The sequence below is a fragment of the Hordeum vulgare genome, chromosome 7H, assembly GCF_904849725.1.
Source record: "Hordeum vulgare subsp. vulgare chromosome 7H, MorexV3_pseudomolecules_assembly, whole genome shotgun sequence".
NCBI lineage: Eukaryota > Viridiplantae > Streptophyta > Magnoliopsida > Poales > Poaceae > Hordeum > Hordeum vulgare.
In genome coordinates, this window is record NC_058524.1 from 401738001 (window position 1) to 401810089 (window position 72089).

General features: G+C 44.6%; 1 protein-coding gene across 1 annotated transcript; it reads left to right on the forward strand.

Annotated features, from left to right (window-relative positions):
- Nucleotides 1–12605: 12605 nt before the first annotated feature.
- On the forward strand, nucleotides 12606–58908 carry LOC123408972 (60S ribosomal protein L27-2-like). The gene is made up of 2 exons (XM_045101989.1): nucleotides 12606–13011; nucleotides 58721–58908. The coding sequence occupies exons 1-2, from the start codon at nucleotides 12606–12608 to the stop codon at nucleotides 58906–58908; spliced, it is 594 nt and encodes a 197-aa protein (XP_044957924.1).
- The last annotated feature ends 13181 nt before the right edge of the window (nucleotides 58909–72089 follow it).

Genomic DNA, 72089 nt, shown 5'->3' on the forward strand with positions numbered 1-72089 from the left:
CTATGACTTGATCTTTGTTGCTATGAATTACAATGTTTAGTCAGCCCTTGATCTTTGAAAGTGCTCTGCATTTATGTTTTGCGGTCTCAAAAAGAGCTAGCGAGATACCACCTATTCATATTGCTTCATGCTTGTTTTGATTGAAGTGTTGGTATTTGAAACTCATTATTATTTGCTCGTTAGCTGATTATGCCATTGATATTAGTTTATCGTGAGACCATTGTATCACTTGCTTATAAGGTTAACTTGTGATCTAGCTGAAATTCTGATTATGAGTTAGACATAGTTGCAACAACAAGATCAAAAAGAGTTTGTCAAAGTTTTTCTTTCTCTCTGAGTTTGTCAACTGAGTTGCTTGAGGACAAGCAAGGTTTTAAGCTTGGGGGAGTTGATACGTCTCCATCGTATCTACTTTTCCAAATCTTTTGCCCTTGTTGTGGACTCTAATTTGCATGATTTGAATTGAACTAACCTGGACGGATGCTGATTTCAGCAGAATTGCCTTGGTGTTATTTTTGTGCAGAAACCAAAGTTCTCCAAACGTCCTGAAAATTCGCGGGGAGCATTTTTGGAAAATATGAAAAATACCTGTGCCAAAATCCACTTGAGGGGGTGGGCCAGTGGGCCACAAGCCCTGCCTCCAGCACCCCCCTGGTGGCGGTGGGCAAGCTTCTGGGGCCGAGACGGCTCTGCCGCCCCCAACCTCAGCTCTATAAGTTCACTTTCGTCCTAGAAAAAATAAAAAGAGAAGATTTCATCGTATTTGCGATACGGAGGCGCCGCCACAACCCGTTCTTCATCTGGAGGGCAGATCTGGAGTCCGTTTTGGGCTCCGGAGAGGGGAAATCGTCGCCATCATCATCATCAACCTTCTTCCCTCTCCAATTTCATGAATCTCTTCGTCGTTCGTGAGTAATCTATTCATAGGCTCGCTGGGCGGTGATGAGTAGGATGAGATCTATCATGTAATCGAGTTAGTTTTGATGGGGATTGATCCCTAGTATCCACTATGTTCTGAGATTGATGTTGCTACTACTTTGCCATGCTTAATGCTTGTCACTAGGGCCCGAGTGCCATGATTTCAGATCTGAAATTATTATGTTGCCACGAATATATGTGTGTTTTAGATCCGATCTTGCAAGTTGTAGTTACCTACTATGTGTTATGATCCGGCAACCCCGGAGTGACAATAACCGGAACCACTCCCGGTGATGCCCATAGTTTGAGGAGTTCATGTGTTCACCAAGTGCTAATGCGTTGGTCCGGTTCTTTATTAAAAGGAGAACCTTAATATCCCGTAGTTTACTTTTGGACCCCGCTGCCACGGGAGGGATGGACAATAGATGTCATGCCAGTTCTTTTCCCTGAGCCCGTATGACGACACACGGAATGCATGCCTACATCACATTGACGAATGGGAGCTAGCCACATATCTCTCCGTGTTATAACTGTTGCATGATGAATATCATCCAAACAAATCACCAACCCATTTCCTACGAGTTTGTCCTACTACTGTTGTTACTATTGTTGTTGCTGCTGTTACTACTGTTGCTCCTGCTGTTACTTGTCTTGCTCTGCTCCTACTGCTGCTACTACTATCGCTTGCTACTGTTGCTACTTGCTACTTCTGTCACTACTGTTGTTCCTTGCCACTGCTATTACTCGTTACACTGCTGCTACCTGCTACAATCTTGATCGCTGGTCGTTGACGGGAACTGACAATTTCCGTCCACGAGGCAACTTGGCGCCATTGATACAATCGTTAGGAATAGTGCACCGTCAACAGATCGTTTCTGACACCGTTGTTATCATACTACTTTGTTGTTACTACTTTGCTTGCAGATACTAATCTTTCAGGTGTGGTTGAATCTGACACATTCAACTGCTAATACTTGAGAGTATCCTCTCACCTCCTACAGGCGTACCAACAAATTTGGGTTCAATACTCTACCCTCGAAAACTGTTGCGAACCCACGCGCTGGTGGGCCGTCAACAACATTCTTCTAGTTCCTTTGCCGGGGAGTGCTAGTAGCATTCTTATGCTGCCATTCCAAGGGAAGGATTGTTGTCACAGAATCAACATTCGTCTAGCTATTGCCAGAGAGTGCCAGTCAGAGTCCAAACGGAATAAAATCCGTGAAATAAATTTTTCCCGAACGGAAGAAGATCAGGGTCTTGAGGGCCAAGGCAGGGGAGCTACAGGGGGCCCATAAGCCTTGTAGCCGCCACCAGGGGGGCGGCGGCTACCAGGCTTGTGGCCTCCCTGGCGCCCCCCTGACCTAGCTCCTTCGCCTATATATTCCCTAAAATACAGAAAAAATAGGGGAATCCACGAAAACTGTTTTCCGGCGCCGCAAGCTTCCGTTTCCGCGAGATCTCATCTGGAGACCCTTCCCGGTGCCCTGCCGGAGGGGACTTTAGAGTTGGAGCGCTTCTACATCAACATCATCGCCCCTCCAATGACTCGTGAGTAGTTCACTTCAGACCTACGGGCCGTAGTTAGTAGCTAGATGGCTTCTTCTCTCTCTTGGATCTTCAATACAAAGTTCTCCATGATCTTCATGGAGATCTATCCGATGTAATCCTCTTTGGCGGTGTGTTTGTTGATATCCGATGAATTGTGGATTTGTGATCAGATTATCTATGATATATATTTGAGTCTTTGCTGATTTCTTATATGCATGATTTGATATCCTTGTAAGTCTCTCCGAGTCTTGGGTTTTGTTTGGCCAACTAGATCTATGATTCTTGCAATGGGAGAAGTGCTTGGTTTTGGGTTCATACCGTGTGGTGACCTTTCCCATTGACAGAAGGGGCAGCAAGGCAAGCATCGTGTTGTTGCCATCAAGGGTAACAAGATGGGCTTTTATCGTAGATATGAGATTGTCCATCTACATCACGTCATCTTGCTTAAGGCGTTACTCTGTTCTTTTGGACTTAATACACTAGATGCATGCTGGATAGCGGTCGACGTGTGGAGTAATAGTAGTAGATGCAGAAAGTATCGATCTACTTGTTTTGGACGTGATGCCTATATATATAATCATTGCCATAGATGACGTCACGACTTTGCGCAGTTCTATCAATTGCTCGACAGTAATTTGTTCACCCACCGTCTACTTGCTTTCATGAGAGAAGCCCGTAGTGAACACTACGGACCTCGGGTCTATTCACACCTATCGTTTCCACTTTCGCTTTTACTTTGCCTTGTTACTTTGTTGCTTTCAGTTCTCACTTGGCAAACAATCTATAAGGGATTGACAACCCCTTCATAGCGTTGGGAGCAAGCTCGTTGTGTTTGTGCAGGTACTTGTGATATTCCTTCACTGGATCGATACCTTGGTTCTCAAAACTGAGGGAAATACTTACCGCCGCTGTGCTAAATCACCCTTTCCGCTTCGAGGGAACAACAACGCAAGGATCCAAGGCCACGGGGGAAATCCTTTGCATATTTGCCTAGGAAGTCCCTAAAGGCGTAGCCGTAAGAGAAGGATTCCTAGTGCCGTTGTTGAGGAATATCCAGACAAGAATAGTCTCCCGTCAGCACGTGTTTCTGGCGCCATTGGAAGGTCTTTTGTTGCAATAGCAGAAGTATTTCGGGCGCCGTTGCCGGGGAAGGAGAGATCTATCCAAGCAGGTCTCACAAACTCATCTCTTGCATTTACCTTTTTGCCAGTTGCCTCTCGTTTTCCTCTCCCCCACTTCACATTTTCCATTTTAATTTGCCTTTCTCCTTTGCCGTTTTCTTTTGCCTTTTGCCTTTTTGCCGTTTTCCTTTGCCGGTTTTCTTGCTTGCTTGTGTGCTTGTTTGTTTGTTGAAGTCATCATGGCTGAAAACACCAAACTTTGCAACTTCTCGAGTACCAATAATAATGATTTTATTAGTACTCCGATTGCTCCCGCCACTAGAGCGGAATCGTATGAAATCAACGCAGCTTTCCTGAATCTTGTAATGAAAGACCAATTCTCTAGCCTTCCTAGTGAAGATGCTGCATCCCATCTCAATACCTTCATTGAGCTTTGCGATATGCAAAAGAAAAGAGATGTGGATAATGACGTGATTAAGTTGAAGCTTTTTCCTTTCTCGTTGCGAGATCGTGCAAAAACTTGGTTTTCTTCTTTGCCTAAAAATAGTATCGATTCTTGGGATAAGTGCAAAGATGCCTACATATCCAAGTATTTTCCGCCGGGTAAGATCATCTCCTTACGTAACGATATCATGAATTTCAAGCAACTTGATCATGAACACGTTGCACAATTTTGGGAGAGGATGAAGTTAATGATTAGAAATTGTCCTGTTCATGGCTTGAGTTTGTGGATGATTATAGAAATCTTTTATGCTCGCTTGAATTTTGCCTCTCGCAATATCTTGGACTCCGCCTCAGGTGGAACGTTCATGGAAATCACGTTAGGAGACGCTACAAAACTCCTTGACAATATCATGACCAGCTACTCTTAGTGGCACACTAAAAGGTCACCTGCTAGCAAAAAGGTAAACGCTATAGAAGAAATTAACTCGGTTAGTGCTAAGATGGACGAGTTGATGAATTTGGTTGCTAGTAGAAACGTTCCTTTAGATCCTAATGACATGCCACTATCTTCCATGATTGAGAGTAGCAACGCTAGTTTGGACGTGAATTTTGTTGGTAGGAACAATTTTGGCAAAAACAATGCTTTTAGAGGAAACTATGTTCCTAGGTCTTTTCCTAGTAACTCCTCTAACAATTATGGCAATTCCTACAACAACACTTATGGAAATCACAACAAATTACCCTCTGAATTAGAGAGTAATATCAAAGAGTTCATCAACTCTTAAAAGATTTTCAATGCGTCCATTGAGGAAAAACTACTCAAAATTGACGATTTGGCTAACAACGTTGATAGGATGTCTTGTGATATTGATGCTTTGAAAGTTAGATGTGCTCCTCCCAAGGTCAACTTGGATGAAACTTTAAAAGCTATGTGTGTCTCCATGAATGAGAGCAAACAAAGAACCACCCAAATTCGCGCTAGGCATGAATGGTTTAAAAGGGTGCGTTCTAGTGATGTAAATCACGAAGATCTTAAAGTGCTTGGTGTCACTCATCTTGAATCTTTGTTTTCGCGTGTCAAACCTATTGATGAAGGGGATGGATATGAATCCTCTTTGGTTGAAAAACGCCCCAATGATTTGGAGTCCACCTATCTTGATGATAAAGGTGTGGAGAGTGGAGTAGAAGAAATCAAAATTTTGGGTAGTAATAAAACTACCACTTTGGATTTCAAGGAATTCAATTATGATAATTGCTCCTTGTTTGAATGCATTTCTTTGATGCAATCCATTGCAAACTCTCCACATGCTTATAGCCAAAGCAAAGCCTTTACCGCCCATATCGTAGATGCTATGATGAAATCTCTTGAAGAGAAGCTCGAGCTAGAAGTCACTATACCTAGAAAACTTCATGATGAGTGGGAACCTACTATCAAAATCAAGATCAAAAACTATGAGTGCAATGCTTTGTGTGATTTGGGTGCTAGTGTTTCCGCGATTCCAAAGTCTTTATGTGATATTCTTGGTTTTCATGAGATTGAAGAGTGTTCTCTTAATTTGCATCTTGCGGATTCTACTGTCAAGAAAACCATGGGAAGGATCGATGATGTTCTTATTGTTGAAAATAAGAACTATGTACCCGTGGATTTCATTGTACTTGACATATATTGCAATCCTTCATGTCCCATTATTCTTGGTAGACCTTTCCTAAGGACTATCGGTGCTATCATCGATATGAAGGAAGGGAATATTAGATTTCAATTTCCTTTAAATAAGGGCATGGAGCACTTTCCTAGAAAGAAAATAAGATTGCCATATGAATCTTTGATGAGGGCTACTTATGGTTTGAGCACCAAAGATGACTATACATGATTCTATCACATTTTGCCTAGCTAAGGGCGTTAAAAAAAGCGCTTGTTGGGAGGCAACCCAACGAATCTATCCTTTTTCTTTATGTTTTGTGTTTTTCACACTTTCATAATTATGTTATGATTGTGTTTTTTGTGTTTCTTTTTGCGATTGTGCCAAGCAAAACCGTTATGATTAGTCTTGGGGATGATCGTTTGGTCATGCTGGAAAAGACAGAAACTTTCTGCTCACAAAAAGAATTTTCATGTTCTTTCTGTTAGAGATTCTGAGTGGATTCTTTTTGCTGATGATTGCTACGCAAATTCTTCAGACTGTCGTAATTTTTCAGAATTTTTCAAGTATCATAAGTATACGAAGTATACAGATTGCTACAGATTGGTCTGCTGTTAACAGATTCTGTTTTTTTGTTGAGTTTGTTGCTTATTTTGATGAAACTATGGATAGTATCGGGGGGTATTAGCCATGGAAGATTGAAAATACAGTAACCCAACATCAACATAAGTAGAATTTAAGTTTTCTACAGTACCTAAGGAAGTGGTGGTTTGCTTTCTTATACTAATGTTATCATGAGTTTCTCTTTAAGTTTCGTGTTGTGAAGTTTTCAAGTTTTGGGTGAAGATCTTATGGAAGAAAAGATAAAGAGTGGCAAGAGCTCAAACTTGGGGATGCCCAAGGCACCCCAAGATGATTCAAGGATGTCGTAAAAGCCTAAGCTTGGGGGTGCCCCGGAAAGGCATCCCCTCTTTCGTCTTCAATCCATCGGTAACGTTACTTGGGGCTATATTTTTATTCACCACATGTTATGTATTTTGCTTGGAGCGTCTTGTATCGTAGGAGGTTTTTATTTTTGTTGTGTCACTATCATCCTTGATGCACACCTAGAGAGAGAGAGACATGCACTCACCGTGATTTTGTCGAGCTTCACTTATATCCTTTGGTAGACAATTCAGCTCACATGTGCTTCACTTATATCTTTTGAGCTAGTTGATTTTGCTCAATGTGCTTCACTTACATCTTTTAGAGCACAGCGGTGCGTGTCTTGGTAGTAAATCTATGCTTTGAAAGTAGTCTCAAAAGGGGTAGTTATCCAAAGAGATATGAAAACTTCCACCTTCATGTGCATTGAATAGTTAGAGAAGTTTGATTCATCTCAATTAGTTTTGAGTTGTGGTCACTACAGGAATCACCTTCTTTGCCGTCTACCATCACAGACGGCAAAGACAAACACCCGGACGGCAAAGACAGTACCACGGACGGCAAAGATTGTCACGGCCGGCAAATTTTCTACGTCAGCCTACGACGGCAAATCACCTTCTTTGCCGTCTGCCCCACCGAAGCGGACGGCAAAGCTCTTTGCCGTCCGCTTCCCTGAGCCGCAGTCGGCAAAGAGCTTGAGACGGCAGCCGAGAGGCGTTGCCTCCGTTAGGGGTTAACGGAGGCTCTTTGTCGTCAGCCTGTTGGTCAATCTTTGTCGTCAGCCTGCTGGTCAATCTTTGCCGTCTGCCTTGTCCTCCCCTCTACCTCTCTCCACTCCTGCCCCTCCTCTGTGCCCTCTTCTTTGCTGTCTGCCCCCCCATCTGGAAGACGGCAAAGAGCCCAGCAGGCAGACGGCAAAGAGCCTATATGGCCAGCTGCTACTGCCCAGGAAGCACAGCTGGGTGCCATGTGGCACCATTGCCGTCCGCTGGCTGATGGCAAAGGCCTTTGCCATCAGCCAGCAGACGGCAAAGAGCCCACATTGTCACTGTTTTGTTTATTTTATGTTATTTCACAGCAATAATATATATAATTCATAGCACATATATGATATATAGTTCACAACACATATATGATATACATATAAAGTTCACCAATGTCATTTGTTCATCAATGGACATCCATATATCGAAAGAAACCAACATATACAAAGTTTCATCCATATATATATACATATAGTTCCACATATATTGTTCATCAACACATATAAAGAACCAACACATTGTTCATCAACTCAAATAAAAAAGGTAACTCAAGCACTCCAACGCCAGCTTCCATGCATGTAGTACATCCAATCTGCAAAATGGGAATAAGAAAGTAAGTAGAAGAAGAACAACAACATATATGACAAATAAGCTAAATTGAAGAAGAAAGAGAAGAAGAAATAAGAGAACAAGGAGAAGAAAAACAAGAAGGAGGAGGAGGAGGAGGAGAAGGAGGAGGAGGAGAAGGATAGAAGGTCCTTGGCCTTCTCCTCCTCCTCCTCCTCCCTTCTCCTCCTCCTCCTCCTCCTCCTCCTCCTCCTTCTTCTCTTCTTCTTCTTTCTTTTCATTTTGAGCTTATTATGGTAGAAGAAGAAGAAGAAAGAGGAGGAGAAGAAGAAGAAAGAGGAGGAAGAGGAGAAGAAGAAGAAATCAAGAAGAAGAAGGAGGAGGAGGAGGAGGAGGAGGAGAAGGCCAGGAGGAGGAGAAGGCTAGGGGCCTTCTCCTCCTCCTCCTCCTCCTCCTCCTCCTCCTCCTCCTTCTTCTCTTCTTCTTCTTCTCTTCTTCTTCTTTCTTTTCATTTTGCCTATTTCTTCTCCTCTTCTCCTCTTGTTGGAGCTAAATTACCTAATTATGTCTTTTTTGAGCTAAATATTCCAATTATGTCATTTTAGAGGAAAAGAAGCTAAGTATATAATATTCATGAGCTAACCAAGGTTCTTATGCCATTTTGAGCTTATTACGGTATTTTGGAGCTAAATGGGCTAACTATGTCATTGTTGGGTTAATTAAACCAAGGATAATATGAAAGAGGAGAAGAAATAGGAGGAGGAGGAGAAGAAGAAGAAATCAAGAAGGAGTAGGAGGAGGAGGAGAAGGAGGAGGAGGAGAAGGATAGAAGGTCCTTGGCCTTCTCCTCCTCCTCCTCCTCCTCCTCCCTTCTCCTCCTCCTCCTCCTCCTCCTCCTCCTCCTCCTCCTCCTTCTTCTCTTCTTCTTCATCTCTTCTTCTTCTTTCTTTTCATTTTGAGCTTATTATGGTAGAAGAAGAAGAAGAAGAAAGAGGAGGAGAAGAAGAAGAAAGAGGAGGAAGAGGAGAAGAAGAAGAAATCAAGAAGAAGGAGGAGGAGGAGGAGGAGGAGGAGGAGGAGAAGGCCAGACGGCAAAGGGGTGGGTGGGGCCGGGGTGGGTTGGGGAGAGAGGAGGGATGGGGTGGGACAGCTTTGCCGTCGGCCATCCCTACCTTTGCCGTCGGTCAGCAGATGGCAAAGAGGTGGCTGATGGCAAATATTTATTTTGCCATCAGCCTCCTCTTTACCGTCTGTTTTTTGCCAACACACGGTAAAGAGGTTCTTCGCCGTCTGCTGGCTGATGGCAAAGATTTGGCGGACGGCAAATATAGGAATTCCAGTAGTGGGTTGTGGTAATATTGAAGTTATGCTAGTAAGGTGTTGTGAATCTAGAAATACTTGTGTTGAAGTTAGTGGTTCCCGTAGCATGCACGTATGGTGAACCGCTATGTGATGAAGTCTGAGCATGATTAGTCTATTGATTGTCATCCTTTGTGTGGCAGTCGGGATCGCGCGATGGTTTATACCTACCAACCCTTCCCCTAGGAGTATGCGTTCAATGCTTTGTTTCGATTACTACTAAAACTTTTGCAACAAGTATATGAGTTCTTCATGATTAATGTTTAGTCCATGGTTTAGATGCACTTTCAGCTTCCACCATCACTATCTTCATAGTGCCGTGCAACTTTCGCCGGTGCACAAAACCCGCCATTAGCCTCCCTTAAAACAGCCACCATACCTACCTACTATGGCTTTTTCAAAGTCATTTCGATATATATTGATATGCAACTACCAGCATGACATGAGCCACCACTTCTACATTTCCATTGCATGATCGTAAGATAGCTAGCATGATGTTTCCATTAATGTCTATGTCATGCTAGATCATTGTCATGGTACACTACCGAAGGCATTCCATATAGAGTCATCGTTGCTCTAAGTTTTGAGTTGAAAGTGTGATGATCATCATTGATGGAGCATTGTCCTATGTGAGGAAATAAAAGAGGCCAAAGATGCCCACCAAAAAAAAGAGGCCAAAGAGCCCACCAAAAAAAATGATGAGAGAAAAAGAGAGAAGGGACAATGCTACTATCCTTCCACACTTGTGCTTATTAAGCACCATGATCTTCATGATTGAGAGTCTCTCGTTTGTTCACCACCATATAGCTAGTGGGATATTTTCATTACATAAGTTAGCTTGTATATTCCAATGATAGGCTTCCTCAAATTTTCCTTAGGTCTTCGTGAGCAAGCAAGTTGGATGCACACCAACTAGTTTTCTTTAAGAGCTTTCACATACTCTTAGCTCTAGTGCATCATTTGTATGGAAATCCCTACTCATTCACATTGATATCTATTTTTGAGCATCTCCACAGCTCATTGATATGCCTAGTTAATGTGATCATCTTCTCCTTGTTTGTCTTGCAACCTCCACCACACTCCACACCACTTATAGTGCTAAAACCATGGCTCGCGCTCATGTATTGCGTGAGAGTTGAAAAGGTTTGAGAAAGTAACGGTGTGAAAACAATTACTTGGCCAACACCGGGGTTGTGCATGATTTAAATTCGTTGTGCAATAATGATAGAGCATAGCCAGACTATATGCTTTTGTAGGGATAAATTTCTTTTGGGCTTGTTATTTTGAAAGTTCATGATTACCTTGCTAGTTTGCTTGAAGTATTATTGTTTCCACGTCAATAGCAAACTATTGTTTGGAATCTAATGGATCTGAACATTCATGTCACATAAGAGGAGTTACAAAGGACATCTATGCTAGGTGGCATGAAAGCATCAAAAATTCATTCTTTATCATTTCCCTACTCGAGGACGAGCAGGAGTTAAGCTTGGGGATGCTTGATACGTCTCAAACATATCTGTAATTTTTGATGGTTTCATGCTGTTATCTTGTCATCTTTGGATGTTTTATGCACCTTTTATATCTTTTTTGGGACTAATTTATTAATTCAGTGCCAAGTGCCAGTTCCCGTTTTTTTGTGTTTTTGGCTCTTTTCAGATCTGATTTTGGAACGGAGTACAAACGGAATAAAATACCCGAAAAAAATATTTCCCGAACGGAAGAAGATCAGGGGGCTTGAGGGCCAATGCGGGAGAGCTACACGGGGCCCACAAGCCATGTAGCCGCCACCAGGGGATGGCGGCTACCAGGCTTGTGGCCTCCCTGGCGCCCCCTCACCTAGCTCCTTCGCCTATATATTCCCTAAAATACAGAAAAAAATAGGGGAATCCACGAAAACACTTTTCCGCCGCCGCAAGCTTCCGTTTCCGCGAGATCTCATCTAGAGACCCTTCCCGGTGCCCTGCCGGAGGGGACTTTGGAGTTGGAGGGCTTCTACATCAACATCATCGCCCCTCCAATGAGTCGTGAGTAGTTCACTTCAGACCTACGGGTCCGTAGTTAGTAGCTAGATGGCTTCTCCTCTCTCTTGGATCTTCAATACAAAGTTCTCCATGATCTTCATGGAGATCTATCCAATGTAATCCTCTTTGGCGGTGTGTTTGTCGAGATCCGATGAATTGTGGATTTGTGATCAGATTATCTATGATATATATTTGAGTCTTTGCTGATTTCTTAGATGCATGATTTTATATCCGTGTAAGTCTCTCCGAGTCTTGGGTTTTGTTTGGCCAACTAGATCTATGATTCTTGCAATGGGAGAAGTGCTTGGTTTTGGGTTCATACCGTGTGGTGACCTTTCCCAGTGATAGAAGGGGCAGCAAGGCACGCATCATGTTGTTTCCATGAAGGATAACAAGATGGGCTTTTATCGTAGATATGAGATTGTCCATCTACATCATGTCTTCTTGCTTAAGGCGTTACTCTGTTCTTTTGGACTTAATACACTAGATGCATGCTGGAGAGCGGTCGACGTGTGGACTAATAGTAGTAGATGCATAAAGTATCGGTCTACTTGTTTTGGACGTGATTCCAATAGATATAATCATTGCCATAGATGACGTCATGACTTTATGCGGTTCTATCAATTGCTCGACAGTAATTGTTTCACCCGCCGTCTACTTGCTTTCATGAGAGAATCCACTAGTGAACACTACGGCCCCCGGGTCTGTTCACACCTATCATTTCCACTTTTGCTTTCACTTTGCTTGGTTACTTTGTTGCTTTTTGTTCTCACTTGGCAAACAATCTATAAGGGATTGACAACCCCTTCATAGCGTTGGGAGCAAGCTCTTTGTGTTTGTGTAGGTACTTGTGATATTCCTTCAATGGATCGATACCTTGGTTCTCAAAACTAAGGGAAATACTTACCGCCGTTGTGCTACATCACCCTTTCCGCTTCGAGGGAACACCAACGCAAGGCTCCAAGGCCACGGTCGAAATCCTTTGCATATTTGCCTAGGAAGTCCCTAAAGGCGTAGCCGTAGCAGACGGATTCCTAGTGCCGTTGCTGAGGAATATCGAGACTAGAATAGTCTCCTGTGAGCACGTGTTTCTGGCTCCGTTGGAAGGTCTTTTGTTGCAGTAGCAACCACCAAAAACAAGATCTATTCTTCACACGATTCGGTGAAACCCTAGCGCCGCCAACCCTATATAATCCCCTCCCCAACCATGCCGCCTGATTTCCCTCGCCCACAGCCTCCAACCCTCCCCGAACTCGAAACCCATTGGTAGCGGCGCAGCGCGAGGAGAGGAGAAGGAAGATGGTGAAGTTCCTGAAGCCCGGCAAGGCGGTGATCCTGCTCCAAGGCAGGTACGCCGGGATTAAGGCGGTGATCGTGCACGTGTTCGAGGAGGGCACCGGCGACCGCCCCTACGGGCACTGCCTGGTCGCCGGCCTGGCCAAATACCCGAAGAAGGTGATCCGCAAGGACTCGGCCAAGAAGACACCCAAGAAGTCCCGCGTCAAGGTCTTCCTCAAGCTCGTCAACTATACCCACCTGATGCCCACACGCTACACCCTCGACGTCGACCTCAAGGAGGTGGTCTCCGGCACCCCCGACTCCCTCACCACCGAGGACAAGAAGTTAACCGCCGCCAAGTCCGCCAAGGCCAAGCTCGAGGAGAGGTTCAAGACCGGCAAGAACAGGTGGTTCTTCACCAAGCTCCGCATGATTCGACATGATTCAAGAAATGCCAACAAGATCTATTCTTCACATGATTCGAAATGATTCGACATGATTCAACAAATTCCAACAAGATCTATTCTTCACATGATTCGACATGGTTCGACATGATTCGACATGATTCAAGAAATTCCATCAAGGTCTATTCTTCACATGATTCGACATGATTCAAGAAATGCCAACAAGATCTATTCTTCACATGATTCGACATGATTCAAGAAATGCCAACAAGATCTATTCTTCACATGATTCCACATGATTCCACATGATTCAAGAAATTCCAACAAGATCTATTCTTCACATGATTCGACATGATTCAAGAAATTCCAACAAGATCTATTCTTCACATCATTCCACATGATTCCACATGATTCGACATGATTCAAGAAATTCCAACAAGATCTATTCTTCACATGATTCGACATTATTCGAGAAATGCCAACAAGATCTATTCTTCACATGATTCGACATGATTCCACATGATTCAACATGATTCAAGAAATTCCAACAAGATCTATTCTTCACATGATTCGACACATGAAACATAACACCTCATATAGATCCACACTAAAAAGAGGTCTTCATGAACCATTCAAGGCCACATCATCAATTTTCAACACTTTCTGACTTCATTTTGTATTTTTCATGCTTTTATTGATTTTTTGGAGCTAAATGACCCAGAAATTGAAAAGCACTACAAGTGAACTCTTAATAGGTTGAAAGTTGGCATGGTATCATCATTTCACCCACATAGCATCTGCTAAAAAGTTGAGAGGGTTGCCGCAAAAACTGGATGAACTTCATGTACAAATCGGACAATCTCTTTCGAAGTACGAGGGTTTCATACGAAAACTCATCTGCTACAAAAGACATTTCATTTCTACGAACTTATTTGAACTCCAGACTTTTTGTGTGTTCAAAATGAACCATTCAATGCCAGATCATCAATTTTCAACACTTTCTGACTTCATTTGGTATTTTTCATGCTTTTACTGATTTTTTGGAGCTAAATGACCCAGATAGTGAAAAGCACTACAAATAAACTCTTAATAGGTTAAAAGTTGGCATTGTATCATCATTTCACCCACATAGCATGTGCTAAAAATTTGAGAGGGTTGCTGCAAAAACTGGATGCACTTCGTGTACAAATCGGACAATCTCTTTCGAAGTAGGAGGGTTTCATACGAAAACTCATCTGTTACAAAAGGCATTTCATTTTTTTGAACTTATTTGAACTCCAGACTTTTTGTGTGTTCAAAATGAACCATTCAAGGCCATATCATCAATTTTCAACACTTTCTGACTTCATTTTGGTATTTTTCATGCTTTTACTGATTTTTTGGAGCTAAACGACCCAGAAATTGAAAAGCACTACAAATGAACTCTTAATAGGTTGAAAGTTGGCATGATATCATCATTTCGCCCACATAGCATGTGCTAAAAAGTTGAGAGGGTTGCCGCAAAACTGGATGCACTTCGTGTACAAATCGGACAATCTCTTTCCAAGTATGAGGGTTTCATACGAAAACTCATGTGTTACAAAAGGCATTTCATTTTTTCGAACTTATTTCATTTTTTCCACATGGGTGCGTGTATTAAAAACCATTGCAACCTATCATGAATAGAGAAGTGACCAAATTAATAGAAATTCATCATCACATTAAAGCCAAAGTACAGTAGTGGCGAAAATAAATACATAAAGTTCTTACATAGTTCTCATTATTGAACAACATATAGCTCTCTAGAGCATCTAATTAGAACATACATTGAAACTACTAAATTTAAGTGCAACAACAAATGCGATCATAACCGCAACTAACGTACAAATTGATCCAACGGCATAATGATACCAAGCCTCAGTATGAATGGCATATTTTCTAATGTTTGGAATCTTCAAGCGCATTGCATTCATCTTGATCTTGTGATCGTCATGCACATCGGCAACATCCAACTCCAATATCATCTTCTCCTCTTCAACTGTTTGTAATTTTTCTTTCAAGTTCCTGTTTTCTCTTTCAACCAAATTTAACTTCTCGGCAAGAATTTGTATGTCGGTTCGAATTTCCGGTTCACAAACCTCCTAGGTAAAAAATCTATGTCACTTTGGTCGGCATAATTGTCATAAACACTAAATAAAACAAATAGTTATAAAAGATAATATATACCACATCCGAATCATAGACAGGACGAGGGCCGACGGAGGCGGATACCAAATCCATCGCACTATATAATAACAAACAATAATAGAAGTAAGAAAATTACACAAGTATCTATGTAAATCATACAAGTAAGAAGTTTTTTCTTTTAGAAAGAAGATAAGAAGAAGAGACTAACCACGGTGGTGCCGACGTCGAGATGGGCGCGGGCGATCGACGGCAGTGAGGACGGGGATGGGACACGGACGGACCACCAAAGCTACAACAAACTAGAGGAAAATGGAACTTGGACAAGGAGCTTCGAGAGGAGAAAGCTTAAGTGTGGCATGGGCATTTCATCGAACACCTCATGTGCATAGGAAGTGAGTTAGAGCACCACCAAGCTCTCCCACGGCCGGCCAAAAAAACAGAGTAGTGCACTGGTCTACTCGCAGTCGGGTGGTATATATAGGCCAACCATTGGTCCCGGTTTGTGGACGAAACCGGGAGTGAAGGACAACATTTGGTCCCGGTTCCAGCCAAAAACCGGGACCAATAATTGTGGGCCAGGAGCGAGGCACATTCGTCCCAGTTAGTGTCTGGAACCGGGACCAAAGGGGCGAGACGAACCGGGACCAATGGCCCACGAGGCCCGGACAGCTCCCTAGCCTCACGAACCGGGACCGATGCCCCCATGGGTCCCGGTTTGTAAGTGAACCGGGACTAATGGTATTTCATCAAGTGGACCAAAGCCCCCTTTTCTACTAGTGTACTATGCAGACTACAACAAGATGCTTTTCAATAGCACTAAAGTTGCTCCGGTAGCACTAAAAGTTGCTCATGAAAAAGAGTTTATCGGAACATACTCATATGGGATCTAGTTTTGAAGAGTTCTTCACGGGGAACCTAGCGGCAAAAATAGATCTTAATGTTGATGCTCACTTCAAAAGTTTTAGCTTTTTTAAAATTTGAAAACGCAAATTAAATGCATGGAGGTTGATGCTTTGCCAACACATGAAGTCACCAGACGCTCTTTGCTTCTAGTCTCACATGTGAAGAGAATTCACGTGTTGACGCACTCAAGAAAAAGAATCTTCGGACCACATGGGGAAGGGAGAGAGGCGGACAAGAGTGTGCGCTTGATTGCAATCTCTGGCGAATGCTAGACGAATGCTGATGACAACAAACCTTCCCTTGCAACGGCACCAGAAGAATGCTGCTTGCACTCCCCGGCAACGGAACTAGAAGAATGTTGTTGATGGCCCGCCAGCGCATGGGTTCGCGCAGTTTTCGAGGGTAGAGTATTCGACCCAAATTTGTTGATCGCCTATAGGAGGTGAGAGAATACTCTCGAGTATTAGCAGCTGAATTTGTCAGATTCAACCACACCTGAAAGATTAGTATCTACAAGCACAGTAGTAACAACAAAGTAATATGATAACAACTGTGTCAGAAACGATCTGTTGACGGTAGACTATTACTAACGATTGTATCAACGGCGCCTCCGTTGCCGCGTTGATGCAAGTTGTCAGTTCCCGTCAACGGCCAGTGAACCAAAATTGTAGCAGGTACCAAGAGTGTAACGAGTAACAGCAGTGGCAAGGAACAGCAGTAGTGACAGCAGTAGCAAGTAGCAACAGTAGCAAGTGACAGTAATAGCAACAGTAGCAGCAGCAGAGCAAAACAAGTAATAGCAGTAGCAATAGTAGTAGCAGCAGCAGTAGAGCAAGACAAGTAACAGTAGTAGCAACGGTAGTAGCAGCAGCAGCAGAGCAGGACAAGTAACAGTAGTAGGACAAACTCGTAGGCAATGGGTCGGTGATTTGTTTGGATGATATTCATCATGCAACAGTTATAACACGGAGAGATATGTGGCTAGCTCCCGTTCGTCAATGTGATGTAGGCATGCATTCCGTGTGTCGTCATACGTGCTTAGGGCAAAGAACTTGCATGACATCTATTGTCCATCCCTCCCGTGGAAGCAGGGTCCAAAAGGAAACTATGGGATATTAAGGTTCTCCTTTTAATAAAGAACCCAACCAACGCATTAGCACTTGGTGAACACATGAACTCCTCAAACCATGGTCATCACCGGGAGTGGTTCCGGTGATTGTCACTCCGGGGTTGCCGGATCATAACACATAGTAGGTAACTACAACTTGCAAGATCAAATCTAAAACACACATATATTGGTGACAACATAATAATTTCAGATCTGAAAGCATGGCACTCGGGCCCTAGTGACAAGCATTAAGCATGGCAAAGTAGTAGCAACATCAATCTCTGAACATAGTGGATACTAGGGATCAATCCCCATCAAAACTAACTCGATTACATGATAGATCTCATCCTACTCATCACCGCCCAGCGAGCCTACGAATAGATTACTCACGAACGACAAAGAGCTTCATGGAATTGGAGAGGGAAGAAGGTTGATGAAAACGATGGCGACGATTTCCCCTCTCCGGAGCCCAAGACGGACTCCAGATCTGCCCTCCAGATGAAGAACAGGTGGTGGCGGCACCTCCGTATCGCAAATGCGACGAAAACTTCTCTTTTTATTTTTTCAGGGACGAAAGGGATCTTATAGACCTGCGATTGGGGGCGGCAGAGCCGTGTGGGCCCCACAAGCCTGCCCACCGCCACCAGGGGGGTGGTGGCGGAGCAAGGGCTTGTGGGCCACTGGCCCACCCCCTGAGGTGGAACTTGGCGCAGATATTTTTCATATTTTCCAAAACTAGCCGAATCCTCGGGTACCATCCATACTAACATTTTCCAAAACTAGCCGAATCCTTGGGTACCGTCCAGACTGGCCCGCCAATCAATCACACTCCACGGCTAGCCGAATCCTCGGGTACTGTCCATACTAACATCAATCCGGGGGGAGTCTTGTTTTACAGTTATGTTTTCGATTTAAGCATGGAACTGGGCATTCCAATTACCGGCCCCTTTCTCGTGAATGACTGTGAATAGACACATGTCGAGGATAACACTCCTAGCATGGAAGATACCAATAGCCCTCTGTCACCACATGAGTGGTTCGGGCATGCAAAACAGATTATTTCTTGAAGGTTTAGAGAATGGCACATGCAAATTTACTTGGAACGGCAGGTAGATACCGCAAATAGGTAGGTATGGTGGACTCTCATCGAAAAACTTTTGGGTTTATGGAAGTGGATGCACAAACAGTATTCCGCTTAGTACAAGTGAAGGCTAGCAAAAGACCGGGAAGCGACCAACTAGAGAGCGACAACAGTCATCAAGATGCAATGAGTTTGACTAACATTGAATGCAAGCATGAACAGGATATAAATCACCATGAACACGAACATCATAGAGGCTATGTTGATTTTGTTTCAACTACATGCATTAACATGCGCCAAGTCAAGCCACTTGAAACATTAAAAGGAGAATACCATCCTATCATACTACATCATAGTCATCTCAACATCTATGTTGGCATTCAAGACAAACCATTATAAGCTCTCAGCTAAATAAGCATGGCATCAGAAACTATGATCTCTAAGTTTTCATTGCAAACATGGTTCTCTCGCAACAAAGCTAAATCTGGGTTGACAAGCTAGTCATATTTACAAAAACAAAATAGATAGAGTTCATACCAGCTTTTCAGTCTCAGTCACTTCATCATATATCATCATTGTTGCCTTTCATTTGCACGATCGAACGATGAAAAAGATAATAAGCGCATTGGACTAAGTTGAATCTGCAGGCAAACGCAAAGGAGAAGACAAAATAATATGGCTCTTTGAAAGCTAAACAGGTGAGCATGTAAGAACCACTAAACATTGTAACCAATATCTTCTACCTTGACACAAAGAAAAACAAAACTATTTACACGGGAAAGCTCCCAACAAGCAAAAGAAGAAAGAAAAAATCTTTTTGGGTATTCTCAAAAGAACACAAAATAAGAAAACAAGAAAACAAAAAGAAACTAGCATGGATAATACAGTGGCAAAGTGTAAACACCGGCTAACAAAGTGAAAGCATAAGCATGAATGAAAAGTCGGTGAGAACACGTACTCCCCCAAGCTTAGGCTTTTGGCCTAGCTTGGTCTACTCCCAAGGTGGGAAATAACCAGCTCCGAGATACTCTGGAGCAGACTATGGATGCCACTGCTGTGTGAGCTCCTCTGGCTCCCACTGATAAACTGGCGTCTGGTACTCGACTGGCGGTTCGGGCACGGGTGCCTGTGGTTGGGCCAAGCCCCATATGCGTAGATGTCCGCGGGCATAATAGTGTACCTGCCAGCATGAAGATCAAACAAAGAAGGAGCGGGCAAAGAAATAGTCTCTCTAGTACCCTGACTAAACACCAGATTATAAATCATCCGTCTAATAGCATCTCTATCCAGAAAATCATGGCGAACCATGTTGTCATAATCCAGATATCTCTCAGGGAGAAGCATCTCTCCTTCCTCTCCCAGTCTAATGGGTATCTCAAAGTGTCTGCAAGACGGGTAGCGGAGATACCTCCATAGACGACACCCTTGGAACGGTTCATGTTCACTTGTTGAGCTACTATAGCGCCCAAGCTATAAGTCGTATCGTTGTAAAGGCCTTCGTGCAGAACCGGAAGGTCTGGAGAACTAAGTGATCCAGCCTCCCCACGGCCAATCAAACATTTTCCCACAAATAGTGAGATGTACCAAAGCACAGGAAAATGTATGCTAGCAATTCTAGCGCGAGACACTCCTCTCTCCTCTCCAACAGCAATAGAACCAATGAAATCCTCCAAGTCCCGTGGACGAGGGTCACATATATCCCCAACATAAGGTAATTTGCATATATTGCAAAAGTCCTGCAGCGTCATGCACTGGGGAACATCGTATATCATGATCTCAACCATGGGAGGATTCTTCCTCGGATAAAAGTTGAAGCTCTGAACGAAAATATAGGTGAGGAGGAGATATTGTGGGCACTTATCTTCAACAAACGCAGTAAGACCTGCGTTTTCCACCAAGTAATAAAAGTCTTCATGAAATCCGGCGGCGCGCAAAAATTCATCACTTGGCCATTCGCACGCTCGAACTTCTGTGACTCGAGGGACTACGTACTTGGGGTGGTTCTTCTCATCCTCCTTGTGGTTATGGCTTGAAGAGCCTCTCAAGAACCTCCTCATCTTTTCCTTTTTCTAGCTCTGAAAAATTCTGAAATTTTTAGAGACTTCGAAAGAAAAGTGAATAAGGATTAACCCAACTTGTAGCAACTACTCCTACTAGTGCCTAGAGACCGTATCACGCGCTAAAACTACTTGGGACCAGCTAAAATCAACATTTCTAGCTCAAGAACAGGGTTACCAAGGTAGCAAGAATACGTGAAGGATAAAACACTAGAGCAAAAACTAACTGGACCAATGGAGGAGTCACTTACCAAGGAGTAATTTCCCCAAAACGGTTTGGAGAATGGTGCTTTGAGCAAGGAGATCGAAAATCACAGCCAAATGAGCAAGAACACGGGTTTGAGCTGCGAAACAATATTTTTTGGAGGTGGAAGAAGAGGCTGTGAGCTGGAATGAGTGGAGGGGGTGCCTGTGGGACCCACGAGCTTGCACCCCGCCACTAGGGGGGTAGGTGGCGGTGGCAGGGCTTGTGGCCCACTGGTCTGGCCCCCACACCAGCTCTCAGGCCCATAAATTTTCAAAAATTCCAGAAAAAATCATTCTAAATTTTCAGGATCATCGGAGAACTTTTATTTTCGAGGTATTTTTCTCCGGGACGCTAAAAGAGAAAACAGGAAAAACTAAACTAATTCTATCATTTTTGTTCTAAGCAAAAGAAAAAGAAAGCTTAAAACAGAGGTATGTGACTCCTTGATTCATCCGATTCATGGTCATCGAAAGAAATCCGTCAAAGGATTGATCAAGTCCTCATGACAAAACCTTCTCGAATCTCAAGAGAGAATGGAGAATTTTCAAATAGCCACTAAGTCACCTCAATGGGGATATGTATCTCCCCAACAAGCAAATCATACTTCATCTTGACACGAGGAATAGGGCTTTCGAGGCTCCCAATTAGAATGGATGAAGTCTTTTCGATAGCATTGATGCAATGTACTGGATATCGTTTCTTCGGAAAGTGCACCGTGTGCTCATTACCGTTGACATGGAAAGTGACATTGCCTTTGTTGCAATCTATAACAGCCCCTACAGTGTTTAAAAAAGGCCTTCCGAGGATGATAGCCATGGCATTGTCCTCGGGAATATACAAGATTACAAAGTCTGTTAAGATAGTGGTGTTATCAACCACAACACGCACATCCTCGCAAATGCCGATAGGGAAAGCAGTTGATTTGTCAGCCATTAGCAGAGAAATTTCAGTGGGTGGCAACTTATCCAACTCAAGTCTACGATAAAGAGAGAGTGGCATAACACTTACACCGGCTCCAAGGTCACATAAGGCAGTTCTTACGTAGTTTCCTTTAATGGACCAAGGTATAGTGGGCACTCCGGGATCACCAAGTTTCTTAGGAGTTCCACCTTTGAATGTGTCATTGGCAAGCATGGTGGAGATCTCAAGATCTGGTATCTTCCGTTTATTAGTCACGATATCTTTCATGTACTTGGCATACGGAGACATCTTGAGCATATCAGTTAACCGCATCTGCAGAAAGACGGGTCTTATCATCTCAACGAAGCGCTCAAAATCCTCATCATCTTTTTTCTTGGATGGCTTAGGAGGGAAGGGCATAGGTCTCTGAACCCATGGCTCTCTTTCTTTACCATGCTTCCTAGCAGTGAAGTCATTCTTATCGTATTTCTTAGGTTGTGGATTATCAGGATTAACCGTAGGTTCAATCTCCCTATCCTCATCATTGCTAGGTTGAGCATTATTATGAAAATCACTATCCATATTGTCACCAGGTTCATGTTCATCACCTGATTGTGTTTCTACAGCAGACGCAGAGATATCATTAGGTTCTTCAGGTGTGACAGTATTTGGTGAACTGGCATGCAGGGTTCTATTATCCTTCTTCTTCTCCTTAGGATGACTAGGTGTATCAGCATTGATTCCTTGAGAATCTTGATCAATTCTCTTAGGATGACCTTTAGGATACAAAGGTTCCTGAGTCATTTTGCCTCCTCTAGTAATGACTCTGACAGAGTTGTCATTTAGTTCATTGAGCAAGTCATTCTGAGCTTTAGGTACTTGTTCTACCTGACTAGTAATCATAGAGGCATGTTTACTCACACGCTTCACATCATTGACATTTATCTCCTAACATAATCATTGAAACTCTGTTGTTTGGCAACAAAGTTGTCAAATTCATCAAAGCATAGGCTAGCAGGTTTATCAAAAGGAATATCACTCTCCTCAAACCTACGCAGAGAATTTACTTCCACTACCTGTATCGGGTTATCGAGACCATGGATCTCTTCGATAGGTGGTAGATTTTTGACATCTTCAGATCTAATGCCTTTCTCTTGCATAGATTTCTTGGCTTCTTGCATATCTTCGGGACTGAGGAATAGAATACCTCTTTTCTTAGGAGTTGTCTTAGGAGGTGGTTCGGGAATAGTCCAAGCATTATCATTGATCAAGAGGTTATTCAGTAGAGTCTCATCTTGTTCTATAGTTCGTTCCCTAAAAACACAACCGGCACAACTATCTAGGTGGTCTCTAGAGGCATCGGTAAGTCCGTTATAGAGGATATCAACTATCTCGTTCTTCTTAAGAGGGTGATCAGGCAAAGCATTCTGTAGCTAGACGAGCCTCCCCCAAGCTTGTGGAAGACTCTCTTCTTGGAGTTGAGCAAAGTTGTATATTTCCTGCGAGGCAGCTTGCTTCTTATGGGCAGGGAAATATTTCTCACAGAAGTAATAGACCATCTCCTGGGGACTACACACACATCGAGGAGCAAGAGAGGTGAACCAGACTTTAGCGTCATCCTTTAGAGAGAAAGGAAACAACTTAAGGATAAAGTAGTGGCGGATCTTCTCCTCATTAGTGAAAAGGTTGGCTATTTTGGATAGTTTGGCAAGATGGGCTATGACCGTCTTAGACTCATAACCGTGAAAAGGATCAGATTTGACTAGAGAGATTATCTCAGCCACTACTGGAATCTGCTGGTTTGCCGACAGCCAGAGCTAACGGCAAAGAACAGTTTAACTGATGCCAAAGGCTTTGCCGTTAGTGTGCTGTCGGCAAAGGCACCGACCAATATTTTATCGGCAATCACCTTCTTTGCCGACAGCCGGAGCTCGACCGATGGCAAAGACTTTGCCATCAGCTTTCTGGCACGGGCTGACGGCAAAGAGTAGTGGCGGCAACGGCGCAGGCCGAGCTCCGTTAGAAGGTTACAGGCAGGCTTTGCCCACAGCCGTAGAAAAGCCGACGGCAAAGCCTCCCCTCTTTGCCCACAGCCGTAGCAGAGCTGACGGCAAAGCCGAAACCCCTGGGTCCCCTTGGCCGCCTCTTTGCCGACAGCTGGAGCCCAGTTGATGGCAAAGCCTACCCCTGGGTCCCCTTGGCTGCCTCTTTGCCGATAGCTAGAGCCCAGTTGACGGCAAAGCCGAAAATTTCCAATTCCCAGAGTTGCCAGAATACACAGGATGCCGCCACGTGTCTTCTTTGCCGTCAGTCTACCGACGACAAAGCCTTTGCCGTCAGTAAGCTGTAGGCAAAGACCCTCTCTGCTTTTTCTTCATATTTGTTTTTTGTTAATTCCCTGCATTTGCAAAACATAGATACAAACAACAACATATATATATTGAATCTGCCCCTAAACAGCACCACAAGTGCATCACAAAGTGCAAACAGCACGAATATATGTCATTAAAGTGCAAACAAGATCACAAAGCATCACAAGTGCATCCACAAATACAATTGCATTACAAAGTTCATCTAGGACTACACAAGTAGATTACAAAGTCTCAAGCATCCATCCATATGCCATGCTGCTTTATCAAAATCTGCATAATGAGAAAGAATTTAGAAGAAGAATACAATAAGAAAGAAGTTATCTAAATTAAGCTAAGCAATTAGAAGAAGAAGTGGAAGAAGAAGAAGAAGAACAAGAACAAGAACAAGAAGAAGTCGAAGAAGTGGAAGAAGAAGAAGAAGAAGATAGAGAAAAAGAAAGAAGAGAAGTTATCTTTTTCTCCTCTTTCTTCTTCTCTTATTTCTTCATCTCTTGTTTGTTCTTCTCTTCTGGTTTCTTTTAAAACTTTCTAAACTAATTATAATATTTTTGAGCTCTAATATCAACTAGAATTTACTAAGCTAACTAAAGCATGGCTAATATCAACTAGAATTTACTAAGCTAACTAAACCCTGGCATAATCTAAGTTGATCTAAACAATAAGAAGAATAAGAAGGAGAGGAATAACTTACCGAATGCCAAGAAACGAAGGAGAAGCTGCATCTCCGTTGGTCGCTGGGTTGCTAGGTCTCTCACGAGGATAAGTAAAGGGATCGTGGGATTCAACTCTTGAATGATGCTGCAACAAGGCAAGAGTTAAAATATGTGGTTAGCACGGCGATAGACAATGGTATAAGACCGTGCAAGGTTGGTCATTGAAAGGGAACTCACCGTTCCCACCGGAGAAGGCATCGGCGGAGGGGGCCGCAAACCTTGCTTCTCACACATAGCATGCAAATTAGTTTTCGAGGAGTCAAAGAAATAGCCTTGTTGCGTCTCACACATAGCCTTGCTTCTCACACAACTGACTTACCGCAATGAAGTCGTGCATGGCCTTCGCATGGGCATTATTGTGTGCCCCCTCCTCGTCAAGCAACCTCTGTGTATTCCGGTCCCTCTCCTCCAACAAGAGCCTGGTGGCCTCCCTCTCCTTCATAAGTGCGGCCTGCAACCACTCCTCAAAAGGAATTTTCATCATCCATCCAGGGACAAAAGAACGAAAGAAATAATGAAGAAAACTAACCTCAATGGCAAGATCAACTGGCCTCGCGCGTTGCCGTATTGCAGGACCGGAGCTCGTTTGCCTCGACTTGATCTGAGATAGAGTCTCAGTGATAGGGACGAAGCCATCACACATGGCCAGCGTGCCATGACTCTTTCCGCCACCAGAGATCATTAACACCTCTGGATCGATAGGATTCTGGCTCGGGTCAAAGTCAGGCCCGTGCAGCTGTTTGACCACCTCAGAATAAGACGTCATCTTGTTGTAGGCGGACAGGCTTGTGTACGCCGATGGCCCGTCCCCCTCAAAATATGCCTTCGCCGTCTTGTACGAGCCCTTATGGGCCATGCTAAACGCGGCGTATCCCTCAGGCTCGGGCTGGTTATTGTGTTTGGCCTACACGAAAAGACAAAGAATTAGTACAACAAAAATCATGAACGAACGAATTATTGATGAAACAAAACAAGGCACACATACCCATTTTTTGGCGTATTCCTTGATGTTGGCATTGCCTTGGTGGTGTGGCACACCAACCAATTGGGCACGACGGTCCTTGGCCATAGTGTGGGTGCTTAACCAAGCCTCTGTGCACCACCTGTCCGCTATCATCTCCCAACAATCCATCTTATCGGCCAACCATCTCGGGGGCACCTATGAATGTAAGTTAATGAAGAATGAAACTAAGTATTATAACTAAATAGACCTAACTAGCCCTAAGAATTGATCTTTGGAATGTACATACCTCCATGTACTCGGTCTTATCAAGGAAAATCTTTCGACATTCAGTCTTTGTCTTCGGCTCCCCTTTCTTGGCGTACCAATCTCGAACAGCCTGAACACGCAGCTCGTGCCTCGTGTTATTCAATAAACTCTTGCACTCTTTCACGAGGTTCTTCTTGGCCGCCTCCTCCGTCCCCTCTTCGACCCTAAAGTAACTCTGCAATTATGCCAAATAGATGCACAGATGAATAGTGAAATGATTTGGAAGGAAATAACAAGATATAACATTGTATACTTTTTATTGGGTAAAATAATAGTTACCCAAAAATCAGCCAATACCTTGTCGGCCACGCTCACGCAAACAACACCATTGACATGTGTGTTTTCCGGGAGCAGAGTGGCTTGGTAGTGCTCCCACTTGAGTCCTGTCTCGGGAACCATACCCTCACCGGGCAACTGCACTATCCCGGGGAAGTGCTCCCTAAGTAAAGCACCAAGGAGGCAGTTTGGATTCCGGGTATTCTGCGGGTAATCCCACCCCCTACATAATGATAAGGCAAAGACATTAGCTACTTGGTGAAATATAATGATATAAGGTACACAATATATATCAACTTACCTCTCGCCATCTGGCTTAATTAACGGCATGTGCTGCAAGTCCAATCGGTTTGGAACTCGTGTCATACCACGTTGGTAGACCGACTTGCTCGCAGCCCCCTCAGCCTCTGCCTCAGCCCCCTCCGCCTCAGCCTCCGCCTCAGCACCCTCCGCCTCAGCACCCTCCGCCTCAGCCCCCTCCGTCTCAGCCTCCGCCTCAGCACCCTCCGCCTCAGCCTCCGCCTCAGCACCCTGCATCGGTGTCTGCTCCTGGACGGTAGGATCCCGCACCGGTGACACCCTCGTCTGCAAGGGTGAAGTGGCTGAGACAGAAGTAGCCGAGGGTGGTGGCGACTCGCTCCTATCATGCAGCCTCCCTCTCCCACGACCACGTCCTCTGCCTCTCTTCTTTCCTACGCCTCTCCCACGGGGCTCCTCGACAAAGCTCCGCAACAAAGTTCTCCATAGCTGCCCAGGTGCTATCCACAACTTATTCCCGCCTCCCATGTCTCACCACCTGTAACGATAAATAGTTAAATAATTAGTACAAATTCAAGGACAATAATTAAATGAACAATAATAAATACATGAATAATTCAACTAATAATTGAATAATTAAACAACAATGTTTGGATGCATACAAAGTACTAATAGTCTGGATCATCTGTCTCTTCTGCATGGACAATTGAAGCAAAATCATCATCAGTATCACACGTGTTGTCATGACTGATATCGTCATCGGGTTCAGGGACATCATGTGGAAGGACTTTTTGTAACCAATCAAGCATTGATAGCTCATCGGCATTGGTAACTTCTTCTACTTCCACTTCTTCCTCATCATCACGTGAGTCTTGTTCCTCCGTGTTCAGGGTGGACGTAGAGAAGTTTCGGGTACGACTTCTGACACCACGTGATTCTTGAAAAAATTCTCCATCATATGTTATTGGGTCAATTTGAGGTTCATAATCGTCTTCATTTGGGGGAGGTGGTCTAAGATGTGGCGGCACATCGAACACGACATACCAACCTTCTAGGTTCTTAACACTTTGACGACAGTATGGCAGATAGAAAACTTGGGTGGCCTGTTGAGCCACAATATAGACATCGACACCGCTTAACTGCCTGTCTTGTCGAATTTCGACAATCCCAAGATGTTCATGAGTCCGTCTTGTCTTAGTAGGATCGAACCAATGACATTTGAACACAACAATGTTCGGAGGATTTTCACCATAATAATAAAGTTTGTAGACTTCTTCAAGTCTTCCATAATACTCGACACCTCCCTCGCCTATAGAAGAGACACCAGAATTGTTTGTTTTTCGACCGGGCATTGAAAGCTCTTTGCTAGCAGTACGAAAGCGGTACCCGTTGATGTCGTACTTCTGAAATGTACGGACCTTAAAGTCAAAACCATTCGCTATTTGCCTCAATTCATCGTCGACTTGCTCATTGGAATTAGCCTAGAAGTTAAGAAAAGATAGAGTTTGATGTGTTACTCATGAGTAATAGCAACAAAGGAAATCACTTATTATATATAAGGGAGGTACCATTTTTTTGAACCAAGAGATGAAACCGGGATAGCCGCCTCCTGTCTTTTCAAGAAGTTCATACTCGAGAATGGATTCTTTTTTGATTGCAACACCATTCGAGAATTGTTCGACGTATCGACTGTATCAATTAATAATAGTTGTTAGACACAAAACTTTTAAAAGTTGCGAAACAATGTAGAGAGCACTTACTTGATGTATGGCCGAACTTCTGTTAAATTGTTCAATATATACATCGTTAGTGTGCGCCACTCCTCGACGCACAGCAACTTTGGTTTTCCCACACCAGAAGGTGCGAGCTTCCATTTGAAAAGGTTGAGATTGGATTCACGTCGTTTGGGGTCGCTCAGATTGTACCGAGGCTTTGGATTATGCAAGTTGTGCGTAGTGGCATCATATTGTGCTGTTACGAAGTTTGCCGCCTCCTCGGTAATGAATGCCTCGGCCATCGATGCTTCAATTCTACGTTTATTTTTACATTTTCCTCGAAGTGTCTTCTGCGTTCTTTCAGTTGCGTAGCACCAACGATTTTGCACATGGCTACCCAATCTTGCCTCGGTTGGGAGATGCAAAATCATGTGTTGCATCGGATTAAAGAAGCCCGGTGGAAAAATCTTCTCTAACTTGCAGAGCAACTCAGGCGCCAACTCTTCCATGTCATCTATCAAGGCACGCGACAACTCTTTAGCACAAAGAACACGTCAGAAATAGCTCAACTCGGCCAATACTAGCCATTCAGCCTCGGGGATATATCCATGCAACATCACCGGCATTATCCGCTCAAGCCATATGTGCCAATCATGACTCTTGAGCCCAAAAATTTTCATTTTTTCAATGCTCACTCCCCTCGCTAGATTCGCAGCATACCCATCGGGGAACAACAACTTTTTTTGCACCCACAAGAGGATTTCCCTTATTGCTCCCTTCTCAAGATTGTACCAGGCAGGTGGTTTGGACCAATTTTTTCTTCCTTTCGGTTCTCGCATGTTTAGTGATGGCCTATAACACAGAGTCTCCTGGTCAACTCTAGCCTTTGTATTATCTTTGCCCTTATCAGTGCCAAAAAATGTGCCAAGAAGGGCCTCGACGATATTCTTTTCAGTGTGCATCATGTCAATGTTGTGTGGAAGTAAGAGGTCTTCGAAGTAGGGGAGATCCCAGATGCATGGCTTGTGGGTCCAGGCGCGTTCCTCATTATAACCCAAGAAATACCCTGGACGGTTTGGATCAGGCTCCGTAGATTTTAACTGTTCATTAATTTGTGCCCCCGTCAACGCAGGTGGTGCAGAGTGTTTGACAACTTTACCTTTCATTAAATTCTTCTTGTCTTTTCTGAATGGATGGTCCATAGGCAAGAACTGTCTATGCAAGTCAAAGCAGGAATACTTCCCACCCGCCGGCAACCAATGAAACTTAAGAGATGCCTTGCATTGTGGGCATGGGAACCTTCCATGCACACACCAGGCAACGAAAAGCGCAAATGCTGGCAGATCATGCAACGAGTATTGGTACCAAACATACATTTGAAAGTTCTCTTTCTTAGCTGCGTCGTATGTGTTGACCCCATTCACCCAAGCTTCTTTCAAGTCATCCATCAGCGGTTGCATGTACACACTCATATTCTTCCCCGGGTATTTTGGCCCTGGAACTATCAACGTCAGAAATATGTGCTTTCTTTGCATAATGGATGTCGTGGTTTTGTCACGGCAGATGTCCTCATGAAAGGACTTGATACTGGAGCCATCGCACCTTGGTAGCGACTCAAAGGGGTTAAGCGGGAGAGACAAGGCGATTTACCCAGGTTCGGCCCCTCAAGAGGAGGTAATAGCCTACGTCCTGCTTTTGTGTGTATTGATATGGATTCGATTACAAGGAAGGCGTAACTCGCCTAAACCTAGCACTCGATGATTTTCTAACCCTCTTCTCCCCCTCCAGACTCGCCTTTATATATAGGTCGAAGCCTTAGGGTTTACAAGAGTCCCTTCCCCTTTACAAATCGTGACCACCACGGTCTCTAAGTCGCCGACTTGCAAAGCCCAGAGACCTTCCATAAATCATAACCATCCTGCGACTTTGAACCGCCCAGGCTGAGGCCCAACTAGCCCTAAAGGATGAATCGCCTTATAAGTAACCCGGCCCATATTCGGCGGGTCACTTAATAGGCAATATCCCCAACATTAGGCCCCAAATTGACTTGAATCTTCATGCCAATGCTTCCGTTTTAGTTGAAGGCGATTCACTCCTTTGTGTTCCTCCATACGCCAGAAATTTTAACTCGCCAACTGGTACTGGAAAAAGTTTTTGAGCCGCCAACGCATTTCCCGTCAGCACTTTCCTTAGCCCTCGATTTTAGGGAACTCCAACACAATCCCAACGGATCTTTTAGTGCATCATTATCCCAAAATTTTCGGACGTCATCATAGCGAATCTTTTCTTCCTCGACGGTTCCCGCTCACGGCGCCTCGATCCCCGCGCCCGTCCTGATAAATAGGCGGAAGGGACAGGGCTGACACCGGCCACCTACCAGTCTCGTCAGTCCCTCCACCATCATCACAGCGAGAAGGGACGCCCCGCATCCCGAAGGCTTCGCCGCCGGCCGCAAACTCCATCCCCGTCCGAAGAACTCCAGTGTCGCCCGCAAGCCGTCGCCGTTCGGGGAGCTCCGGCGCCGCCCGCCAGCCGTCGCCGTTCGGGGAGCTCCGGCGCCGCCCGCAAGCCGTCGCCGTTGCCAGGCTCCGCCACCGCCGAAGGTCCCTTCATTCCCCGGGACCCCTGCGCTTCCCCAACAGCCTCCATCACCATCGATCTTCCTCGACCAAGATCTTCAGGTTAGGCTCCGGTTTCCCCTTCTTTAAGGGTAGATTTACTTCTTGTTGATACTTCCGCCATTGCCATGGTTCTGAAGCTCTCCGTTCGTAACCATCTATTACCCTCGAACCGATCAGTCCGAGCGCTATTAGGGCACCCAGTGCCTTGAATAGTCTTATCCATCTGTGCTCTTGCGAATTTTCCAAATACGCCAGTTTCTTCAAACATGGGGCATCACCCTGATCACACATCGCTCATGTTTTAGCCATGTCCGTAAGTTTTTATATCTGTTGAACAGATCCATTCCTCTTTCATTGTTTGTAAAAAGCTGTTTGGAAACTTCGTCCCTCCCTTAGTGTTTCGGAAAGAATAAATTTCACCGCCCACAGTAGCATCGCTTCTGAGAATAGCCCTGCTCCGATAAGTCGCCACACCAACCCAACCCGGCCTCCCAGTCCGGCGGGTCAAGCAAGAACTGATCCCGATTCACATAATAAATGTTCGAGACATGTAATACCATATTCTTATCTATTTGTAGCATGGGTGCCGTTTTCAAGAGCGACTGGCTTCCTACCAAAGTCGATGATGCTGTTTTGGCGAATTACGTGAAAACGGGTTGCTTGGATCCTCAAGACGTCATTGGATGGCGCACCAGGTTAGGAGAAGACCTCCCCAACCCCAAGGAAGGGGAGATAGTAGTTTTTGTGGAACACTTGGAACGGGTTTTTAAGCCGCCCGGATCTAAATTCCTTAGGGACGCTCTGACCTTCATGAATGTCCGACTCCAGGATTTGGGCCCCAATTCCATAAGAAACCTAAGTCAATTCCAAGTCCTTTGCGAAGCTTATCTGCTGATCGAGCCTTCCGTCCCTCTGTTTTGGTACTTTTTCCACTTGAATCGCCAGACGGAATTCCACAATGGCCCCAGTTTGGAACTTGGCGGGGTCAACGTCCAGCGTCGCAGGGACAGTCCGTTTCCTTCACTCACAATGCCTAGCCACCCCAAAGGCTGGGGTGAATCTTGGTTTTACTGCAAAGAAACATCCCCTGCCGGCGAGAACAAACTTTTGGGCTACAGGCCAACCCGCCTTCCAGTCAATTTTAAGCTCCCTGACAAGCTCACCGAGGAAGAAGAGTAGGACTTCATCCCAATTCTGTCTGAACTGAGATCCTTGACGAACAACGGTCTCACCGGGGTTGACCTGATCCGCTGCTGGGTCGAATGGCGGATCCTTCCTCTGAGCCGCCGAGATGGTCTGATGTGCGAATTCGACGGCACTCTGGATCATCCCCAATGCTACTTCCACACAGCATTAACGGAAAAAGACATCGTCGCCATCATCAGGAAACTGACCGGCAAACCTGCAGCAAAATGCGGCCAAATCGGCCTTAAGCCCTTCTGCAAGATTAACCCGGCACCCAAGGTACCCAAAGCTAACTCGCTCTCAACTTTTTATTCCATCTGTTTTACTGCCATCATGACTTCATGCCATATTCCTTTCCAGAAAGGTGACAAGTTCTGGTCTAGGAGACCTAAGAAACAAGCCATGAAGAGTGCTAAGCCGCCTTCCAAGAAAAACAAGGGCAAAGGTAAATCTACTGCGGCCGAGCCATCTAAAGTCGACGAATCTCAAGCTGGTGACGCACTCTCAGAGGTACCAATGCGTCCTCTTTTTCACTCGCCACCTCTCACCTTTTAACTTTTATTTATATCTCTCACTCCTCTTGTAACAGAATGAAGATAACGGAAGCCAAGAGGACTCCGTCGAGGTAATTTCCGTCTCCTCCGATTCATCTCCTTCCTCGCCTAAGCCGGCCCAACGAATATGTGGGAAAGTCCCCTTCTCACATCCGGATGCCCATTTGGACCCAAATTTCTTATTGAAGAGAACACAGCACGCCTCGAACCGGAAAACACGAAGTCACTCCGGCGATCTAATACCTGTCTTGCCAACAAAGAACAAAAGAAAACCAAGCGAGGTACCTCCCTTTTTTAATTTGAGCAACCATTGTTCGTGCTGCTTTTGGGTCACAGTCATAACCCGCCTGTATTATCGATGTATAAATTCTGCAGGATTCTCCCCCTACTTCTGGCGACTCAGTGATGTCGACCCTTCCACCAATGATCCGAGTCCCGGGGTAAGTTTCTCGCCCTGATCCTTGAGAATAGCGCTCTTTTTAATTTTTTAACACACCTATCTCTTTCGTTAGGGCACAAGCCAAAAAGAGGGAGACCAGTGGATCAATCCCTGACGCCACTTCTGAGCTTCCAAGGAAAGCTACTCCGACTCAAGAAGATCCGAGTCAAGATGAGCCGGCAATTCAAGCGGACCTTCCTGAGTCGCCCAAAGGATCAATGGATGTCCCTAGATCACCGATCGTAATGGCGACAGCTGATGACCCAGATGCTGTAGTCATTACTGGTTCTGGTTTCTCCATGCCGGCAACAACAATCCTCTCCAACCATATAGCATCCCCTTCTCCATCAATTCCCGAGTCTGGGCCTTCCACGGCGAAACTTTCTGACTATGCAAGTCTGGAGTTTAAAGAACTCTGTTCTGGCTTTGCAAGTCGCCTGGAAGCGAGTTACGAGATGGAAAAGAATCTGCTAAAGATGTTAAATAACAAGCATGAGGTAAACTTTTATACTCTATACTATCTCCATTAACCCCCAATGGGCCGGCTCATCAGGTAAAGGATGACCAGGGTCTTGTTTTCCGTATAATTTTTCTTGAGAATTATACATTAGCCCCCAAGTGTCAGGGGTATTGCCTTGCAATATTGATGAGACTTGCCCTTGTTTTAAATTTTGAACAGGAAAGCCTTGCCCAGACCGAACTGGCCCTGGGCGACTTAAGGAGAAACTTGGCTGATCAACAAGATGCCCGAACTCAGTCGGATGACAAATATAAGTTGGCTCTGGTTGAACTGGAAAAGCTCAAAGCCGAGTTAGAAAGAACTCAGGCTGACCAAAGCGCGGCTTTGAAGAGAGCCGAAAAAGCAGAAGCAAAGCTGGCGACTGTCCAACAGGAGCTATCCGGCTTAAAGCGCCATATCTCCAACATGACACAAGCCATCTTTGGTAAACTTTACCTAACTCTCCAACCTTATCCCCTTCCTTGGGGAAATTCCTTAATGTTAACTTACCGGTTATCAAATCCCAGGCTCGAGAGTCGCCAATCTGCAGGATGACTGCGTGTTGATGCTGAAGGCGATCTATACGCTGACTGAACAGCTGTACACAGGCAGTGTGCTGACCGTCAAGGCCGTAATAGGTGCAAAAGAGCCCATCACTTCTATCAAGAAGGTGCTTGGATATCTATCCACACTTCCTCCCCAGATCGGCGAGTTAACCCGGTCAGCCGCCCGGAAGGGTGTCCTGACGGCTCTGAGTCGCTGCTTGGCGTACGCTCCGGAAATTAATTTGGAAGAAGTAGCTGCCGGCTTCCCTCAGCTTAAAGATGACGGCTCGGAGTTTGTCGAAGAAGAGTACCAGAAGGTTGTCAAAGACTCTCGGCTGGCCGCAACTCAACTCGCCGCCAGCCTTGACTTAACAAAATACCAGGCGGCTTACGATGGTAAGAATAAGAAAATCAGCCCGCCAACCTTTGTGGTGACCAACCTAATCCCTCGGCGACCCAAGAACCCCTTCGACTGGGAAGCAGACCTGGCATCCATCTTGACCGATGAAGATGATTTTGCTTCTTTGTCCAAGTGCAATTGGGTTTTGGGCGACTTACAAATCGAAGCCGGTCAAAGCTCGCGCCAGGATTTAGGGAAGTAGACTTTTCTTGAATTTGGCCCACGAGCCATGTAATAGTCAGTACTGTCTTTCGATGACATTTTCTGCAAGAAAAACCCTTATACCGCTTTTGAGGCGGTTTTGAAATATTTTGTTAATCCTTATACGAATCTTCTGCAATGCTTAATCCGCCATGGATGAAACCTTGAACACATTATCCGTGAAAAAAAAAGAACTACAAATAGTTTCAACGAATATGCAGTAAGGATCAAAATCTCCAAGATCAAATCATAACACGAGTAATATGCCGGCTCATAAGGTCACGACACGGGGAGGCGAGTCAGAAAGCTTCGTGCACCCACCCTAAATGCAGGTTTCGTCGGCTCATACGGTCGCGATAGGGGGAGGCGAGTCAAAAAGCTCGTGCACCCACCCTAAATGCAGGTTTCGTCGGGTCATACGGTCGCGACAGGGGGAGGCGAGTCAGAAAGCTTGTGCACCCACCCTTAATGCAGGTTTCGTCGGCTCATACGGTCGCGACAGGGGGAGGCGAGTCAGAAAGCTCGTGCACCCACCCTTAATGCAGGTTTCGTCGGCTCATACGGTCGCGACAGGGGGAGGCGAGTCAGAAAGCTCGTGCACCCACCCTTAATGCAGGTTTCGTCGGCTCATACGGTCGCGACAGGGGGAGGCGAGTCAGAAAGCTTGTGCACCCACCCTTAATGCAGGTTTCATCGGCTCATACGGTCGCGACAGGGGGAGGCGAGTCAGAAAGCTCGTGCACCCACCCTTAATGTAGGTTTCGTCTGCTCATACGGTCGCGACAGGGGGAGGCGTGTCAGAAAGCTCGTGCACCCACCCTTAATGCAGGTTTCGTCGGCTCATACGGTCGCGACAGGGGGAGGCGAGTCAGAAAGCTCGTGCACCCACCCTTAATGCAGGTTTCGTCGGCTCATACGGTCGCGACAGGGGGAGGCGAGTCAGAAAGCTCGTGCACCCACCCTTAATGCAGGTTCCGTCGGCTCATACGGTCGCGACAGGGGGAGGCGATTCAGAAAGCTCGTGCACCCACCCTTAATGCAGGTTTCGTCGGCTCATACGGTCGCGACAGGGGGAGGTGAGTCAAAAAGCTCGTGCACCCACCCTTAATGCAGGTTTCGTCGGCTCATACGGTCGCGACAGGGGGAGGCGAGTCAAAAAGCTTGTGCACCCACCCTTAATGCAGGTTTCGTCGGCTCATACGGTCGCGACAGGGGGAGGCGAGTCAAAAAGCTCGTGCACCCACCCTTAATGTAGGTTTCGTCGGCTCATACGGTCGCGATAGGGGGAGGCGCGTCAGAAAGCTCGTGCACCCACCCTAAATGCATGTTCTGTCGGCTCATAAGGTCGCAACAGGATGACATGAAATTGCACTTTTTTGAAGAAGAAGCCCCCAAGTCAGGGAAACATTATATTATTTCATAATGAAACTGAAAAACTTACAAAGCATGGAGTTTTAAGAACTCAAGTGTAGTAAGGCCGCAAATGGGCAATATTCCAAGGGCGAGTTGACTCAGCCTCCGTAGTCGGTCGATCAGGCCGAAGATCCATCAGGTAGTAAGAGCCATTGCGGAGGTTCTTGCTGACGACGAAAGGCCCTTCCCAAGGGGGCGAGAACTTGTGCATGCCTGCCCGATCTTGTATCAGACGAAGTACCAAGTCGCCCTCCTGAAAAGCCCGACTCTTAACCCGGCGACTATGATAACGCTGCAGATCTTGCTGATAGATAGCTGAACGAGCCGCCGCTAAGTCACGCGCCTCTTCCAAGGCATCCAAGGAATCCTGACGCGCCAGCTCGTTGCCTCGCTCCACATATGCGGCGACTCTAAGAGAATCATGCCTTATGTCGGTAGGGAGGACGGCTTCTGCTCCATAGACCAAAAAGAAGGGGGTGAACCCCGTGGACCGATTCGGGGTGGTCCGGATGCTCCATAATACCGAAGGTAACTCCTCCACCCAAAATCCTGGAGTTCTTTCCAGGGGACTTATGAGCCGAGGTTTGATCCCTCGCAAGACTTCCTGATTCGCCCGCTCGGCCTGCCCGTTTGACTGCGGGTGAGCAACTGCAGATATATCAAGCCGGATATGTTCACGGCAACAGAAATCCAGCATCGCTCCTTGGGACAAGTTAGTACCATTGTCCGTGATGATACTGTGTGGATATCCAAAATGGAAAATCAGCTTCTTCAGAAATTTGACCGCAGTCTCCGCATCGCAAGCCCCAACAGGTTCCGCCTCAATCGATTTAGTGAATTTATCAACCGCCACCAATAAGTGAGTTTTCTTGTTGGAGGACATCTTAAAGGGACCGACCATGTCTAGCCCCCAGACCGCGAAAGGCCAAGTAATGGGGATCATCCTCAATTCTTGAGCCGGCACATGAGCCTGTCTCCCATATCGTTGGCATCCCTCACACCGCCGTACTATATCTTCTGCATCTGCGTGGGCCGTCAACCAGAAGAAACCGTGTCGAAAGGCTTTTGATACCAAAGAACGTGACCCGGCGTGATGTCCGCAGTCTCCAGAATGGATGTCATTTAGGATTATGCATCCTTCCTCGGAAGAAACGCACCGCTGAAAGACCCCTGAAGTACTTCGCTTATATAGCTCGCCATCAATGACCACCATGGACTTGCTACGCCGAACAATCTGGCGAGCCAAAACTTCGTCAGTGGGTAACTCGCCACAAGCAAGATAAGCTAGATAAGGAAGAGCCCAATCCGGAGCGACATGGAGAGCCGCCACAAGCTGAGACTCGGGATCTGGTATCGCCAATTCCTCCTCCGTGGGTACAGTCACAGACGGTTTATGCAGGACATCCAAGAAAACATTAGGGGGGACCGGTTTTCTCTGTGAGCCGAGTCGCGAGAGGGCATCAGCTGCTTCGTTGAGTCGCCGATCAACATGATCAACCTGGTACCCATGAAAATAGCCCGCCACGTCAGATACAGCTCGCCTGTAAGCCGCCATCATAGGATCTCGAGAGTCCCAGGTGCCCGAAACCTGTTGCGCCACCAAATCTGAATCCCCAAAGCATCTGACTCGGGTTAGGTTCATCTCTTTTGCCAGTCGCAAACCGTGAAGCAGAGCTTCATACTCTGCCGCATTATTTGTGCAACGGAACATGAGCCGGAGGACGTAGCAGAACTTATCTCCTTGAGGGGATATCAACACCACACACGCCCCCGAGCCCTCCAACTGCCTGGATCCATCAAAATAAATAGTCCAATAGGTAAGGTCAGGCCGATCTTCCGGGGCCTGAAGCTCCGTCCAGTCATTGACGAAATCAACTAGTGCCTGGGACTTGATGGCCGTGCGGGGGGTATACTGTATGTGATGTGACCCAAGTTCTATTGCCCATTTGGTGATTCGCCCTGTTGCCTCGCGGTTTTGGATGACGTCACCGAGGGGCGCGGAACTGACCACGGTGATCGGATGTTCCTGGAAATAATTATTAAGCTTTCGACTCGCCATGAACACCCCATAGACCAGTTTTTGCCAATGTGGGTATCGCTGTTTGGAAAGAGTTAACACCTCACTGATAAAGTACACCGGGCGTTGCACCGGGTATTCCTTTCCTTCCTCCTTCCTTTCGACGACCACAGCTACGCTGACCGCTTTGGAATTTGCGGCGATATACAGGAGCATAGGCTCCTTTTCAGTCGGGGCCGCCAGGACCGGCGGGTTAACCAATTGATGTTTCAAGGCCTGAAATGCCTCGTCAGCCTCCTATGTCCACACGAATCGGTCGGACTTTCTCACCAATTGATAAAGAGGAATCGCCTTTTCTCCGAGGTGGCTCACGAAACGACTGAGAGCCGCAATACGACCCGCCAATCGCTGAACTTGATTAACATTCGACGGCTTGCCGAGGGAAGTAACCACTTCAATTTTGTCCGGGTTAGCCTCGATGCCGCGCTCCGATACCAAGAAACCCAGTAGTTTTCCCGCAGGTACGCCGAAAACGCACTTGGTAGGATATAGCTTCATCTGATATACCCGTAAGTTATCAAAGGTTTCCTTAAGGTCTTCCAGAAGTGTCTCCTCCCGGCGGGTCTTGATCACAATGTCGTCAACATAGGCATGGACGTTGCGGCCAATTTGGCTATGAAGACAATTCTGGATGCAGCGTTGGTAAGTCGCCCCTGCGCTCTTGAGCCCGAACGGCATGGACACATAGCAAAAGGCCCCGAAGGGGGTTATGAAGGCGGTCTTCTCCTGATCTTCCACAGCCATTTTGATCTGATGATAACCTGAATAGGCATCCAAAAAGCACAATCGTTCGCATCCCGCCACCGAGTCAATGATTTGGTCGATGCGGGGAAGAGCGAAAGGATCCTTGGGACAAGCTCTGTTGAGGTCCGTATAGTAAATACACATACGGAACGTGCCATTCTTCTTGAGTACTAACACCGGGTTAGCTAGCCATTTGGGGTGAAAGACTTCCACGATGAACCCGGCGGCTAAAAGACGGGCGACTTCCTCTCCAATCGCCTTCTGTCGCTCCTCGTTAAACCTGCGAAGGTATTGTTGGACAGGTTTGCATTTTGGGTCAATATTAAGATGGTGCTCAGCGAATTCTCTCGGTACACCCGGCATGTCAGAGGGCTTCCATGCGAAGATGTCCCGATTCTCACGGATGAATTCGATGAGCGCGCTTTCCTATTTGGGGTCCAGACCCGTTCCAATGGTAAACTGCTTGGATGAATCGCCAGGGACGAAGTCGACTGTCTTTGTGTCATCCGTTGGTTTGAACTTGAGGGGCGACTCAGAATCTGTAGTCGGCTTCTTGAGCGGTGACATGTCTACCAGGTCAACATTGGCCCAGTGGTTTTTGAGCTCTTCCGCCGCGAGGCGACTTCCGCATAGGCCGCGTCTCCTTCCTCACACTCCTTTGCAATTCTTCTATCTCCGTCAATCGTGATGGGCCCTTTAGGACCAGGCATTTTGAGCTTGAGGTAGACGTAGCACGGGCGGGCCATGAAGCGAGCGTAAGCCGGTCGCCCGAACAGCGCATGGTAAGGGCTTTTTAGTTTGACCACCTCGAAGACCAGAGACTCCGACCTGTAATTCTGCGCAGTTCCAAACGCTACTGAGAGCCTGACCCGGCCTATGGGATAAGCCGATTTTCCCGGGACGATGCCGTGGAAGACCGTGGTTGAAGGCATCAAGTCTTTCTCTAATAGATTCATCCTCCGGAAGGTGTCGAAGTATAGGATATTAATGCTGCTGCCGCCATCCATTAGTACTTTCGATAGAGTGTAGCCCCCCACTTGGGGAGCCAAGACCAATGCCAGGTCGCCCGGGTTATCTATTCTCGGCGGGTGATCCTCTCTGCTCCATGTTATGGTCTGTTCGGACCAGTGGAGATATCTGGGAACTGCCGGCTCAATTACGCTGTACGCCCCGTGATGTACCTTTTTTATCACGCCTGCAAGCATTAGTGGTGAAAACATGATACTGCCCATTACTTAGCTATTTAGGATTGTTGCGGAAGCCCCCATGGTCATCCTGGTCCTGCGGAGCCCCCTATGGGGCGGCTGCTGGAAAACTCCCGGCGGGTTGTACCGCCGTTGGTGGTGCACCGGGTACTGGCCGCCGCCTGGCTGCGGGCCTCCCTGTGCCTCTTGTTCGGGAAAACCGCCGAAGGGGTTGTGCCTTTGGTTGGGCGCGGCGAGTTGGTCCTGGCGACGGTTCAGATCTTCGCTTTGGCTCTTCTTGATTGCCTCGGCCCGAAATTCTCGCATCACGAAGCAGTTCTCCCAAGAGTGGCCCGCCGGGCCGTCGGCCGTGGCGTGGTGCGGGCAAGGGCCTTTGAGTAGCTCTTCGTAGTTACGCGGTCTTTTCCCACTGAAGCCTCGATTCTTCTTTTTGCCGTCATTGGCGTTGGTGTTGGCAACCAGATCCGAGGGCTCCTCATGTGGCCTACGCTTGCCGTTGGTCCCCTGGTTGTGACGGTTGCGGCCTTGGAGGCGGGTGTGGTTTTTGGTTGAATCGCCCTTCTTGGGCGAGTTACCCTTACCATCCTCGCCGGGATCCTTGGTATCATCGGCCTCGGCGTACCTAGTGAGGGTATCCATCAGCTCGCCCATATCCTGAACTTTCCGTTTGAGTCGCCCCAATTTCTGGACCAGCGGCTCGTAGTGGCAGTTGTGCTCGAGGATAAGCACAGCTATCGCTGTTGTGATGCCATCCGATGAGTGGATAATTTCCGTGACTCGCCGCGACCAATGGTGCGCCGACTCATCCGGGCGTTGTACGCAGTGTTGCAAGTCGACGATCGTCATCGGCCGTTTGCAGGTTCCCCGGAAGTTTTTGATGAAATGCTCCTTCAGCTCGGCCCAGGACTGGATGGAATTGGGGGGTAAGTTTTTCAACCAAGTGTGCGCCGATCCCTCGAGCATCATGGTGAAATATCTGGCGCAAACCGCCTCGTTTACGTCGAGCATGTCCATGGCGATCTCATAGCCCTCGATCCAAGATGTTGGTTCGAGATCTGGCGTGTAATTGGGCACCTTTCTTGGTCCTTTGAAATCCTTGGGCATTCTTTCGTTTTGAAGGGCCAGGGACAAGCAGGGCACCCCAACTCGCCCTCCGGTCCCGCGGGAGGAGTCTGGGCCTCTGAATGTTGGGTGGACCTCTGCCCGGCGGGTTCCACTCGGGTGGGTTGTCCTACGGGAAGTGTCGCGGGGCACTGTTTACGGCTGGCTGATCCTCCGACCTACTCCTGGTATAGCTCGCCTGGGGGGTGGAGTGCAATCGCTCAGGGCTGTTTGAGAACTGCGCGTTTTGGACCACCGCCGTTTTCAACATCTCGATGGCGTTCCTTGCTTCGATCTCAGCTGGGGTGTTGCCGTGGATCGGAAGAGACTCCAGATGGCGAGTTGCGGCAAGCACGTTGTCCACCGGGTTAGAGAAGTGACCTCGAGGGGTACGAAAACGAGGAATTTGACCCTCAGTCGGCTGAATCGGCGGGTTAGGAGGGCGGCCCAGCCCTCCTGCTGGGGCGGCTCCCATCCCGGGTGTTTGGGGAGTATCGAACAGGCGAGTCGGATTGAGATCATGGGGCAGGCGTCCCTGGTGTCTCCGCTGATGGACGGCGTCGGACGCGCGCTGCTGTCTTTCAAGCCGCCAGTTGACGGTGTTCAATCGCATCCTTTCGGCCGTAATGTGGGATTGTCGAGTTTCCATCCTGGCGGACTCCGTCTCAGCATCCTGATGGGCCTTTGCCACCGCCTCCCTCAGCTTTGCTAACTCTGCGTTTATCTATGCTTGGTTCTCTGGCGTGAGGGGGGTTGATATTAGTCTTGTGATTTCCGCCGCTAAATTCACCAGGACTGCTGACGCACTTCTGGATGTCCCGCCGGTCCCATCGCCTCCGGCGGGGTTCTGTGCGGGTTGAGTCGCCCCGGCCATGTAGATGGCGATCTGGCGGCGGGTTCGATCGAGGATTTCCGGATCCATGGCCAATGACAAGCCACTGAGACCGTCTCCGTGGAGGGACTGGATGGAATCTGAATCGCCCATGGATGATTCGTCGTCAGAGTTGATGGGGGTAACCTCCTGAGCGGCCACGTGCTCTGGCCCCTCCGACCCCTGCGTGAACCCCACAAAGACCGGGTGGGTCAGATTCTGTGTTATGACTGGATGAACGTACCTGGCCGGCTCGACGATGTCGGAGGAGATATCCGGCTCAGGAACAGATGTCCCGATCATGCCGATGAAGACGTTGATCTTGCCGAAGGGGACCCTGTAGCCTGATTCAAGAGAATTTGCTTCAGGTCCCCATCGCCGGTTGTCGATGTAGGCTATGCCGCGTTGGCTCCAAGTCATGAGCGCTACCGCATAACTCCCAAACCCTGGTAGGGCTCCCTTTGAGAACTCAACTCCACCGTGCGTAGGCCCCACGGTGGGCGCCAACTGTCGTGGTTTTGTCACGGCAGATGTCCTCGTGAAAGGACTTGATACTGGAGCCATCGCACCTTGGTAGCGACTCAAAGGGGTTAAGCGGGAGAGACACGGCGATTTACCCAGGTTCGGCCCCTCGAGAGGAGCTAATAGCCTACGTCCTGCTTTTGTGTGTATTGATATGGATTCGATTACAAGGAAGGCGTAACTCGCCTAAACCTAGCACTCGATGATTTTCTAACCCTCTTCTCCCCCTCCAGACTCGCCTTTATATATAGGTCGAAGCCTTAGGGTTTACAAGAGTCCCTTCCCCTTTACAAATCGTGACCACCACGGTCTCTAAGTCGCCGACTTGCAAAGCCCGGAGACCTTCCATAAATCATAACCATCCTGCGACTTTGAACCGCCCAGGCTGAGGCCCAACTAGCCCTAAAGGATGAATCGCCTTATAAGTAACCCGGCCCATATTCGGCGGGTCACTTAATAGGCAATATCCCCAACAATGGACGATGGTGGAATATTGAGGGGAATGACAAATACAGGCCAGCAACTATATTGGGTAGCCGTCATACCAAAAGGATTGAACCCATCGAGGCTGATGGCGATTCGACAATTCCTTGGTTCTTTAGCTTTTTCCTTATGTATACTATCGAATGCCTTCCATGCATCACCATCTGAAAGGTGCACCAACATCGGAACTCCGTGTTCATCTAATTCTTTCCTAATTCCATGTTTGTGCCATGTCATCTGTTTTGCTGTTTCTTCGAGCACGTAAAGTCGTTGAAGTCTTGGTAGGATCGGCAGATACCGTAGGACACTCACGGGGATTTTGCTCTGCTTCTTCTCACCTTCACCGTTTTCTACCTCAACATATCTGGAGGACTTGCAAAATGGACAATATGTTTCGTCCGCATACTCTTTCCTAAATAAGGCACATCCCTTCTCACAAGCATGTATCTGCTCATACGGCATCTTGAGTGCACTAAGGATTTTGTCTGACTCATATAGGTTTGAAGGCATAATATGACCTTCTGGTAGAAAGCGCCCAAATAGGGTCATCACTGAGTCAAACAGATCTATTCCAATGTTGAACTGGGCTTTGCGAGCCATTACTTGTGCAATGGCATCTAGCTAAGAAATCTTACTGTGCTCGTGAAGAGGACGTTTTGAAGACTCCAACATGGCATTGAAGGCTTTCGCAGATTCCTCCATCTCTTCGTCCTTGTTCCGAGCATCATCAAAGTCATTCACCATGTCTTCAATCCCTGTACCATGATCATCGGTGCGCCAACGCAACACCTCGTCTCTATTACGTTGGGCCGACTCACCATGAAATGTCCACAAGGTATAGCCGGGAGTAAAACCACGCATCTGCAGGTGTTTACCCATTACATTCTTTGTCTGTTGCGAATAAGTCTTGCACTTAGTGCAGGCGCACCATGTTTTTGGCTGGCCTTTAGAAAATGTCATTTCCACGAATTCATAGGTTTTGCTCAACCATTCATAGGTCATATCTCTCTGACTATGGTGACCGGTGTACATCCATTCACGATCAGTCATTCTGGCAAGCTAGCTACATAGTATCCACATATAAAACAATATAAATTATCAATTCATCAAGTATGTTAAATTAATTATGGCCATTTTTTAATCATGGTTAATACATTGGGATGCACGGCATGCACACCTACCAGGTACTAGGTAAAGATGGGTCCTAATCCCACCCGAGTATGTGTAGATTGGGTCATTTCCCACTGCTCTGCTCCCGACCCAACGCAAAATTTCGGCAGCACCTCCCCGCTGTTCTCCTGATACACATCTCGGCAACTAACCGAGAGGATGTGTACCCGAAGAACAACAAGGAGGAGCTGTCGAAACTCTGCATGGGATCCGGAGCAAAGCGTGGGAAACGACCCAATCTACACATACACGGGCTGTCCATGGATAACGTTGGACAATTCGAAAGAATCACCGTTATAAATATGCAAATGCATGCATATTTATGACAGGAACCCTTTCGAACGGGAGACGTATATTAGTTACGCAACACCTTTGCATTTTAATACTAAAAATACCTAGCTAGATAGTGTCATCAGCACGATCGCCGGAACAGAGCAAAATAAAGGGGGTGGAGGAGGAGTTAACAAATGTGCTCACTTTCGAATGCAGGGGAGGTCGTCGAAAACCAATCCCTCGCAGAGAAGCTACTGCACATTTAAATGCACTCAATCAACACAAATACGCACTCGCGGTAATTAAGCTAACTAATACTAACATCTATTATTAGTAATTTATTATTCAAGTTTTGTTACTCTTCTATTTCTTTTCTTCTTATTATTTTCTTTCTATTGCACTTACTAGCTAATACTAACTAATGCTAACTAATACTAACTAATGCTAACTAATACTAACTAATGCTAACTAATACTAACTAATGCTAACTAATACTAACTAAAGCTAATACTAACTAATGCTAACTAATACTCATACTTACATGTACTAACATGTATTGCTAACTAAATCTAACTAAAAATATAACTAAAGCTAATACTAACTAATGCTAACTAATACTAATACTTACATGTACTAACATGTATTGCTAACTAAATCTAACTGAAAATCTAACTAAAGATAATATTAACTAATGCTAACTAATACTAATACTTACATGTACTAACATGTATTGCTAACTAAATCTAACAAAAAATCTAACTAAAGCTAATACTAACTAATGCTAACTAATACTAATACTTACATGAACTAACACGTATTGCTAACTAAATCTAACTAAAAATCTAAATAAAGCTAATACTGACTAATGCTAACTAATACTAACTAATACTAATACTTACATGTACTAACATGTATTGCTAACTAAATCTAAATAAAAATCTAACTAAAGCTAATACTAACTAATGCTAACTAAAGCTTCCATTCCAAACGTTTCATAAGATCTAAGAGGCCCTAACATAGAAAAAATAAACAAAAAAAACAAAAAAAAGGGGGAGCAGGAGCTCACCGGCGAGTCCACCGACGGCTGGCGCGGGGCGGCGGCGGGGCGGGGCGGCGCGGGGCGGCGCAGGGCGGGGCGGGCGAGGGGCGGCGCAGGGCGGGGCGGGGCGGGCGCGGGGCGGCGCCGGCGAGCAGGGGCGGCGCGGGGCGGCGCAGGGCGGGTCGGGAGAGCAGGGTGGGAGAGGTACGCGAGAGAGAGAAGAGGTCGTGGCACGGGGGGGATAAGGCGTTAGTCTTTGCCCTCAGCCAGCTGTCGGCAAAGACAGCCGTTAGTCTTTGCCCTCAGCTGGATGTCGGCAAAGACGGCCCCCGTTAAGCACTGGTCGAGGCGGCGACCGGGTTAGCCCCCTATGCCGTCAGCCTTCCTATGCCGACAGCTTTTTTGTCCTTTGCCGTCAGCTGGCTACCGGCTTAGATAAAGCGGACGACAGAGATTTTCTTTGTCGTCAGCCCCTCCTATGCCGTCAGCATCTATTTTGGCTGAGGGCAAAGTCTCTTTGCCGTCAGCCCCATGAAATTGCTGACGGCAAAGCGTAAAGCTGTCGGCAAATTATGTTTTTCCAGTAGTGAGGGTCGACAGAGAATTCATAATCCTTATCGATGACAAAGATAGGTGAAGTGGCAAACTTCGGGTCATTTTTCATCCTAGCTTCCCGAGATTTTTCCTTCCACTTGAGAAGTAATTTCTCAGCATCATAGCCATCCTTACACGCAAGAAAATCCACAACTATCTCTCCCTCCATAACGCAACCCTTAGGTATATCAGGCAATTCATATCTAGGAGAGCTAGATCTAGCAGGAGCAAAAGCAGGTCCTATCTCAATAGTATCAGCAGTTTCAGAAGCATCACGAGCATTGGCAGTAACTCTAGCAATATGAGCATCAAGGAACACTCCTAATGGAACATCAGGCAAAGGAGTATCTCTAGCAGTATCAAGCATAGCATCATCAGGCAAAATAGCATCTCTAGCATCATCAGGCAAAGCAGTATCAAGCATAGCATCTCTAGCAGTATCAGGCATAGTATCAAGCATAGCATCTCTAGCAGTATCAGGCATAGTATCAATCATAGTATCATCAGGCATAGTATCAAGCATAGTATCTCTAGCAGTAGTATCACGAGCATCATCTAGCATAGGCGACATATCAAGATTTCTAGCAGGAGGAGATGTCGCAAACTTACTCATAACTGAAGGTGAATCAAGTGCAGAGCCAGATGGCAATTCCTTACCTCCCCTCATAGTTGAGGGCAAGACTTTGGTCTTCGGATCCTTCAGATTCTTCATAGTGATCAGCAGATATAAATCCCAAGTGACTCAGAGAATATAGCAATACCTCCCGGCAACGGCGCCAGAAAAATGTTGATTGCAATGTCTGGCGAATGCTAGACGAATGCTGATGACAACAAACCTTCCCTTGCAACAGTACCAGAAGAATGTTGTTTGCACTCCCCGGCAACGGAACTAGAAGAATGTTGTTGATGGCCCACCAGTGCGTGGGTTCGCAGCAGTTTTCGAGCGTAGAGTATTCGACCCAAATTTGTTGATCGCCTATAGGAGGTGAGAGAATACTCTCGAGTATTAGCAGCTGAATTTGTCAGATTCAACCACACCTAAAAGATTAGTATTTGCAAGCACAGTAGTAACAACAAAGTAATATGATAACAACAGTGTCAGAAACGATCTGTTGATGGCAGACTATTCCTAAAGATTGTATCAATGGCACCTCCGTTGCCGCGTTGACGCAAGTTGTCAGTTCCCGTCAACGGCCAGTGAACCAAAATTGTAGCAGGTAGCAGCAGTGGAAAGGAACAACAGTAGTGACAGCAGTAGCAAGTAGCAACAGTAGCAAGCGACAGTAATAGCAACAGTAGCAGTAGCAGAGCAAAACAAGTAACAGCAGTAGCAACAGTAGTAGCAGCAGCAGCAGAGCAAGACAAGTAATAGCAGTAGCAACAGTAGTAGCAGCAGCAGCAGAGCAAGACAAGTAACAGCAGTAGGACAAACTCGTAGGCAATGGGTCAGTGATTTGTTTGGATGATATTCATCATGCAACAGTTATAACACGGAGAGATATGTGGCTAGCTCCCGTTCATCAATGTGATGTAGGCATGCATTCCGTGTGTCGTTATACGTGCTTAGGGAAAAGAACTTGCATGACATCTATTGTCCATCCGTCCCGTGGCAGCGGGGTCCAAAAGGAAACTACGGGATATTAAGGTTCTCCTTTTAATAAAGAACCAAACCAACGCATTAGCATTTGGTGAACACATTAACTCCTAAAACTATGGTCATCACCGGGAGTGGTTTCGGTTATTGTCACTCCGGGGTTGCCGGATCATAACACATAGTAGGTAACTACAACTTGCAAGATCGGATCTAAAACACACATATATTGGTGACAACATAATAATTTCAGATCTGAAATCATGGCACTCGGGCCCTAGTGACAAGCATTAAGCATGGCAAAGTAGTAGCAACATCAATCTCAGAACATAGTGGATACTAGGGATCAATCCCCATCAAAACTTACTCGATTACATGATAGATCCCATCCTACTCATCACCACCCAGCGAGCCTACGAATAGATTACTCAGGAACAACGAAGAGCTTCATGGAATTGGAGAGGGAAGAAGGTTGATGATGACGATGGCGACGATTTCCCCTCTCCGGAGCCCAAGACGGACTCCAGATCTTCCCTCCAGATGAAGAACAGGTGGTGGCGGCGCCTCCGTATCGCAAACGCGACGAAAACCTCTTTTTTATTGTTTCTGGGACGAAAGGGATCTTCTAGACCTGAGATTGGGGCGGCAGAGCCGTGTGGGCCCCACAAGCCTGCCCACCGCCACCAGGGGGTGGTGGCGGAGCAAGGGCTTGTGGGCCACTGGCCCACCCCCTGAGGTGGAACTTGACGCAGATATTTTTCATATTTTCCAAAACTTCATCCCGTAAATTTTCAGGACGTTTGGAGAACTTTGATTTCTGCACAAAAATAACACCAAGGCAATTCTGCTGAATTAAGTGTCAGTCCAGGTTAGTTCCATTCAAATCATGGAAAATAGAGTCCAAAACAAGGGCAAAAGAGTTTGGAAAAGTAGATATGATGGAGACGTATCAGCGCTCCCTTCAACCAAAAAGTGCAGCTGCACTTTTAACTATTTCGACGATAACAATTAAGCACAAATGCTAAGTATCGCTTATTGCGTTAGGTATGAGTGGACGCAGCACACAGGGGTCCCAACTTGACCATCCAATTAGGCGCACCGGGGAGCAGTTGTCGGAAGGAATGAGTCGTTTTCAGGAAGCTTCTCACACGATTTTCGGAAGCTTCAATGCCCTTGACTTATTTATTTATTTTACTCTTTGTTTCTTTATTCTTTACAAGGTTCAATTTTTTATATTAACTTCTTTATTATTATTCATTTGTTTTCTTTTATATCCATGAACATTTTAAAATTCAAGATTATGTTGAATTGATAAAGGTTAAAATCGTGAACATTTTTTAGTTTAGTGAATTTTATGAATCGTCTAACTATTTATTGATGATTCATGAATATTTCTTTTAAAATTCATAAATATTCTCAATCTTGCGAACATTTGTGTATTCATGAATATTTTCCAAATGCATGCAAAATTGAAAAAAATCCAAGTTTGTTTCGTGATTTGTGGCAATTGGATAAATTATACGTGCATCCATAAACTTTAGTATGTGAGTTCTTACCACTTGCTTCATCTTAGGATTTAAACAACATTGATGATAATGAAATTCTTAGCATGTGTTTCCATATTTATCTTATGCTGACATGGAGTCAGACTGATGCCACTAAGATCATCAAGAGTATATACAATAGCAACTATGTGCTTCTTCAGAGTTTTAAGTTATCTCTTTTCTTCATGCTCTAATAGGTTAGCACTAAAACCCTAAACCCTTATGTAGTGCCTACGAGTTACCTGTAGCAGTTCATGGAGGTGCCTGTAGAGTACCCAATCTCAATCCATGCCAACCCAACACGCACCCTCGGAGATACCTGTAGAGTACCTTTATGATCACCGATTTATGAAGTCACGTTTGATGCACACAAGAAATTCCTCGAGCGTCATGGAGTTCCATGATCTCATGGTCTTAGGAACCGATACTTGACATGAAGAAAGCAGTAGCAATAAACTAAGTGATACGATCAAATGCTATGCTTACGTTTGGGTCTTGTCCATCACATAATTCTCCTAATGATATGATCCCATTATCAAATATCAACTCATATCTATGGTTAGGAAAAATTAACCATCTTTTATCAATGAGCTAGTCTAGTAGAGGCTCACTAGGGACATGTTGTTTATATATCCATGATAACCCACAAGTATATGGGAGCGTAATAGTTTTCGAGGGTAGAGTATTCAACACAAATTTATAGATTTGACACAAGGGGAGCCAAAGAATATTTGCAGGTATTAGCAGCTGAGTTATCAGTTCAATCACACTTGGAGATTTAGTATCTACAACACAATAATTAGTAGCACAATAATATGAAAGTTTTGATAGAAGTGGTAACAGTAGTACGTGTAACGGTAACAGTGATAGCAGTTTTGTAGCAGTTCTAACAGCAATAGCAATAGTAGTAACTTAGCAAGAACAATATATGAAAAACTCATAGGCACTGGATCGATGATATTGCTAGATAATATTCATCATGTATCATCCATAACAAAGTCGACACAGAACTAGCTCCGGTTCATCGATATACTGTAGGCATGTATTCCGTAAATAGTCATACGTGCTTATGGAAAAGACTTGCATGACATATTTTGTCCTACCCTCCCGTGGCAGCGAGGTCCATAAGGAAACTAAGGGATATTAAGGCCTCCTTTTAACAGAGAACCGAAAAAAAGCATTAACACATAGTGAAAACATGAAATCCTCATACTACAGTACTCACGAGAAAGAATCCCAATTATTGTCACCTTGGGGTATGTGGATCCTAACACGTAGTAGGTGCATATGACTTGCAAGAGCAGATCAAGAACATAGATATAATGGTGAAAACATAAATGGTTCTCATGTGAAATCATGGCACTCGGGCCCTAATGATAAGCATTAAGCATGGCAAAGTCATAGCAACATCATCTCTGAACATAGTGGATACTAGAGATCAAGCCCTAAGAAAACTAACTCGTTACATGATGAATCTCATCCAACTCTTCACCGACTAGCAAGCCTATAAAGGAACTACTCACTCCCGGTGGAGAGCATCATGGAATTGGCGACGAGGAGGGTTGGTGATGACAAAGACCGAACATTCACCTCTCCGGAGCCCCCAAACGGACTCCAGATTTGGCCTCCCGATGAGGAATAGGAGGTGGTGGAGGCTCCGTATCGTCAAACGAGATGAGACTTCCTCTCTTATTTTTTCCTCTGAAAATAGGATTTTATAGTGCTGGAGTTAGGGTCAGACTTGCCCCATGGGCCCCACTACCCACCAGGCCGCCCCATGGGGGGTGGGTGGTGCGCCCTGGTGCATAGTGGGCGCCTGGACCTCCCCTCCAGTGGGTCTTGGGTCCAATATTTTTCTTTTATTTCGTAAAAAAATCTCAAAAAAGTTTCATTCCATTCCGAGAACTTTTATTTCTCCATAAAAACAACACCATGGTAGTTCTACTAAAAACAACGTCAGTCCTGGTTAGTTTCATTCAAATCATGCAAATTAGAGTCCAAAACAAGAGCAAAAGCATTAGGAAAAGTAGATACGATGGAGATGTATCAACTACCCCAAGCTTAACACATTGCTTGTCCTCAAGCAATTCACTTGATAAACTAAAACTGAAAAAGAAAAACTTTTACAAACTCTTCTGTTCTTGTTTACATATACATGCTTAGAGAACACCTAGGTTTTCCGCATAAATCATGACTAATCGTATCGGCAATAACCCTTAGAAACTATATTAGCTCATATCAATGTCATAATCAACTAGCAAGCAATAATAAAATAACTCAAATGCCAACACTTTGTTAAAACAATCATGATATAATATGACAACACTGGTTCTCGCTAGCCCTTTGTGTAATCGAAAAACATAAATGCACAACACCTCCAAAGTTCAAGCAGCGACTAGACATTGTAATTCATGGTAGAGGAGATCAAATCATGCTGCAAAGAACGTTTAACTATACACAAAGCATGAGGATGAAACGAGTGCTCTGAGGTCTGGTACTTATTTGAGAAGGTGATGACTCAAAGAAAAAATGAAATACCATGAAAGTAAACAGAAAGTCCCTTCGCAGAGGGAAATGAGGATTTGAAGTGGTGCCAGAGCTCATGGCAAAAATCAGAGATAAATTATTTTGGGAGGTACACCCTTCCTGTCAATGTTAAAACCAAGATTTATCGGTGTCTTCCATGCTAAATGAATTAGCAGCAGTTCCCAAGCGGTAAAAGTAAAGGTTTACTCCCCCTCCACCAACAAAGACACTCCAAGACTACTGTCCATACCAACAACAATCTAGGGGGAGTTATGTTTAATTATTTGCGATCTATGATTTTGGGGTTGGGAGTCCCTCGTTACTAGCCCATCTCGTGCAAGGATGAGTCAATAAACACTCATCATGAGAATAACCCGCTTAGCATGGAAGATACGGACCGCCCGTGACACTCCATGAGCGGTCCAGCCACACAAAGGAAAAGTTCATTGGAAATATTAGAGGTGGCACATGCAAATTTACTCGGAACGACAGGGTAATACCGCATATAGGTAGATATAGTGGACTCATCTAGAATAACTTTGTTTCAAGGATTTTGATGCAAAAGCAGTATTCCCGCTTAGTACGGACGAAGTCTAGCAAATAGGTTGGGAAGTGACCAGCTAGAGAGCGAAGACGGTCACGAACATGCGTAAGAATAATTATCGTTGCCTACTAGAATGAGTAGGATGTAAACATCGTGAACATAAATATCATGGAGGCTATGTTGGTTTTGATTCAACTACATGCGTGAACATTGCGAGGAGGATACCATATCATCGTACTACATCACAACCATTTTAATGCATGTTGACATACAAGATAAATCAGTATCAACTCCTAGCTACTTAAGCATGGCTTGAACAACTATAATCTCAAATTTTCATTGCAAACATTATGGCCATAATATGCTAAATCATGGATACTAGTCTAAACATATTTACAAAAACAAAAAAACAAGTTGAGTTCATACCTGCTTCTCTCTGCCATAGTCACTTCATCAAATGTCGTCATTATTGCCTTTCACTTGCACGACCGAATGATATGAAAATAATAATAGTGCAAGAGTGTCATGGACTAAGCTAGAATCTATAACATTTTATTCAAGAGGAGAAGATAAAGTAATATGGGTTCTTTATTAGATCAATAATAATGCATATGAGAGCCGCTCAACAGTTTCATTGTGGTCATACCCTTGGGTACAACTCAATAAAAGGAAAATAAATTCACAGAAACACACAAAAATATTTTTGGAGTTTTTAGTATTTCTAGAATTAAGCAAATTAAAGGAGGAAAAACTAAAATGAGAAAAACTATATATACGGGAAGGCTCCCAACAAGCAAAAGAAGAAAAGAGAAATATTTTTGGGTTTTTTGCAAGTTTTTCAAACACACAAGAAGAAAGCAAGAAAATAAGTCTAACATGGATACTACAATGCAAGAGTGTGAACACCGACAACTAGAATATGTGAGCATGAATGTAAAGTCAGTGGAAACACGTACTCCCCTAAGCTTAGGCTTTTGGCCTAGCTTGGTAATTACCACCCGTAGTAGCCGACCGGCCTCATGTCGAAGTGTTTGGGCGGTGGTACCAGAGATTCCCACTCCTGGGGCTCTTCTCAACCGCTTCCTGAGTGTTCTGGTAGGTAATAATGTCCTCAGGCATGATCATGTATCCATTCCTGGCAATAGAATCAAACTAGGCAGGCGTAGGCAATGGAATAACATCACGGGTAACCTCACTAAAAACCAAGTTATAATGAATGTTATCCAAGGAATCATCTTGGTCAATAAAATGGTGATCCACCATAGACTGATGGTCTAGATAAACTCATGGTAAAAGATAATCATCATGAAAAAAAGTGATGTTAAAGCGTTTCGCTAAGCGAGTGGCATAAATACCACCGTGAATTTTGCCCTTGATCTGTTAGTGTGTAAACGGTGAGCAACAGTAGCCCCCAAATTAAAGGTGTGATTGTTATGGAGTCCTCGGTGTACAATGACAAGGTTAGGAGCACTAAGTATACAACCATGATCCCTAGCAGTTACACACTTCATGACAAATAAAGCAAAGCAATGCACTAAAGGAAATTCCAGGCCAGTGGCAGTGGCTTTTGACACGCCTCTTCCCTCACCTACCGTTAAAGTGAGTAGGAAATACTCAAATTCGACAGGTTTAGGTTCTCTTAACTCCCCATGAGAGGGAATTGAACACATCTAATAGAATTCAGTAAGCGGCATTTGGTGGGTTTCAACATATAAATTAAACCACACTGAAGGTGGACAATGCCTATTCAGAAAATAGAAATTTTGCACGAAGGAATTAGTGAGGGTATGGTACTGGTCACACTCATATGCGATGAAGTTGGTCAACCAAGAATTTTCCATGAATTATGCAAACTCATGGTGGAATCCGGCTCGTTCCATGAAGGGGATGTGTGTCCATTCGCACGGTTGTACATCCATCAATCGCGGGGTTGTGAGTCTAGCAACAGATGATTCACCAACAACCCCCTCGGCATTCTTCTTGCATGAACTCCTTCTCAAGAGATTCATTTTTCTAAGAACAAGTTCCTGAAATTTTTTGGGTCATAACAAAAAGTTATCAAAACTTCACAAAATTGATATTAACTACTCATAAGGATGCCTAGAGCCTAGAACGAGCATTCAAACTACTTAGAACTTCAAGAATTCAACATGCGAGCCCATCAACAACAACACCTAGAGTATATTATTACTTCTAAGATAAACCACTAAAGCAAAAAAAAACTAATTGGAGGAGTGGGGGAGTTACATACCAAGGAGCAATCCCCCAGAACAGTTTCAAAAATGGAGTTTCGAGCAAAGAGATTGAAATCCGTGGGCTTGAGAGCATGAACACAAGAGAGAGATACCAGGATTTGTTTTCTAGAGGTAAGTGACGAAGTGAGATGAAGGGGTAAGTGAGGGGACCCCCGAGGGGACCACTACCTACCACGGCGTGTCTGGTGGTGTCTAGTGGACACCTAGGACACCCCCATGTGATGTTTTCAGTGCCAAATATTCTCAAATAATCACAAAAAATCATGTGAAAATTTCAGGTCATTTGGAGTACCTTTATTTTTGGGCAGTTTTTTATTGCACGGAGATTTCAGGAAAAAGGATAAACATGGTATTTATTGTATTTAACTAAAAAATAGCATGAAAAATAAAGAGGGTACAGAAATTTGTGTTTACTGAATTCATCGACCTCATGCCTCTTGAAAATGATTCCTTAACAAGGTTGATCAAGTCTTATTAACAACCACTTCCAATTAGCATGAACCCGAAGAGTTTCCTAAAACACTAAGTTACCTCAACGAGGATTGATACGTCTCCAACGTATCTATAATTTTGATTCTTATATGCTGTTATATTAATGTTTTATAATTTTATATCATTTTTTGGGACTAACATATTGACATAGTGTCTAGTGCCAATTGCTATTTTTTGTTGTTTTTTTTCCTTCGCACAAAATCTATATGACATGAGGTCCAATTGCTACGAAATGTTTTGGAGATTTTTTTGGACCAGAAGGTAACTTGGGGGCCTAGATTGAGCAGCAACCAGAGTCTAGGGGTGCCCTCCGGAAGCTTCTGCACCGTCTCTAAGCTCTATAAGTACTCCAACATTCCAGAAACCCTACGGGAGTCGACGAAGAATCATTTCAGCCGCCGCAAGTTCCAAAGCCATGAAAACCAATCTAGAGCCTTTTCTAGAGAAGAACACAATCATGGAGGGGTTCACCATCTCCATTGGTGTTCCTCCCATGATCTGTGGGTAGTTCATATCAGACCTACGGGTCCGTAGGCAGTAGCTAGATGGCTTTCTCTCTCGTTTTGTTTCTCAATACAATGGTCTCTTGGAGATCCATATGATGTAACTCTTTCTTTTGTGGTGTGTTTGTTGGGATCGGATGAATTGTGAGTTTATGATCAGATCTATCAAAACTTATTCATGATTGATTATGATAGCCTCGTATTTCTTCTCCGATATTTGGTTTTTCCCTGACCAACTTGATATTTTATGTTGCAATGGGAAGAGGTCCTTTGTGTTGGGTTTGATCTTGTGGTGCTTAATCTCAGTGATAGCAAGATACATGACACGCATGCATCATTAACATTAAGGATAAAAAGATGAGGTCTATTCCTACAATAGTAAATCTTGTCTACATCATGTCATCCTTCTTAAGGCATTACTTCGTTTCTCCATGAACTCAATATACTAGATGCATGCTGGATAGCGGTTAATGTGTGGAGTAATAGAAGTATATGGAGGCAGAAGTCAGTTTACTTATTTTGGACGTGATGCCTATATACATGATCATTGCCATGAATATCGTCATAATTATTTGTTTTTCTATCAATTGTCCAACAGTAATTTGTGTATGCACCACTTGCCATTTTTCTCGAGAGAAGCCACTAGTGAAAACTACGACCCTCGAGTCTACTTCACATCATCTATTTGCAATCTCTACTTTGCTATTTTCTTTTCTACTTTATTTCTTGTTTTGTTTTCAGATATATATTATAAATAACCCGAAAATACCTTGATGTGTTCTATTTTCTATCAATATTATTTGCATCTATCTATCTATCCTTACTTTAGCCATGAAGGATTGACAACCCCTCTACGCGTTGGGCTGCAAGGATTTTCTATTTGTGTGCATGGGCTGCTTACATAGTCTTGAGGATCTTCCTACTGGATTGATACCTTGGTTTCTTAATTGAGGGAAATATTTGTCGTCGTTGTGTTACATCACCCATTAAGCTTGGAGGGAAACCAACGCACGTGCGAGGAATGTCAAGATCGATAAGGTTCTTACACACAAATCTCATCTCCTTGCAATTACATTATTTGTCATTTTCCTATCCTTTTCCCTCCCTGCTACAGCAACAAAAGTCCTTTCCCGGCAATCGTGCCAGAAATCCTTCTGTCGTCTCTTGAAGTTGCGTTGGTTTTTCTCTTGAAGAGTAAAGGGTGATGCAACACAGGAGCAGTAAGTATTTCCCTGAGTTTGAGAACCAAGGTATCAATCCAGTAGAATTATCTCGTCAAGTCCAGAGTACGTGGCCAAACACAAAAGAGCTTGCACCCAACGCTATAAAGGGGTTGTCAATCCTTTCAAGATTGATTGCAAAGTGAGATCTGAAGGCGGAAAGTGCAACGAAGTAAAAGTGTAAAGCTGAAAATATGGTGTGGAGTAGACCCGGGGGCCATAGTTTTCACTAGAGGCTTCTCTCAAAATAGCAAGTATTACGGTGGGTGAACAAATTACTGTCGAGCAATTGATAGAACTGCGCAAAGTCATGACAATATCTAAGGCAATGATCATACATATAGGCATCACGTCCGAGACAAATAGACCGATACTTTCTGCATCTACTACTATTATTCCACACATCGACCGCTATCCAGTATGCATCTAGTGTATTGAGTTCACGATGAACAGAGTAACGCCTTAAGCAAGATAACATGATGTAGAGGGATAATCTCAAACCAATGATGAAAACCCCATCTTTTTATCCTTGTTGGCAACAACACGATGCGTGCCTCGCTACCCCTTCTGTCATTGGGTGAGGTCACCGCACGGTATGAACCCAAAACCAAGCACTTCTCCCGTTGCAAGAATCATAGATCTAGTTGGCCAAACAAGACCCACAAGTCGAAGAGAATTACAAGGATATGAAATCATGCATAAGAGAGATCAGAAGAAACTCAAATAAGATTCATAGATCATCTGATCATAAATCCACAATTCATAGGATCTCGACAAACACACCGCAAAAGAAGATTACATCGGATAGATCTCCATGAAGATCATGGAGAACTTTGTATTGAAGATGCAAGAGAGAGAAGAAGCCATCTAGCTACTAGCTATGGACCCGTAGGTCTATGGTGAACTACTCACGCATCATCGGAGAGGTCATGGTGTTGATGAAGAAGCCCTCTGTGTCCGAATCCCCCCTCCGGCAGGGCACCAGAACGTGCCCCAGATGGGATCTTCCGGAGACAGAAGCTTGTGGCGGCGAAAAAGTATTTTCGATGATCTCCTGATTTTTTCTGGGATTTTATGGAATATATAGGCGCAAAACCTAGGGCAGAGGAGGTCCAGGGGGCCCACAAGACCGTGAGGCCCGGCCTCCCCCCTGGCAGGGGCTGGGGGGCTTGTGGGGTCCCTGGGAACCCCTTCCTTGGTTCTCAAGTCTCCCGATCTTCTTCTGTTTCGGAAAAAACCTTTTCGGGGATTTTATTCTTTTTGGGTTCCGTTTCAAATCTTCCTCTGAAAAGGGTCAGAAACACGGCAAAACAGGAACTGGCACTTGGCACTGAGTTAATAAGTTAGTCCCAAAAAAAATATAAAAGGCATATAAAACATGCAAAGTTTGACAAGATAATAGCATGAAACCATCAAAAATTATAGATACGTTGGAGACGTATCACTCCCCCACTTCAGAAAAAAAAATTCCCTTCTTATTTGCCATCTTTCCTTGGTTGTTTTCTTGTCAAATCTCTTGTTTTCTTGTGTTTTTGCTGGTTCTAACCATGAGTGATTTTGGTGAGGCAGAAACAGATGATGGCGGGACTCATAAAATTGGATGTCCTCGTAATCTGGATGCCAAAACTTTTGTTTTGTGACAAGGTAATGTTTTGGGAAAAGAAGCTACCCAGGAATTCTTTAATTGGGTTGGGACTTTGACTTATGGTAATGCTCCTATACTTAAAAGAACCAAAACTTATGCGGAAGCTATGTCATCACTAGTTCTGAAACTTGAGAATAGATTTATCCGTACTCATCCTACTTTGCAAAGATTGTTTTATGAACTACCTGTTATAAAGGATCCTAAAGCTAAGAAGATAGCTACCCTTGTTCTTAAGGATGAATTTGATCATATAGAACGGGAAGCTTTGGAAATCTTTGATTTTTATTGTATAAACCGTAAAAAGCTGGTAGAAGATGAAATTCTCTATAATAGTGATTATGTTTTGAGAGATTTGGTGTGTGATAATCAGATCTTTGAAGATAATCTTAAAATTGAAATTCCTGTTTTAGATATGATCAAACAAGTTGTCAACAATGTTAATCAACAATATTCTCGGATTGTTGCCGGTAATCAAAGGGGGTACGTAGATGGCCAACTTGAAAATGCTAAAATTTCTATGGATAATGTGTTTCAAGTTATATTTGGTAAATCTCCTGAAAAGAATGCATCTATGAAAACTAAGGATGACAATACCTAAATTTATCCTATATGCCTAGCTAGGGGCGTAAAATGATAGCGCTTGTTGGGAGGCAACCCAATAAATAAATTTTATTTTCATTTTTGTTTTTTGTTCTTGAGTGTTTGCGCAATTATGGTACTGTTATAATTGTGTTTTTAAGTTTTATTTAGTATTTGTACCAAGCAAAGCCGATAGGATCATGCGGGGTATTAGTTGTTGTAACCCTGCTGTAAAACACAAACTTTTGCGTCTAGTAGAAAAAATCCTAAAAATCACAGAGACGTCAAAAGTGTTTTATTTTTTTACACAAGATTAATATACAAATTCCCTACGTGTTTCTATTGTTTCAGAATTTTTGGAGTTACAGAAATATTAGTAATTTTGAATCTTTACAGAATGTTCTATTTTTAATAGATTCTATTTTCTTTGTGTTATGTGCTTATTTTAATGAATCTATGGTTTATATCGGGGGACTAAGCCACGGTAAAGTTAGAATGTAGTAGGCATAATGCAAAAACACAGTAGATATGTTTGCATCCAGGGGGTCTCTTGACAATCCTTAGCCAAATCATCATTGAACTTCTCCTGAAATATACTAGATAGAATCATTAGTCCAATGACATATATGTTTTTATTATTTACCAAAACTACCTAGGGAGAAGTTGTGCTTTCAATCTCCCCCTTTTTGGTAATTGATGACAACATATAGATCAAAGTTTGACAAACAATATAATCAACGAATAGCATCATTGCTTTGAGAAGTATGTGATAGAAAGAGCTCCCCCTAAATTTGTGCATTATTTTAAATTTGCATTTGAATGCAAATGCACAATCGATTAGGATCATGGGTGACTCTTCCATGTCACATACATCTTCGTGGTGCGCATAAATGATGTGAATGAATTACAATGCGCATAAGACCAATAAATTAGTGAATGAACATCACATACATATCTCAAAGATAGGAAATGGTAGTATCAAACATAACGCGTATGATCAAACACAACAAGGTTTAATACATGCAAAAGGTAAATCAAATGTTTTGAGAAACCAAAGAGAGCAATAAAAAAATAGTCTGTCTGTCAAATCCCTAATGATCTATACATTTATCCCCCTTTGGCAACAAGTTACCAAAAAGTTCAAAGATATATGGTGCAACACGCTTATGGAGTAACCCCTGATCTTCTTGTCATCACCTGATTTCGGCATCAAGGTGTACCTCATAATAGTGTTGGTGGTGGGTATCCTGCTTGCAACAAGTAGACTGAGCCTAGCTTGTGGGTCTTCAAGTACTCCTTGGGTACTGGGTTATACATGTTTTCCATCGAGTTGTGGTTCATTTTGGCCTCAGTATAAACGTCTAGATCTCTTTCTTGCACCTCTAGGGCTCCTAAGGTGGTAGAATACTCTTCAACTTTGGATTGATACCTAGTGCCTTCTATCATCCATACAATTCTACCATCTGGATAGAAGTGAGATGTATAGTAGAATTGCATGATCATCTCATCGCTCCATGCTGTCATTTTTCTGCCAACAAAGTTCTCAGTGTCTATGTCCCTGAAATTTTCTTGCACATGAGGGAAGTAGTCGTCATTCTGCCTGATGTAGTCCCAATCTAGATACCTCATGTCACTAACAGTTGGACTCTTGTCCAACAGGATGGACTCATAAAAGTCTTGCCTATCCTTTGTGTGGAAGCGAGCATCAACTGCAGTCCTCCTCCTGATAGCATATGGATCAGGTGCTCTCCACTTTCTGAGCCATTGATCCTTCCTTTCCTTCATGTTTTCTCCTATGGTGTGTTCATCATTATGTTCTGGAAGATGTGGTCTCAGCTTCCTCAACACAACAATTTCTTCATCTTCTCCAGCAGCATCTCTTGAAGCAGAACCCTTGTCCTTCTCAGATGCACGTACATCTCTTGTAGTCTTCCTTGGCTTAGAGGTTGCAGGCTTCTTAGCTTTGGGAACAGATGGCTTGGTATTGGATGCTGGCTTGCTGGGCATAGCATCTTTCATCTGTTTCCTTTGTTTGGAAGGAGGTGGATTGGATGGTTCCTCTTCCTCTTCCTCTTCATCTGGGTACTCAGGTGTAGATGGTTGAACAACTACCTTAACAAATTTGGTCCTTGGCCTTTGTTGTCCAGACTTCTTGGCTAAGACTTTTTTCCTCCCAGCACCACTTGGTTGCTCTGAAGATAGAGACAAATCTCTTTTGGCTGCAACTCACTATGGAATCTTTGTGGAAGATGCTCTCTCTTTCTGCTTGTGAGAAGTGCTTTCCTTAGGGATAAAATCAGCATGTTCCTCATCAGAGTTGAGCTTCTTCCATGCCCTAGTTGCTGCCTTGGGGGCTCATGGGAGCTGGGGTGCCTGGGTTTAACTGACTCCTCTCAGGACTAGTGCATGAATCAACTTTCACACTCTGCTCTCTGTATGCATTCTGGATGTCCTTAGATCCTGCTGTTGGGAAACAAAAAAAATCATACGCACACGAAGACCTATCATGGTGATGGCCATCTAAGAGATGAGATTTGGATCTACGTACCCTTGTAAATCGCACAGCAGGAAGGTTAAGAAACGTGGTTGATGTAGTGGAACGTCTTCACATCCCTCGAACCGTCCCACGATCCGTACCACGATCCGTTCCGATGTAGCGCCGAACGGACGGCACCTCCGCGTTCAGCACACATACAGCTCGACGATGATCTTGGCCTTCTTGATCCAGCAAGAAAGAAGGAGAAGTAGATGAGCTCTCCGGTAGCGTAACGGCGCTTCGGTGGTGGTGATGATCAACTCCTACACGGCTCCGCCCGAGCTCCTTAGAAATCCGATCTAGAGGTAGAACTATGTGGTCTAGGGTTGAGTAGCATGTGGCAAAAGTTGTCCCAAATCAGCCCTAAAACACCACTATATATAGGAGGGAGTGGGAGGGCTAGGCTTGAGGGGCAAGCCATCAAGGTGCGCCGGCCAAGGGGAGGAGGAGGACTCCTCCTCCAATTCGGTTTGGGAAGGAGGAGTCCTCCTCTTCCTTCCCACCTCCTTTTTTCCCTTTTTCCTTTTATTTTCTTTTGGTATTTCTTTATGTGGCGCCATGGGCCCCTTGGGCTGACTCCACCAGCCCACTAAGGACTTGTGGCGCCACCCTAGAGCCTTGGGCTCACTACCGGGTGGGTGGGCCCCTCCCGGTGAACTCCCGGAACCCATTCGTCACTCCCGGTACACTGCCGGAATTGCCCGATACTTTCTAGTGACCAAATGAAACCATCCTATATATCAATCTTTGTTTCCGGACCATTCCGGAAACCCTCGTGACGTTCACGGTCTCATCCTGGACTCCGAACAACATTCGGTAACCACACATATGACTCAACTATACTAAAACATCGTCGAACCTTAAGTGTGCAGACCCTACGGGTTCGAGAAATATGTAGACATGCCCCGAGGCACTCCTTGGTCAATATCCAAGAGCGGGACCTGGATGCCCATATTGGATCCTACATATTCTCCAAAGGTTTTATCGATTGAACCTCAGTGTCAGGGATTCATATAATCTCGTATGTCATTCCTTTTGTCCTTCGGTATGTTACTTGCCCGAGATTCGATCGTCGGTATCCGCATACCTATTTCAATCTTGTTATCGGCAAGTCTCTTTACTCGTTACATAATACAAGATCACGTGACTTACACTTAGTCACATTGCTTGCAAGGCTTGTGTGTGATGTTGTATTACCGAGTGGGCCCCGAGATACCTCTCCGTCACACGGAGTGACAAATCCCAGTCTTGATCCATACTAACTCAACGGACACATTCGGATATACCTGTAGAGCACCTTTATAGTCACCCAGTTACGTTGTGACGTTTGATGCACACAAGGTATTCCTCCGGTGCTAGTGAGTGATATGATCTCATGCTCATAGGAATAAAAATGTGACACGTAGAATACCATAGCAATAAAATGACAAGATCAATATGCTACGTTCATAGTTTGGGTCTAGCCCATCACATGATTCTCCTAATGATGTGATCCAGTTATCAAGTGACAACACTTGCATATAGCCAGAAAACCTTGACTATCATTGATCAACTGGCTAGACTACTAGAGGCTTGCTACGGACATTATTTTGTCTATGTATCCACACATGTATCTATGTTTTCATTCAATACAATTATAGCCTGGATAATAAGTGATTATCTTTAAACAGGAAATATAATAATAACTATTTATCATTGCCTCTAGGACATATTTCCAACAGTCTCCCACTTGCACAAGAGTCAATAATCTAATCCTCACATCGCCATGCGATTTACATTGTAATAAATCTAACACCCATACAGTTCTGGTGTTAATCATGTTTTACCCGTGGAAGAGGTTTATTTAGCGGGTCTGATACATTCAGATCCGTGTGCACTCAGATGAGGTTGAAGCGTCGTTTGATGTGTCTGCTCTTCTTGTGAAACCTTGGTTCCTTTGCTAGAGCAATGGCACGAGTATTGTCACAAAACAGAGTTATTGGATTTAGTGCGCTCGGCACAACTCCAAGATCCGTCACGAACTGCTTCATCCACACACCCTCCTTTGCTGCCTCTGAGGCAGCCATGTACTCCGCTTTGCATGTAGAATCTGCTACGACGCTTTGCTTGGAACTGGACCAGCTTACCGCACCCCCATTAAGACTAAATACGTATCCTGTTTGCGACTTAGAGTCATCCAGATCGGTGTCAAAGCTTGCGTCGACGTAACCCTTTCCGACGACCTCTTCGTCACCTCCATAAATGAGAAACATTTCCTTAGTCCTTTTCAGTTACTTCAGAATATTCTTGACCGTCGTCCAGTGATCCACTCCTGGATTGCTCTGAAACCTGCCTGCCATACTTATGGCCAAGCTGACGTCTGGTCCAGTGCACAGCATTGCATACATGATAGATCCTATGGTTGAAGCATAGGGAACGGAACTCATCTGTTCTCTATCTTCCGCAGTTGCTGGGCACTGAGTCTTACTCAATTTTATACCTTGTAATACTGGCAAGAACCATTTCTTGGACTAATCCATTTTGAACTTGTTCAAAACTTTATCAAGCTATGTGCTTTGTGAAAGTCCTATCAGGCGTCTCGATCTATCCCTATTGATCTTAATGCCTAGAATGTAAGCAGCTTCTCCTAGGTCCTTCATAGAGAAACTTTTATTCAAGTAATCATTTATGCTCTCCAAAAACTCCACATTGTTTCCAATCAGCAATATGTCATCCACATATAATATTAGAAACGCCACAGAGCTCCCACTCACTTTCTTCTAAATACAAGATTCTCCAACCACTTGTATAAACCCAAATGCTTTGATCACCTCATCAAAGCGCTTATTCCAACTCCGAGATGCTTGCACCAGTCCATAAATGGATCGCTGGAGCTTGCATACTTTGTTATCAATCTTTGGATCAACAAAACCTTCGGGTTGCATCATATACAACTCTTCCTTAAGAAAACCGTTAAGGAACGCCGTTTTGACATCCATCTGCCAGATTTCATAATCGAAAAATGCAGCTATTGCTAACATGATTCGGGAGGACTTAAGAATCGCTACCGGTGAGAACGTCTCATCGTAGTCAACTCCTTGAACTTGTGAAAAACCCTTTTCCACAAGTCGTGCTTTAAAAACGATCACATTACCGTCTGCGTTCGTCTTCTTCTTAAAGATCCATTTGTTTTGAATAGCCTTGCGGCCTTCAGGTAGTACTTCCAAAGTCCACACTTTGTTCTCGTACTTGGATCCTTTCTCGGACTTCATGGCGTCCAAACATTTGTTGGTATCCGGGCCCACCATTGCTTCTTCATAATTTGTAGGTTCATTGTTGTCTAACAACATAATTGATAAGACAGGATTACCGTACCACTCACGAGTAGTACGCTATCTTGTCGACCTGCGCGGTCCGATAGGAACTTGATCTGAAGTTTCATGATCATCATCATCAACTTCCTCCTCAACCGGCGTCACAACAATAGGGGTTTCCTCTTGCCCCGCGCCACCATCCAAAGGGATAGAGGTTCGACAACCTCATCAAGTTCTGTCTTCCGCCCACTCAATTCTTTCGAGAGAAAATCCTTCTCAAGAAAAGCTCCGTTTTTAGCAACAAATACTTTGCCCTCGGATTTGAGATAGAAGGTATACCCAACTGTCTCTTTTGGGTAACCTATGAAGACGCACTTTTCCGCTTTGGGTTCCAGCTTTTCAGGCTAAAGCTTTTTGACATAAGCATCACATCCCCAAACTTTAAGAAACGACAACTTTGGTCTTTTTCCATACCAAAGTTCATATGGTGTCGTCTCAACGGATTTTGACGGTGCCCTATTTAAAGTGAATGCAGTTGTCTCTAATGCATAACCCCAAAACGATAACGGCAAATCGGTAAGAGACATCACAGATCGCACCATCTCTAATAAAGTACGATTACGACATTAGGACACACCATTACGTTGTAGTGTTCCAGGCGGTGTCAACTGTGAAACAATTCCACATAGTCTTAAGTGAGCACCAAACTCGAAACTCGGATATTCACCCCCACGATCAGACCGTATGAACTTGATCTTCTTGTTACGATGATTTTCAACTTCACTCTGAAATTGCTTGAACTTCTCAAATGTTTCAGACTTGTGCTTTATCAAGTAGACATAACCATATCTACTTAAATCGTCAGTGAAGGTGAGAAAATAACGATATCCTCCGCGCGCCTCCACACTCATCGGACCGCACACATCGGTATGTATGATTTCCAACAAGTCACTTGCATGCTCCATTGTTCTGAAGAACGGAGTCTTAGTCATCTTGCCCATGAGGCATGGTTCGCACGTGTCAAGTGAATCAAAGTCAAGTGACTCCAAAAGTCCATCGGAATGGAGTTTCTTCATGCGCTTTACACCAATATGACCTAAGCGGTAGTGCCACAAAAACATGGCGCTCTCATTGTTAACTCTAACTCTTTTGGTCTCAATGTTATGTATATGTGTATCATCACTATCAAGATTCAATATGAACAATCCTCTCACATTGGGTACATGACCATAAAAGATATTACTCATAGAAATAGAACAACCATTATTCTCTGACTTAAACGAGTAACCGTCTCGCAGTAAACAAGATCCAGATATAATGTTCATGCTTAACGCATGCAAGAAATAACAATTATTTAAGTTCATAACTAATCCTAATGGTAACTAAAGGGAAATTGTGCCGACGGCGATTGCATCAACCTTGGAACCATTTCCCATGCGTATCGTCACTTCATTCTTCGCCAGCCTTCGCTTATTCCGCAGTTCCTGTTTCGAATTGCAAATATGAGCAACAGAACCGGTATCGAATACCCACGCACTACTACGAGAGATGGTTAAGTACACATCAATAACATGTATATCAAATATACCTGATTTTTCCTTGGCCGCCTTCTTATCAGCCAGATACTTGGGGAAGTTGCGCTTCCAGTGACCCAGTCCCTTGCAATAATAACACTATGTTTCAGGCTTAGGTCCAGCCTTGGGTTTCTTCGTCGGATTAGCTACAAGCTTGCCGCTATTCTTGGAATTACCTTTCTTGCATTTGCCGTTTCTCTTGAAACTAGTGGTCTTATTCACCATCAACACTTGATGCTCTTTATGGATTTCTCACTCTGCGACTTTCAGCATCGCGAATAACTCGCCGGTTGACTTGTTCATCCCTTGCATGTTATAGTTCAACACAAAGCTCTTGTAGATTGGTGGAAATGATTGAAGAATTCTGTGAGTGATAGCCTCTTGCGGGAGTTCAATCCCCATCTCAGCTAGACTGTTTGAGTACCCACACATTTTAAGCACATGTTCACTGACAGACGAATTCTCCTCCATCTTGCAAGCATAGATTTATCGGAGGTCTCAGACCTCTCGATCCAGGCGTTCTTCTGAAAGATAAAATTCAACTCCTGGAACATATCAAATGCTCCATGACACTCAAAGCGACGTTGAAGTCCCGGCTCTAAGCCATACAAGACTGCACATTGAACTACTGAGTAGTCCTCCTTACGTGTTAACCAAGCGTTCTTAACATCTTGGTCAGCCGTAGCGAGTGGTTCATCTCCTAGTGCAGCATTAAGTACATAATCCTTCTTCCTAGCTTGCAGGAGCAACTTAAGATTACGAGCCCGGTCTACAAAGTTGCTTCCATCATCTTTCAACTTAGCTTCCTCTACGAACGTATTAAAATTCAGGGTGACTGTCGCGTGAGCCATTGATTTACAACAGAAATATTTCAAAGTGGACTTAGACTATGTTCAAGATAATTAGAGTTTAACTAATCAAATTACTTGCTAAACTCCCACTCAAAAAGTACATCTCTCTAGTCATTTGAGTGGTACATGATCCAAATTCACTAACTGAAGTCCGATCATCAGGTGAGTTGAGAATAATTTAAGTGGTAAGCATCTCTATGCTAATCATATCAACTATATGATTCATACTTGACCTTTCGGTCTCATGTGTTCTGAGGCCATGTCTGCACATGCTAGGCTCGTCAAGCTTAACCGAAGTGTTTCGCGTGTGCAACTGTTTTGCACCCGTTGTATGTGAACGTTGAGTCTATCACACCCGATCATCACGTGGTGTCTCGAAACGACGAACTGTAGCAATGGTGCAAAGTCGGGGAGAACACAATTTCGTCTTGAAATTTTAGTGAGACATCACCTTATAATGCTATCGTCGTTCTAAGAAAAATAAGGTGCATAAAAGGATTAACACCACATGCAATTTCTAAGTGACATGATATGGCCATCACCATGTGCTTCTTGATCTCCATCACCAAAGCACCGGCACGATCTTCTTGTGACCGGTGCCACACCATGATCTCCATCGTCATGATCTCCATCAACGTGTCCCCATCGAGGTTGTCATGCTACTTATGCTATTACTACTAAAGGTATGACCTAGCAATATAGTTAATGCATCCGCAAACACAAACGTTACTTTAAAGACAACCCTATGGCTCCTGCCGGTTGTCGTACCATCGACGTGCAAGTCGATATTAACTATTACAACATGATCATCTCATACATCCAATATATCACATCACGTCATTGGCCATATAATATCACAAGCATACCCTGCAAAAACAAGTTAGACGTCCTTTAATTTGTTGTTGCATGTTTTACGTGGCTGTTATGGGTATCTAGTATGATCGCATCTTACTTACGCAAAAACCACAACGTAGATGTGCAAATTGCTATTTAACCTCTCCAAGGACAGCCTCAGTCAAAACCAATTCAACTAAAGTTAAAGAAACCGACACCCGCCAGTCATCTTTATGCAACGAGGTTGCATGTCAATCGATGAAACCAGTCTTTCGTAAGCGTACGAATAATGTTGGTCCGGGCCGCTTCAATCCAACAATACCGCTGAATCGAGAAAAGACTAAGGAGGGCAGCAAATCGAACATCACTGTCCACAAAACCCTTTGTGTCCTACTCGAGATAACATCTACGCATGAACCTATCTCATGATGCCACTGTTGGGGAATGTTGCATGGGAAACAAAAAATGTCCTACGCACACGAAGACCTATCATGGTGATGTCCATCTATGAGAGGAGATTTTGATCTATGTACCCTTGTAGATTGCACAGCGGTTGATTTAGTGGAACGTCTTCACGTCCCTCGAACAATCCCACGAACCGTCCCGCAATCTGTCCCACGATCCGTTCTGATCTAGCGCTGAACGGACAACACCTCCGCATTTAGCACACGTACAGCTCAACGATAATCTTGGCCATCTTGATCCAGCAAGCAAGACGGAGAAGTAGATGAGTTCTCCGGCACCATGACGGCGCTCCCGTGGTGCTGATGATCTACTCCTGCAGGGCGTCGCCCGAGCTCCGCAGAAATCCGATCTAGAGGTAGAACTGTGTGGTCTAGGGTTGAGTTGCATGTGGCAATAGGTGTCTCAAATCAGCCCTAAAACACCACTATATATAGGAGGGAGGGGGAGGGCTATCCTTGAGGGACAAGCCCTCAAGGTGCGCCGGCCAAGGGGAGGAGGAGGAGTCCTCCTCCAATTCGGTTTGGGAAGGAGGAGTCCTCCTCTTCCTTCCCACCTCCCTTTTTCCCTTTTTCCTGTTATTTTCTTTTGGTATTTCTTTATGTGGCGCCATAGGCCCCTTGGGCTGACTCCACCTACCTACTAAGGACTTGTGGCGCCACCCTAGTGCCTTGGTCTCACTCCTGGGTGGGTGGGCCCCTCCCGGTGAACTCCTGGAACCCATTCGTCACTCCCGATACACTGCCGGAATTGCTCGAAACTTTCCGGTGACCAAATGAAACCATCCTATATATCAATCTTAGTTTTCGGACCATTCCGGAAACCCTCGTGACGTCCGTGATCTCATCCAGGACTCCGAACAACATTCCGTAACCAAACATATAACTCAACTATACTAAAACATCACCGAACCTTAAGAGTGCAGACCCTGCGGGTTCGAGAACTATGTAGACATGCCCTGAGGCACTCCTCGGTCAATATCCAATAGCGGGACCTGGATGCCCATATTGTGTCCTACATATTCTCCGAAGATCTTATCGGTTGAACCTCAGTGTCAAGGATTCATATAATCCCGTATGTCATTCCCTTTGTCCTTCGGTATGTTACTTGCCCGAGATTCGATCGTCGGTATCTGCATACCTATTTCAATCTCGTTACCGGCAAATCTCTTTACTCGTTCCGTAATACAAGATCCTGTGACTTACACTTAGTGACATTGCTTGCAAGGCTTGTGTGTGATGTTGTATTACCGAGTGGGCCTCGAGATACCTCTCCGTCACACGGAGTGAGAAATCCTAGTCTTGATCCATACTAACTCAACGGACACCTTCGGAGATGCCTGTAGAGCACCTTTATAGTCACCCAGTTACGTTGTGACATTTGATGCACACAAGGTATTCCTCCGGTACGAGTGAGTTATATGAGCTCATGGTCATAGGAAGAAATACTTGACAAGTAGAAAACAATTGCAATAAAACGACACGATCAATATGCTATGTTCATAGTTTGGGTCTAGTCCATCACATGATTCTCCTAATGATGTGATCCAGTTATCAAGTGACAACACTTGCATATAGCCAGAAAACCTTGACTATCATTGATCAACTGGCTAGCCAACTAGAGGCTTGCTAGGGACATTGTTTTGTCTATGTATCCACACATGTATCTATGTTTTCATTCAATACAATTATAGCATGGATAATAAATGATTATCTTTAAACAGGAAATATAATAATAACTATTTATCTTTGCCTCTAGGGCATATTTCTAACACCTGCCATACTGACAAGCTGACCCTGTGAATGGATATAGAGGAGTTGGAAAAGATGACCATCACAAAACACAAACATTTTGCAAAATTTGAACTCATAATCTCAGTTTAAAATTTCAACAAAGTGGGTTTCGGTTCCATGGAGTTCTAATTTTTGGAGCCACCAAGACAGGCCTTCTCCTCGAGAGAGACCTAGCCATCAATTTTGTAGTCACTAAAAAAGATAACTCGGTCTCATCGAGTAAGTACTGAGGGCCCAAAACCCAAATCAGCCGGACTGATTTGTTCCCACTTGGTGACACCGATACGCACTTGACGGAGCTCTAAACCTAGATTTTTTCTTTCGGCTAATCTAAAGGATTCGTCCTATGGATGGATGATTAACAAACACTGGCAAGAAGAAGAACAAAGCCTAATGCGCAATATTTGGATGAAGGAGCGCAAAAGGGGTCGAAACCTTACCCTGATTCGGTGAAGGTTCCACTATGACGATGACGACGGGGATGATTGCAGTCAACGGCAAAGGACTCCTGCGGAATGGGCACACGGGAGGGGAGGAAGCTCAAAGATTGAAGAAGTTTTCAATCTCGGGTCCGCGGGTTTATATACCCTCCTGCTATCGGTGACACCGATTCCAGAATTTCGATGCCATCAAGTTTCTTAGCTGCCAGGGGGCAGGGGAACTCAGTGAGTCCGAGATCATAGAGTCGGCGGTACCGAGGTTGAAAAACCAGATCAATCCTAGTTATTCGATGAAACCAAGTTCATGGAGAAGTCAACTCTTTTAGAGACGGAGCTCTGAGTGCTCCTCACACACAGGGTCCGAAAAGTGCTTGCTCAAATTTTGTGATGAAGCATGAATAGAATTTGTGACAAAAAGCATAGATAGCTAGAGAGGGGTACTTAGGCATTCTTGTACATCCAATTGGCCAAACAAAACGAAAAGCCAAATAACAACAATTGGATGTCCTCGAATGGATGAAATAATGCATACCAACATCCTCACACAATAAGATGTTAAATGAAACATGACAAGCGTGCACAACCACTCTAGTATCTACCAAGCACTTAGGCGATTACGAAGTCATATATATATGAGTATTGACCTAGGAGCCAAGCAAGAATACTTGATCATAGGTCATACTCGTCGTTTAAGCAAAAGTTGGTTTACCACTTTTACATAAAGCTTTCAATGTGTTCACATCTTAAGAGATGATTTGGCTCAAGTCTTAGAGTAAATCTCCCCCTTGATGTGACATCCCCCATAAGAGGGATAAACTGACCTTCGGTTTTGTCATAGAATACTTCATGTAGGTGTAGTATTGGTGGATGCTCATTGCTGATGAAGATCATCTTGAGTTGGGAGCAATCCTTGTTATTTCATACTATTATCACCTACATGGGTTAGTCCCACACAATGAACAAATACAAGGATATCTATGGACATGGAGTGAAGTACATATCAGATGATGCCCATTCATACATTAATTACCTTATCCCTTGTTTACCTATGAGGGAACATGTGACTCATTGAACTAATGCATAAGGTTGGAGTTGAATGCAAATAATTCTTGCCAAATGAATACGAGTGAATTTTATTGGTGGAGTCACCCCTCAAGAACTTATCTAGTTCTTATTCTTGGGGATCCACATAAACTTGATGGGGATCCTTGGAGTTGATGTAGCACTTGATGAAGTAGAGCTACAGGTGGCCTCAGGGAAGACACTTGACCATGGCTTGGGATTCTTATTGAAATGAGACAATCTCCTCTTGAAGCTTGTCCTTGCCCTTGAGCTTGTGGTCTTGTGGTGGAAGATCATCTTGAGCATTTTTTGCCTTGGGGATAGTAGGATCATACTTCTCCTTTTGGGGAACCTT

Bases quoted from the DNA above. Each gene is read 5' to 3' on its own strand.
- LOC123408972 (XM_045101989.1), top strand. From the start codon at position 12,606: ATGGTGAAGTTCCTGAAGCCCGGCAAGGCGGTGATCCTGCTCCAAGGC. The intron at 13,012-58,720 runs GCATGATTCGAC...TTCCTGTTTTAG, and splicing joins GTGGTTCTTCACCAAGCTCC to ATATGATCAAACAAGTTGTC.